Genomic DNA, 72,089 nt, shown 5'->3' on the forward strand with positions numbered 1-72,089 from the left:
GAAAATGTAGATTTCAGAAGTTGGGGATTGTTTCTCTGAAGTGCTTGTTAAGGCAATAACTTTTATAGGCCTCTGGCTGATCTGCACTAATTTGTAAGAACTTTTGTATGTTCAGGGAGTAGAGTGTGTTACTTTGTCGAAAGTTAGCTCAAAAAGAGTCATTGGGATGTTTGTTCAGGCTTTTGTGTTAGCTTTGGTGTAAGGGAATTGTGTATAAATTATTTTTCAATTTGATTTGTTGCTACGCAAATAAACCTACAATTACTGCCTATATCGTTATATATTTTTGCATTTATTTTAAGACAATCATGGATATGAAAGTTATCTTTTAGAGATTTATTTATCATGTGTATTTTTTGTATTTTTTGGAAAAAAAAAGGCATCTCACTTTGTTCAACCAGTCTGCGGTGTACTATCAACTCCCGATTGTTAAAACCAAAAATGTTATGTTCATTTAATCATATCTGCACATTTCCTTTTTGTGACGTAACGTTTTTTTTCTTCTAAAAGAAATAAAGTGTGGCTCGAAGAAGCGGTCCTTTGTGTTTGTCTTTCTTTTTCTGTCCAATTTGCGAAATTGACTGCATCAACTTGAACCATTTTCATAAATTAAAAGCTCCCGTGTAATTATTTTTTAAACAATTCGAGCCGTTTTAGGATTAAATATAACAGATTAGTTCAAACCTGCAGGCCGGGTGGACGCCGGCACGCGCTGCTGTTTGATCCGACCCCGCGGAGCATTCATATCGACTACATGATTTAAAATAATTCAAAACAGTATTATCATAAGTATTATTTGTATTATTATTATTATCATCTATAGTTTAGTGTTAAGTCTAAGTTGCTGCAAAAAGAAACAGTTACACAAATGTATTCAACGTCTTTCGAAAACTGCCTGCTTGTTAAAGCGATATCCATATTTTACTGTCAGCGGCAGTTCAATACATCAAGACGATTTCATTTAGAAAGAAAGCAATCACTTGAGCCTCCAGCTGCCCGATAACCCGTTTTGCCTTAAATGTCTTGTAATCCTCTGTACGGTCAGGTAAGGAAACACGACACTTTTCTAAATCAAAATCAAATGACGTCCGCAACACATGAACACAACAAACACACACAACTACTTTCGCTTCTATGACAGCAGAGACAATATATATATAATTGACACGTTAAATACCCCAACCATGTCATTGTCATTATTAGATTCCTGAAGATTACTTTTGGTAAATACAGAGGTGGGAGAAGTACTCAGATGTTGTACTTGAGTAAAAGTAGAAGTACCAGAGTGTAGGAATACTCTGTTACAGTACAAGTCCTGCGTTCAAAATGTTACTCAAGTAAAAGTACACAAGTATTAGCATCAAAATATATTTAAAGTACCAAAAGTAAAAGTAGTCATTGTGCAGATTGGTCCATTTCAGAATAATATATATGATGTGTTTTATAATGATTGATCATTAAAGTGTTCTCAAAGCTGGTAAAGGTGCAGCTAGTTTGAATGACTTTGTATACTGCAGGGTAGCTGGTGGATTTACTCCAGGTGGAACTAAAGTCTGATTCAACACTTGATTAGATTTCACATCATTCATCCACATCTGTAAAGTAACTAAAGGTATTCAATAAAAGTAGTGGAGTAGAAGTTCAAAGTAGCATAAAATGGAAATACTCAAGTAAAGTACAAGTATCTCAAATGTGTACTTAAGTAAATATATTCTTGCTGAATTTCTGTGAAATTTCGATAGGCCTACATTTGTTATTTTTCTTACAATGTTTGAACAAACGATATCATTAAATAAAAACATAAAATAAACTATTGTTTTATTTGAACACAATTTCAGCTGTGCCAACAAAGATCTCAATTTATAAAAGTTAGTTTTTTATTCCATCATTTTGATTATTTGTTCACAAAAACACTAGAAAACAACTCTAGGTCTGTATTCCTCTACGACACACAGCAGGAGGAAGACGTATAGTAAGGAAAGGAAGGAGAACATTTAAGTCTGCCCTTATTCCTAGACTGGACTCACTTCCAGCTGTCTGATGAGCTGATGATAGTCACATTGTGGAGGTGCATGTTGTGAAGCCTGAACAAGTTTCTTACTGGCATCCAGGGATCTAAGGACCTTCACAGGGATAGAAAAGAAAGTTACTAACACAAGAATATTTGTATACATGCACAAAGCCATGACAGGTAGAACGCAGGTAATAATAAAAGTAAAACAATTGAATGAAGGAATGAAAGAGAAAATACTGATAGTAATAAAAGGGACATTAAAATAAAAATATTGTGGCTTGTTTTTTCCATAAAGAAACTATACATACTTGTTGCTTTCTTTTAGTAATTAACACGTGTCGATTCCAAATAGGTAATTGTAACCACATTCTTAAAGAGGTAAGAGCCTCATTGTAATGTCATGATCAGAAAACTGACTTTGCTGTCGACATCGTCCCTGCTATAACCTGTTTATGTCTTTACCTGACGTACTGCTTCCTGCTCGCTGTACAGGCACAGGGTTGCAATGGCAGCTTGCCTCACTGCATTATGGGAATCCATGCATGCGGCCCTCAGAAGTAAGCTGCACATGTCTTTCTTCGACAACGAGGAAACAGCGCTGTCACCTTTCACCAGGTTTCCCAGGGCTGCACAACAGTGGCGCCGTGTGAGGGCGTCGCGGTCGTTGATCAGAGGCGCCAACATGGCCGCCGTCCTCCCCGCGTCCTCCATCCACCTGCGCCGCTCCTCATCTTCCACTCCCTGTTCTGCTATAGTACCCAAATCACCCTTACCGAGTTGAAACTTGTGTTCCTTCTCTCTGCCCCTCCCTGAAGTGTCACTGCCCTTTCTATTGGACTCCTTAAACCCTGCCCCCGCTGCAATATACCCCAGCCAGTTCCCCACTGCCCTGCAAGCCATCCTCCGGACAGGCATGCAGGGATCATGAAGACAGTTTATCATGCTTTTGAAAATGTCAGGTTTCAGTGTAGGAGGCCTGAATGGATCCACGTTTCCTATCAGTCTGCAAGCGGCAGCCCTGATCTGGTCACAGGGGTGAGTCAGAGCCTGGTGCAGTGCCGAGGCTTCCAGGTGAAGCTGAATGTGGGCGGGACAACGGGAACAACGGGCCACTAGAGACAACAGAGTCAACAGCTCCACGGCAGAGTCCCACAGTGTGTCTAGCTGCAGCAGGTCAGAGAGCAGAGAGCTGGCAGTTCTGCTCAGCGGAGTCTGACCTGCAGAGAGCTGGATGTCCCTGGGTGGCGCGAAAAAAACACAAGCAGATTTTCCGAGGCGGGAAACAGAGCGCTCGGGGTCACACAGGAGCAAACGGCTCAGCAGGGACAGAGGCAGCTCTAATAGCGGATGAGGAAGAGATTGAATTACCTGCCAGAAAACACAAAAAACAAAATCACCCAGACAACTTGTCACAGATCAAACAGCCGACAACAAACAATATTTTCACCAAAGCACATTAAGATGTGGAGTAGCGTGCGGCTGATGTGAGACTATTGCAGTGTTGCATCAGAGAATTATGTTTTGTGAGGTCTTTATCGGAGCATGGTGAAGGCCCTCACCTGCAGGAGGCTTTCAACAATACCACATCTGTCATAGAGCTGTAGGATTGTGGCCATGGTGTGTGGAGGCGGGTCCAGGGCGAACGGAAAGCACAACAAGTGGCAGCTCAACACCGACAGGCTGTCGTCATGTCTCTCGAGACTGCCTTCAGCAGACAAATGAAGACTGCAGGGTATACGGGATGTGGTTGTTAGCTGCAGGCGTAGTAGCGTTGTAGCTCTAACTTCAGTGGTACAAATAAAAAGGGTAACACTAACCTGTCAGTGCCCAGCAGCAGACCAAGGCTGTACACGCATTTTGATCCACACTCAGAAAGCAGAGGGATGCATGAGTATGGATCCTTGGTGAAGACAAACAGCGCGAGAGAAAGAAAGTCATCCAGCCCTGATGTAAACAAATAAATACAAATGTTTAAAGTGTTTTTTTTGTTATATGATGGGCCAATTAGAGGCATATATTTACCATGTGTTGAACAGAACCCAGTGTCTGGTGTTGTCTTAGCTAGTGAGCTTCCAATCTTTTTCCATAAATCCAGAAACAGTACTGGATCTAAACATGAAGGCCCAGAGCTATTATCATGCTGTTAAAAGAAAAGAACAGGCAAATCTCAGATCAAGAATTCCAGGTCTATCAAATTGTTTTCATCACATAGTAGTAGTTGTCTGACCTCAGTGAGTGTATCTAAGAGTAAAGACAGGAGGCCATCACAGAATCCCCAGCCAGAAGGGAGAGGAGGTTGGGGCTGACGAGACACAGGAGACAATGATGGACCATTTTAAAACTTGCATTAAAAAAAACGGCCACATTTCTTCTCACGGGTTTAGTACCTCAAATGAGTCCAAAAGCAGATTTTTCAGCAGAGATGTTAGGTTATCCATATCAACTTTGACATCAACTTCGTGTTGCGTAAACAGAGACAAAACAGAGGCAGCCAGCGTCTAAGAAAGAGATCACAAAATCAACAGTGTCACACTCACTAAAGCACCCTAACCCTAACCCTATATACACTGACTTCAATACTTACTGCCAAAGGAAGGAGGTTTGGTTGACTGAGAATTGTGATGAAAGGCGTGGTGAGGTCTTCCAGTCTACAGTAAGAGAACAGTCGATGAGATTCTGACTGATGTATGCTAGTTACTTTTATATTTTTTTATACATACCGTTAATAACTGTAATATATACCTGGCTGCTAAATCCTTAGAACTGTTACAAGGTGTGTATTTTGTATTTTGTAAATGGTGTAACTTGCTGCTGTTAAAGACCAACCACCTATGTGCAATATGTGCTAGATGTGCAATATATATAGATGCCGTTAATAACTGTGTAATATATACCTGGCTGCTAAATCCGTAGAACTGTTACAGGATGTGTATTTTTTTTTTAAATTATGTAACTTTTTATTATATCATAACTTAGTACTTTTTTTGAATGCATGTCACATATTTAACATATGTAACATTAAGCTGTCTGTGGCTCTTTTTCCTGCTGTAACGACACAAATGTCCCCTCTGTGGGACTAATAAAGGTATTCTGATTCTGCTGACATAGAGCATTTCAGAATAATCAAACCTGTGCTCTCCTTCCACCCAGTCACAGTGCTGCTCCCAGTAGATCATGAGCGTAATAATCATTTCTCCAATTGCTGGCACACTCCATGTTTGCTGAGCAGGGGGAAAAGTAGGAAAGAGTCAGAAGAACTGTTGTAGGAATAATGCTTTGTTGAATATAGTTCCATTTCCATGCATTAACCTTTAAGAAATGTGTGTTTTCTACAGCATCATGGATTAGCTCAAAGAGGACGTGGGGTAGACCAAGTTCCTGCCCAATGTGGGACAACTCCTCCAGTTCATATGTCGATATCAGGTTTCGTAAGACCTTCAGCGGGAGGTGAGTCTGCCACGCTTCTTTGATAACGCCACCTGTTAGCTGTCCAAACAAAAGAGGCTTTATTCAAAATTGTTCCAAGGTACAATCAACTGAAGTATCTTTGAAACATGTACCTGAGCTCTAAACTCCATGATCTTGGATTGAACTTGAAGTATAATGTCACTGTAGTTTAATATTTCTGTCTGCTGCCTGCTTGGATCTGTTTCTTGTGCCAGTTTCTCCCAATAGTCCTCACTGTCAACATCCTGAAAGAAAAATACATCTTTGTTTAATCCTCCTTTTGCTTATATTTGAAATACAATTTTCATTTTCATTTTATTTTTATCTCTATTCCATTTGTATTTTAATGTTGAGCACACTGGTCCTGTAAGAAAATAATTATTTCCTAATTTGGGATTAATAAAGTATCTATCTATCCATCCATCTATCTATCCATCTATCTATCCATCCATCCATCTATCCATCCATCCATCCATCCATCCATCCATCCATCCATCCATCCATCCATCTATCTATCTATCCATCCATCCATCCATCCATCCATCTATCTATCTATCCATCCATCCATCCATCCATCTATCTATCCATCCATCCATCATCTATCCATCCATCCATCCATCTATCCAATCAATCAATCAATCAATCAATCAATGTTTATTTATATAGCCCAATATCACAAATGTTACATTTGTCTCAGTGGACTTTACAGTTTGTACAAAATATCAGTATGACAATACTCCAATAATCCATCCATCCATCCATCCATCCATCCATCTATCCATCTATCCATCTATCCATCCATCTATCCATCTATCCATCCATCCATCCATCTATCCATCCATCCATCCATCCATCTATCTATCTATCCATCCATCCATCTATCTATCTATCTATCTATCCATCCATCCATCTATCTATCCATCCATCCATCCATCCATCTATCTATCTATCCATCCATCCATCTATCTATCTATCCATCCATCCATCCATCTATCTATCCATCCATCCATCCATCTTGATACTGTAGCATACATTTCCCTTTAAGATAGCAAGAATATTGTATTGTCCAAAAGAAATGTCATGGTTTATGTTAAAAGAAATTGGAAACAGTGTCATAATTGCCACTGCAGATTTGGAAAATAATATTAAGTATACTTCTAATTTAAAAGACATGTTATTTAGATGAAAAATAGAAAAACAGCTGTCCCTGACCTGCCTGTGCAGGACGGTCCGACTGTCTTCACTGCTCCTCTGCACCAATCGAGGCCCCACCTCTACAGAGGGAAACTCCTGTTCATAGTCCCTGCTGATCTGACCCCTGCAAAGGAAATGCCCGTGACCATAAACACAAAGCTCAGTGTGTTTGGTAGTATATTATATCTTTGTTCTGAACCTCCATAATCACCTGGGTTTTGATCTCTTGCAGGGTTGATTCTTTGGGTTGAGGCTTTGATTGGCAGCTGTCATAACCGAGTGACCCGAGTTATCACTGGAGGGGGGTTTGGCTCGAGGGGACGGCGCTGTCATTGCAGAGTGAGCCCTTTCCTTTTCCACTCCGTTCTTTTTCTATCAATGTACGATACGATAATACTTTAATGGTCAGATCAAGTCTGGAATGTGACTTGCATCACAGCAGCTCCATGTGTAACATCAACACAGACACATATCAAGACACAATACATGAAAAACAAACATTAAACATTACACATAACAGCACAATCACTGAGAGAAAACATTTCCAATGCCCCTTTAGCGTGTGCATTTGATCTGGGATTTAGCTCTGTAATGTACATAGAACAGCTTAACGCTCCTGCATTCATTTCCATTTGTGTCATTTAAGAGTGAAGAATCCATGCATGACTCACTTTTGCAGTCTCACGGCCTGCTGCTTTCACTCTGTGAGTGTTGTACATCTGTTCCTGGGCCCTGCGCAACAGTCGGCTCCCTCCAAGCATGGGAACCGTCTTTTCTGCCACTTGCTGGAGTTTCAGGGCCATCATGTCCGGGCTGGGAGTGACTGTCAAAGGGCTGAACACGCCTGTGTCTGACAGCACTTCAGCCAACACAGCAACATGGGAATAAAACTGTTAAAATCAGACAGGAAAATAATTAAAAAAAGAAAATGTGTTTAATTTATATTTGGACATTTATATTACCTAAAACATCATCAGCAACAAAGGGATGGTGCAGGAGGTCTGGCCATGATAACCGCTTCTGAGGGTCTTTGGTCAACAAACCTTTCAGGAAACTCTGTAAAGGAATGATGAGGTAAGCATTGTGGTTAAGATAACTTATTCACATTGTCATTAAAGGAAAGAAAGACTCAACTAAATGTTTGACAAAGACAAATGACTGTTTCTCCAATGTCCAGGGGCTACATGCTAGCCCCAAATAATGTTGTTGTTTCTCTGTTAACTTGAGATCCAGACAGATCCAGATGGTCCTTCATGCCGTTCAAATATATAGTTAAACAACCAAGACAATTCTGGCGTTAAACTGGATGAAAGCTAATTATCGACAGCCTCTGGGAGACAAGTAAAAAGCTGTGGCATGTTTAAAGGGGATGCGACAGGCGACCAAAAGGAACGGACCACTACCTGCATAAAAATGTACAGATTTTTGTTGTGGGTATCGAAATATTTTAAATAATGCACGCAGAGAAATCTAAAAAGTATATAAGATAGGTGTAGTTGTTTTAAGACATTTTACGCGGAAATGTTACATGTCATACCTTTAAGCCAAAAAAGATTAAAAAGGGATATATTTAAGACTTAGAGTTGTTCTAAATCTAAAATTGCTTTCATGGTCCTGTCCTTAAGCACAGGCTCCCTGGCTAAGATGTAATGAAGGTTTTCACTTTTCACTGTTGAATCAGCTTGCATCTAAAATCAACACTTTCTAAAGTGCGGATGTTGGCCTTGCTCCCACTTCGCCTGTTTTTAAATCTCGTTTAAAGACCTACTTGTTCTCCCGTGCTTTTGCAGACCACGTATCAGTCTGTGTTTCCTATTTTGTTGTGTTTTAAAATGTTTTTACATCGTGTAGGAGAGTTTTTCAGTCTGTATGGTTTTAGTGTCTCGTGCTTTTACATTAGTTTTTTTGTCCAATCGTTTTTTTCTAAATGTATTTATGCTGCTTTTTATATATGTATTGATGTACAGCACTTTGGTCAACTCTGTTGTTTTTAAATGTGCTACATGAATATAGTTGGATTGGATTGGATTGATACAAACATGTCACACCACAACAGGCTGTGGCTGTACTATACCGTGCAGGTGTCGCTCATAGTGTCGGGCCATTTGACGGGGTCTCGCACTATGAGCTGCACCAGGTGGAAGATGGAGTTAGTGAAGAACGGAGGCGCCCCCGTGTGGAGTTCATACAGGATGCAGCCCAGAGACCACAGGTCGGCAGTGTGGTCGTACGGCTTCTCCTCCACCAGCTCAGGAGACATGTACAGCGGAGTTCCCTTGATAGAAGTCAGCACCAGGGTGGAGACGCTCATGGACCTCGCAAACCTACAGCATCACATGAAGTTTATGCTTGTTAAAATTGAACCACAACGTTTTTTCTTTCAAATAATCATCAGGGTCCACCTACCCAAAGTCGCAGAGTTTCACCACTCCGGTTTTCCCTAACAGAATATTTTGAGGTTTCATGTCACGATGAAGAATGCGATGGGAGTGTAAATAATACAGAGCAGAGACCAGCTGGCAGGCGATCTCACGGACCTTGGAAGAAGGGAACAATGAGCTCATGTTGATCATGAGAAAGCACAATAAGTCTGATGTATGGCTTAACTCTTTCCACAAAAAAATGGCTACCTGGCTCTCTGGTAATTTCCCATCATCCTCGAGAATCTGGAACAACTGACCCTCTGCATATTCAGTTACAACCACAACCTGTCACAAACATATAAGGCAATACTGAAGCTTAAGCTGGCAGGATAGTGTGCAAGTGTGCTACTATACGCAAAGGTCCCGCAGCAAAGAGGATGACTATGGTTCATAAATGTGGCTTCTCACTAATACATCTCAAATTTCATGCAGTTCTTTGTAGTATGAGATTACAAGGTTATAAAAGCTCTGTGATGATGGAGGAGGTTGCAGATGTTTACATTTGTAATAACTCTTTCAAATGTAACCAATGCAGTAACAACTCAAATCCATTAGCAGCTATTAAATGCAGGAAGATAGCTTATTAACTGCCATATAGGCCTGGTTTCAATATGGAGCTAATTTACCTAATATGTTAAGTCAAGAAATGTGTTAATTTCCAAATTAAGATTTTAAAAGAAAGATCAGTTATGGGCTTTTTAATGACTGTTTTTATATTTCAAAAAATATATATGAATGCAAGAATTACCCCTGGATTACTGTTATGGGAATGACCTCAGATAAAAAGATACATAGTTTGTTAGGTCCAATAATGTGTTGGGAACTTTGGTGCCATGTGAAACAAAAGCTTATGTTGAACTTACCTCAGTTTGAGTCTCAAAGCTGTCAAAGAGTTGAACAATATTTGGATGTTCAAGACCTCTCATGATGTCAATCTCTCTTTTGAGACTCTGTAGCTCCTTCTCAGAGCGACCCACCTTAGGCATGAACTTCAGAGCCACCACCTGATGGACACAAACAGACAGTTAAAGGCATGGATCAAAAAACAAGCAGAGGTGGGAAGTAACATTTACTCAAATACTATATTTAACTACAATGTTGAGGTACTTGTACTTCATTTCAGTATTTCCATTGAATGCTACTTTACACTACTAATCCACTACATTTAAAAAAGGTTAATAATGTTATTTTACTCCGCTAAATGTATTTAACAGCAAAATGCATCTCTAGAAATGTAACTAGTGGACTAATAACTCCAAGTCACAAAGACTAGAGTCTAATTATTTACAAATGTTACATAAAGTCAATCAGAACTTTGTTTGTCTTCAACAACAAAATGCTACTTGATGCAACAATATTATCTGAAAATCACACATATAATTGTATAAGCACAACAAAGTAATTTTTCTGCACAATGATGACTTTAAGCACATGTTGCTGCTAACACTTTTGTACTTTTACTTAAGTAACATTTTGAATTGAGGACTTTTGCATGTAATTAAGTACTTTGACAATAATGTATTGGTACTTTTACTCAAGTAGAGCATCGCAATACTTCTCCCCCCTGCAGACCAGTTACACAGCTATCAAACTGTTCCAACAGAGGTGACTTACCTGGCCTGTATATTTTTTCCTCCCCTTGTAAACACGACCAAAGGAGCCCTCTCCAGCTAGCTCCAAAACGTGATACGAGTTCATCTCGACGGTGAACGGCAGGAGGCTAACCACAGACACGGTTCTTCGGTAAGTTATGTGTTAGGGCTGAACACGAGGTTTTCCATTCCTTACAAACAAAACAAACGGTAGTCCAACACATTTAACTTTATAAGTCACAACTTTAGCTAGCAGCCAGTTGTGAATTCTACCGTTAACTTCGAGCTTTACTTTAGTGTAGGCTACCTCCTCTACTTTTTGGATGTAGCGACAACACAAACCGCTGGAGACCAAGTCTAACTGCCGTTTCACAAAAGTAACAAAAAACCTACATAAGTTTGACTTTCCACACATATATATGCACGGTATGTTTACGCGTGGTGTTTAGGATACGTATTTTACCAACAACTTGCTCTATTCAAAAGTATTTAAAATTGAAATATCTAAGTCAAAACTGGCTCTACTTTGGACAACCCACAAGCAAGGGTCCTTCGCCTAGCAACCACATTTGCGTTCCTGGCAACGGAAACTGGACAACAAAAACAATACTGCTTTTCTCTTTATTTTATTAATTGTACCAGTTACTTTGGAATATAAATCTCACTCACTTGACACCTTGGCAATATTTACCGTGTTACACAATATAAGTTTACACAACATATCTCCAACAGTCCTACATTTAGAAAGAATTCAAGATGATTGTGCAAAACTAGGCTATGTAATATCACATTGAGTGTAACAAGTAATACAATTCAAACATGAGTAGCCTACATGTATTGGTAGGCCTATATGGGAATATAAGATTATCAAGCTTAAATGCGGATGTTTTCCTTGAAATAACTTCATATTGATAAGTGTATTTATTTATCCCAAGTACAAAAGTAAATAGTTGGGTATACATTTGCACTATCAGTAGCCTACTCAAAATGTTTACCAAAATACAGATATTGGAGCAATAATCATTCATTTGTATGTAGCCTGGAAGAAGCCCAGTTACTCTGTAATCCACCAGATGTCGCACTCTGCACAGAAACAGCTCTGACTGCATGATATGAAAGCTGATAATAAATTATATCAGCCTTATATTCATCTAACACTTCAGATGCATTGTTATAGTAACTTTATGTTAACATCTATGTTATATTTCTGCAGCCCATTGATCAGTTAACATGCAATCGAATTATTTATAGCATCATTCTTTTTATTGTTAGGCTATATTCAAAGTCTACTGCTCTTATTAACAAAACTCCTTTTAATAATTGCATCTCTTCAATGTGGTCAAAAGGGCTCATTTAATTATGATTTGATGGACTCCTGCAGGTCAAGTGGAGTCAGTTACGCATGTGCCCCTGGAAGTTGGAGATGTGATAATGAATCAGTGTGTTGGGACACGATGATAGGCCTGCTGTTTGCTGAGTCTCAAGTGGCCGCAGAAAAAGTCTCGAGCTGAGACGCGCGTCCAATGAGCGCCTCCAAAGACTGCCCCCCTCCAAAAGAGAGATTCAGTTTCCATATTTTTTTACACATGACGAGAATGCATAAAGTCCAGAGAAGGCAGCAGTCGACTCAGCACACACAGGTGGAGAATGGGAATGGGTCATGACCAGGAGGAGTTTGCACTGAGTGGACTTGTACGACCTGCATTGTTTTAGAGTCCTGCGCTCTGGATTATGCTCTTCATCCTGTTCTGTGTTTGACACCGCTTCCACTGAGCTTGCACATTTCATATCGTTTTGCTTTCTCTGATGGTCATTGCATTCTTTATTGAATACAAACATCGTCATGTTTATCAGGACAACTTTTCTCCTCTACCTTGCGCTCTCGTTCTCAAAACTTGTTCGGTGCATGGAAAGTGAACTTTGCTTCCCTATTAGATTGGATAACCAAAACCATGACAGGAAGGATTTTGACAATGACGTAGATATCCTGAATGGAAAACATGTGTTAAAAATACGAGCTTTCCGGCAGGAATTAGTGATCGATTTGCACCAGGACTCTAACTTTATTGCCCCTTCCATTTCTAACCAAGACGCGTTCTGGCTCTCCAACAGCGATGTAACCACTGACCTGAGCCGGTGTTTTTACTCAGGATACGTGAATGACGACCCGCATTCTTACGCTGCTGTAAGCCTTTGTAAGGGTTTACAAGGTGCATTTGGCTTCCATGGCTGGGAATATTTTATCAGCCCGGTGCAAAATGACACCACAAGCGCAGAAGGTGCGCACATCATCCGGCGCAGAGCCAGCAACAACCTGAAGCTCAACTCGACCTCCAGGTGCGCAGTAGACAGTGACATAAGTCTCCAAGTGGCACAATCGCTGGAGAAATACAAGCGACTAAAAGATGACAACAATTCGACCGAAACGTTGCTGAAGAGGATGGGGAGAGCCAAACGTTTCGCCTCCATCCCCAGGTACGTGGAGACGCTCGTGGTGGCCGACGAGTCCATGGCTCAGTTCCACGGAGATGACCTAAAACACTACATCCTGACACTTATGGCAGTGGCAGCGAGGCTCTACAGGCACCCCAGTATTCTCAACTCCATCAGCATCGTAGTAGTGAAGATCGTGATTATATCCGAGGAGGACAAAGGACCCAAGGTGTCCGGGAACGCAGCCATGACGCTGCGAAACTTTTGCACTTGGCAAAAAAAGATGAACAAAAACAACGACAAGCATTCAGACTACTGGGACACAGCCATCCTTTTCACTAGACAGGTAAAGTGATTCATCCTGCAGGGTTTAAGATAACAAAGGTGTGGTGATGTGGTTTTTAAGTAAGCGTAATTACGCACAGACATTCTTTATTTTGAGGATATTTATCTTTAAATCTTCAAAAAATATTGAGGCCATGATATTGACTTAAACATCATTTTTTGTACATAAAACATGTTTAAGTTTCGTTATAAACTGTACTTTACATGACATGCTCCCCCCCAAAAACTCCTGCTGTGTCAGGTAATTGGTTTGCTCTCAAAACACTCTCTCCACCTCTGGTGAACTCAGAGAACAGAATATCCAGTCCACCAATAACATCACAGCTTTGACACTGAGGCTGGGTCACTGAGGAAATGATAGGGCTGAACAGAGAAATAGCCCTGATTGCACTTCATGGATCCTTAGAGGCCAGTTTTATAGACTTGGAACCCACCTCCAATTTCTCTCTGCACTCCCAAATATTTGGCAGATGACGCAGGGTCAGAGATGAAGTCAGATCAAAATCATTGGTCAGTGTGCAACACAATGTTCTCATGAACTGTCTGCTTTTGGACATGGGCAACTTTGCTTTCACTTAGACGCAGAACACTGGGGATAAAGTTGACAGATCAGCAGATGAATTACTGAAAATTATTGTGTTTGGATATAGTTCAGTTTGCAGTCAAAGGTGATGAAGTTAGAGTCTCAAAGGACTAGAATTAAGGAGTCAAAAGTAACAAATAAGGTGCTGAATTACCTTTGGCCCATGTCACTAACATCACCGGACACATGATCGTATCAGACCTCAAACAAATGTTTTCACTGTAACTTTGCCAAGCTTTACTTCCACCAGAGATGCGTTAGTGGGAAGTCTCTCATTTCTTTCAGCCTTTCCCATTCTTCCTCCAGCTGTGGGTTTTCCAGCCCTACCCACCTCCTTCCCTGTTCCTCATTAAACAGTCCCCTGAAGGGAGAGATGGAGGGAGCGGGGGAGTGATGTAGGAGGGGGGAGGTCCCTCTGTGTCACATATACAGGGACCTGCATGCATACCTGCTCTCCCAAAGTCTTACACAAACTGCAGTTAGCCTGCACAGTTGCATGTTTTTAATACATTCTTCACACCCTTCCTCTCTCTCTTATTCTTCCTGCTTTACACCCCTTTGTGTGCACAGTATGCTCTTTCCATTTAGGCCATGACACCTCAAAGATGGGCTGTATTTTCCATAAAGCTACAAAATCCAGGGTGTTACCAGATTTTGGTAAGCGCCACGTGCAGAGTTGATGTTATAAGCCCTGTTGCCAGTTGAGATGACCGCATTCAACTACAGTGAGTCACATGGCTATAATGTGCAGTATAAAGCAGAAAGACATACGTCAAGGGATGTAGTCATTGTTTGGGTTAAAATTATATTGAAACTGAATAAGTGTGACCTGCTGTAAAAAGTTCTGTATTTCTAAAGACGCTGCTTGTGCCAGGAGGAGTCAATCCAAAAGAAATGTGGCCCATACCCCTCGTGCCATTCAAATTAAAAGGCTATATTTGGGTAACACTGTAACAGTATACACAGAGCAGCATTTATAGTGCACACCAAACAATAGATCAACATAATCCATCAAACACCATTTTTGATTAGGTCAGAGGATTTCAAATTGGGAGGCTCAAAACAACTCGTGGAGGCTAAATTATTTTTTATAAGAAGATCACACAGGTTTGGTTTAAGAGATAGTTTAGAGATTAGTTGTATTTTGGAAACTTGTACTGCATTTCTTACTTTCCCAACACATGCATGGGACAGTACTTATTTATGTTTTTGACCTAGTCTCGGTACAACAGTATAAATCTGTAGCATATTTGCCTGCACTGATATTTCACTTTCATCTATAGTATTCAATCCGAATGTATTCAACAGCCAGAATCTGAATACCTCAAATACTTCAATTTAAAAGTGAGGCCGAATGAATATCATTATGAAATTACATGTAAAACTGCCTGGTCTTATTTGATAACATCTGATTTTCTTTACTAAACCTTGTTTCATTCAGGCCTGCAGCACACGGACACATTTACCCTTGTAGGTACTTATTAATAATAGTTTACACTTAAGCTGCTGATAGGGCGTCGGTACTATGTTTAATCAGTGGTGTTGTTTTTGAGTTGACCATTTAATTCAAGCGGCATTTACCGCTTGTCTGCCTTTTACCAGCCCTCAGTGTAATTTGCAGGTTTTATGAAGACCAACTCGGTGTTGTCCAGAGGCAACTGCAATGTCTTTAAACTCTTTTACAATTTTACTCAGTTCATTACGGAAAGTTTATTGTATGCGAACATACACAGTGTCTAACGAAAGACCAAAAAACGAACTGTAAATCTGACGTATTTATGTCTCCCCTGGGAGAGAGGGGGGTGGTTGCACTTTAGCTCACAGCGTGTTTGCCTTTATTTGCAAGATAGATAATAGTTTGAGAAAGCAAAGAGGGCACCCAAGTGTGGCCGGATGTCGTAAACTATGTGTGTGATACTGCTGAGTATCAGAGCTTTTTTTCCACTCCTAGACTTTTGTTTTAAAAGTAATAACTAAACTAAAACTCATGCAACATGGCAGTTACGAGTGATGCACACAAATTTAAATGCATTAAAATAACTACTCAAAATAAAAGAAAGAAATGTATTTGCTGAGGATTGCATATGTTTGTTTTCTTAAACACACAAAAAACACAAAGATAGTTGACAAATGTGGGAATGAGGTCAAGCCGAGAACAAACTCTTTGACACTGCTGTTCCTTCTCCTTTGCTCGTCTTGCAGTTTTTATTTTTTGCTCATAAATGGCCCAAGCGTTCTCATTTCGTCTGCACACATGAGCACATCTGTTCTGGATTTGCGCTGGCCAACAATTGCGGTTTTGTGGTTTATTCTAGGAATGATTTGTCATAGCGCTCGAGGTCTTCACTTGGCAATGTGTTCAATGTGTACATCCAGTGCAGGGGAGGAGAGCAGGAGCTGAGCGGCATCAACCCAAAGCTGTTATCTCTAATAGCCGACCACTGTTGGTTTTCTGTGTTTCCGGGGTATGTAGCTGTGTAGGAGCCGGGCAGATGGGCGGTTCTCTGTGGCGGTTTGTGCAGAGGTTGTCCTGTGATTAGGAGGTTCAGCTCTAAATGGATACTCGCTTAGACTGGGTTTTTTTTTTTTTAAATCCTTGTGGCGGAGAAATAGGTCATCTGGAAACTCTGCCCTGGCTTGGAAATGTTATGATTGGGGACAGCTACTTTAGCTCATAGAAGAAGGTGTGCTCTAAACACTGCTGACCACTAACAAGAGTGGGCGGTGGAAAGCCTGGCTTAACACTGTTGCATCTTTCCGTAGAAAACAAACTTTACTGTAATGACAAGACAACCCAAAAAGGATAATTCCAGCTACAACTCTGGTTTGTAGTTTTGGCGCTTGTTTTTATTTGTAGATACAGTAACGTTGTACTCACCAAGTTAATTGCTGAGGACCAGAGACAAGATGACATCACTAAAAGTCAGACAGGGAAAGAAACAGGAAGAGTCAAAAGATCAGACAAACAAACTCAGTGGTATATTAATACATACAAATGATGGCCAAGGCTACACGACTCAAACGTCTGGCTTGTTTTCTAGCTCTGACGACCTCAAATGTACTAATGCTAAATGTATTTCATTTAATCCAGGATCTGTGTGGCGCCTCCACCTGTGACACTCTTGGTATGGCGGATGTCGGCACCATGTGCGACCCAAAGAGGAGCTGCTCTGTGATCGAAGACGACGGCCTACCTTCAGCCTTCACCACGGCTCATGAGCTCGGTAAGCCAACGCCACTCATCATTTCATACACAAACATTTCCTTTTGTGTTTGAGATAAGAGTACTTTTGTTTTTCCCACCTGACCTCACGTTCCCTCTCTGCAGGACATGTGTTCAACATGCCACACGACAATGTGAAGGCCTGTGAGGACGTGTTTGGGAAACTACAAGACAACCACATGATGTCCCCCACTCTCATTCAGATCAACCGCACCAGCCCCTGGTCCCCCTGCAGTTCTGCCATCATCACTGAATTCCTGGACAGCGGACACGGTGAGTTACCACGACCCCTGACCTCTGTGTTTAACTGCCTCATAGTGTGTTTAAAGGGGTGTGAAGCCAGGACAGCACAAACTACTGAGAGTAACGTTACACATTTTACACATCAAAGTCTGTTTATACATTTTAAGGAGTACCATAGCATATGTGAAAGAAAGTTGTTTAAAGCCTTTTGTTGGTCCAGATGAAGCTGTGTGAAGTCTGTCTAACTGACTCAAGGGATGTCACTTAAAGGTGGGGTAGGTAATTTTGGAGAAACCAGCTCGAGTGCGCTAGAATTTGAAAATACACAGCCGGAAGAAATCTGCCCTCCTCCAACACACACGAACGCGCACATGACCAATGAGGGCACGAGATAAGTTTGTGCCCAGATGGAAGGCTGACAGGCAGGTAGGCCATCCAGTTATTTTAGCCGGGCCGGCTCAAATGATTGGTCGTGCTTTTTACAGCACCACGGCTTCCACAGATGACATTTTTTAATGTATTTATTGTCAAAGCACTTAAGATATTCATTGCTATCGGGATGTTAAGAGCATTCCATGGAATATAACAAAAAGTGTATCTCGAGCCGGTTTCTCAAACTTACCTACCCCACCTTTAAGTCATCTTTTTTTTGGTTGAAGACTTCGAGTTGGAAAATGAACACAATCTTGTGTTGAGTGCAAAGCGATTTTATCACATTTCTGTATCCAGCTACTCATATCTGTTTCAGGCTAGCACCTCAAGGCTACATTAGCCACTATTAGCACAACACACTAGCAGACGAGTTGCATTGTGGGTAATGTATGCGCCAGGTTTTTAAAAAGGAGTCCGTAGTCCTGCTGCAACAACTTTAAACGAACATCTAGTTAGGTGTTGATTACATTAGAATACAACATACACATTGAATTATTCATCTAATCAGAGCCTTTTCTCTGCATCGTATTCGGTCCATCGCATCTTATCTTATCTTCCATGGTTCTGTTTGCCAGTGGATCAGGATATTCCCTCCATGCTTAAGAGGGACAGACTTTTCTTTTGACATTTGCTGGTTTTTACTCAATATTTGTGGTTTAACAGCCTCTTGATTTGTAATATAACTACAGTCATCAGTCTAACTTAAAATGAGACACGTGCCTAACCTTGTATAGCACCATGCTCATAGAAAGGGATGGCAAAAGCCAAATAGAAATGCATTCAGTTGGATGCAGATTGTTTGCCAAGCAGTCCAGACCACAGGACTTGGCCTTGGAGCAATGCTAAACGTTTATTTTAAAGACTGCCCCCACATCTGTCCAAATTTAGAGGGCTTTACTGGGGAGAGTCGCCACAGTGGTTTGGAGTAAGAGGTGTATCTGCCCAGTGTTTCCCATGCAGGTTTACTCCAAATAAACAAACTTTTTGCTCCTTTGTGTCTTTTCAAGAGATTGTCTGAGGACAAAAGAACTGGTTTAGAGTGAACACAGACGAACATTTTTGACTTGACAAGGAGTGATTTCTATCTAGCAATGTTATAACTTGGCTTCTCCCGGCTGCCTGTCATAAATCTTGACTTAAAAAGCAATGGAGAGGGGAAAAAACAAGTTGGCACATGTTCAAGGCAGTTTTCATGCTGTGCTACGCCCCAAATTATTTGTAACCTGTTCATTTCTCCACACACAGACATTGCCAGCTATTGTTTTCGATAATTGCTCTCTGGTGAGAGAGTAGGAAGGAAGCGCTGAAGTTTTGCCTCTTCAGTGTTGAGTGACTTGTTTATGTACCATTGCTTATAATCAGTTAATCGGTGCGTTTATTCTGCCAAATGTGCCACCAGTTAAAGCTCACTCACTGCCTTATTATCTGTTGTGAATTCACCGCAACATGAATGGTGTAATAAACGGTTCAAAGCAAGCACCCATTTTTCCCCCAGTGCAGAAGACTTGTTTTGGAAGTGTAAATTCCCCATAAGGATGAGAAGCTGTGTGATAGAAACTCCTCCTGGAAAGCTTGAGGTTCCCTGACGTTGATCTTTCATGTCTCCAGGCACCTGCTCGTCAAAGTCTTCCTATTTATAGCCTGTTCCAGGAACGGTTTCTTTGTGCTATTTATAGTAGATGGAGGCCATGCCTTTGACCTCTGAACTGCTTGCTTGCCACATGTCATTTTGGTTTAAAACTCAGAACTACAAGTCTGAGATTTTAGCAGACCGTTTAACCCTGGATTGGATCAAACATGGGAAGATGAGCTTGTGGGTTTTTAGTTCGAGTCTGGGATGGGCATGCATGTGTGTGTTATGCGTCTGTGTTCGGTATGTGGCAAGCGCTGCATCAAGCTGTACTTCCACTTCAAAGAGCCAAAATCACAAGGGCAATGGTTGCTTACAGCCTCCAACCCACAATCCCACCCACCCACAACACACACAAAGTGGAAATACTGATGCATAATTGTAGGTTAGATTTTTTTACGGTTTGGCGGTCATATATGGGTGAAATGTTAGCACTTCATTTAATCAAAGTTAGGTAAAACAAAGCAGTCAAACCATAGATGATGGTCGGTATTGCTACTTTGTGTCGCTCACTGAGTTTCCATCTTCTAGGTGAATGTTTGCTCGACCAGCCTCAGAAACCGTTGGTCTTCCCCGTCATACTGCCGGGAACATCCTACGTCCTGGATCGTCAGTGTGAGCTTGCGTTCGGAGAAAACTCCAAGCCGTGTCCCTTTATGCAACCACCATGTGGCCGTCTGTGGTGCACCGGAAAATCCAATGGCCATTTGGTGTGTATGACCCGGCACTTCCCCTGGGCAGATGGCACCAGCTGTGGGGAAAGTAAGGTCTGCGACAGAGGGGTCTGCTCGGACAAACACTATTATAATGTGAAGGTAAGACTCTATATGATTGGCGTTTGTTTATCTGCAATCAATGGGTCATTTCAATTATTAAGTCAATCAAATGAGTGTCATTGAAATGGACCATTACATTCGGGATTGTGGAAAACGGTATTTCGATCTCTCTGTCTGTACACACAAACTGAAAGATTGAGAATAAAGTGACACAACGACACAAACGCTACGTGTGATTTGGAGTAAATGCAACCTTAACTGTGATGTGATTAAGTTCAGCTTTTTTTGTTATACGTTGTGCATAAATCCAACTGTATTGTGTCTTTCCAGGTGGATGGCCGCTGGGGTAGGTGGGGCCCGTTTGGTTCCTGCTCACGCACATGTGGAGGGGGCGTCCAGCTGTCTAAAAGAGAGTGCAACAGCCCAGTACCATCAAATGGGGGCAAATACTGCCAAGGGGTTCGGGTCAAATACCGCTCCTGCAACCTGAACCGCTGCCCTGATACAGGTATGAGACAATCATAACAGATAAATGTGTCCAATAACATTTTTCCCACTAGTGCGTTCCCACCCCTAACCTCCTGCATCCTCCCTCCCATCACTCTGTATAGGACACACATTCCGCGAGGAGCAGTGTGCGACCATGGGCCGTACCTTCATCAGTAACCGCATCGACCCCGCTTCGGTGTGGCTGCCCAAATACTCTGGAGTGTCCACCGACGACAGGTGTAAACTCATCTGCAGGACGAACGGCAGCGGCTACTTCTATGTCCTGGCACCCAAGGTAAACGATCAAGTGTATTCCACTTTTCCTGAACAAATATCACAGAGGCCCGGCCTATCATGATGTTGTGGGTTTCCCCTTTCCTGTAGTCTGTTAAATAGGCGTGTGCGCATGTAAATGTTCTGCTAAGGCCAAAATCCCAAAGTTCCCTCTACAGACACACACTCATCCCCAACTATCTGAAACGCCATTGAACGTGATTTGATAAGGGACGGGACATCTCTAAGTGGTAGACCAATCACAACAGAGCCGGCCAGCTAACCAATCAGAGCAGACTGGGCTCTGGTTTCAGACAGAGGGTTAAAAGAGGTGCTGCAGCACAGGCAGTATGAGCAAAATATAGAGCTTTTTGAACATTAAGGCATGGAGACAACAAATGTCCTCTTTTAAAGTTAAGAGTATTTCTTTGGTGATTTGACAAAAATGTCTGAATAAATAAAGGTTTTTGATATATGAGGAAAATATAGAGGAATGGGGATATAATGTATATCAGCCAGCTGCCTCTGGTCTCGAAGAGTGAAGGCAGGAATGGAGGAGAGGAGGAGGCCAGTTTATTTCTTTCCGATAGCAGGGTGTAGAGTGAGCTTTAGCAGCGGTGAGGCCGAGTTACTTCACACTTCACTCCATCATACCGGCTAAGGAGGAGTAGATAAGAGTGCACAGGGGACACGTAGCTCTGAATCACGGAGCAGCTGGATGTTTTAACCACAGAGTCATGACTTTAATCCAAAAATGGGTTTACAGTAATGTGTGCAGTTTTGTTTCATGAGCTGGAGTTTGGCTCATTTGGGGCCAGATAAATCTCAGGGTGGAAAAATGTCCGCGTCATTGGAGTTCACAATCGCTTTCAGAGAACTTGTTATCAGTCAGATATTCGCAGACGCAGTGAGGCTGATTTAGCTGACAGCCTCACTTCAGATACTGTCGTCCACAGAACATACGTCATCCCGGTACCCGTGTTCATTATTGATTTGTTCTGTCTGTAACTCGCACATTCTTGAGAAATATTTTGAACATGTATTTTGTCTGCTTGCTTTGCAATCTTGAAAACAGATGTTAAGAGTACTGTTTTCAGTACATGTGGTGAGGGATTTAAAAGCAGTTATATAATGGCTGCAGTTCATGTTTTAAAACAATCACAAAGTATTCATACAAAGGTATTTTAGATTGGCTAAGATTAGATTAGATATACTTTATTCACCCCAAATTGTCACAGCAGCAGAAAGTCAACAGGTACTACGCAAGAGTTTAAAATATAATAACATGAAAATATAATGAAAGGTAAACAAAAAGCAAATATATACAACAGTCAAAAAGCTACATGGAGTATCCAAATAATACACAATATAAAAATACTGATTAAATTAAAATACTCTATGACATACAAATCTACTACAAAAACTGAAAAATATAGACATACGACACTAAATACATTTGAAAAAGTGTGCCAAGTTGCATGCCAATCCAATCCTATCCAAAAGGGATAGCGTGAGAACAATATATATGCTTAATAACTTGAGATAAAGGTTTAAAGCAAAGTCAATTCCGATGGACTGTAACAGAAATCCTGTTGTTAAAAAGGTTCAGTGTTGAATGCTCTTAACCTTATAGTCTCTTTTCACTCCAGGTTGTGGACGGGACTCCATGCTCTCCAGATTCCACTGGAGTGTGTGTCCAAGGAAAGTGCATCAAGGCGGGCTGCGATGGAACAATTGGCTCCAACAAGAAGTTTGATAAGTGTGGAATCTGCGGTGGTGATAGCAAGGGCTGCAAGAAGGTGTCGGGACTCTTCACAAAGCCTCAGTGAGTAGAATCCACGTCATCATGAGATATTACTTCTGTCATTAAATATTACAGTACAACTCAATGCCTTAATAGGGTCATTGGAGATAGAACCTAAAATGACAGAGCCAAGGAAGGGGACAATTATGAAAAATTGGGATATTCCCTAAGATTATAAATTAATACATTTGCAAGGCAAGAAACAATTGCTCATCAACTGCAGGCACTACACACAGCAACATCTGTGGTGTAATGGTGTATATCCAGCCTTACAAAGTGAAGCAATGTGGTTCCTTGACCAAAAACACAACGTTTTTTTCTAACAAATTCATGACTTTAATCTCGGGAAACCTTCATAGGGTTCCTATGGAAGATTACCCCCCTTTTTTCTGCCTACAATGGCCCCAATACGTTGTTGTATGATAGCAATTTCATCCTCAACATTATAAGCTCTCATTGACTGTAATATGTTTTGGCATGCAGGCATGGCTACAACTTTGTGGTCATATTACCAGTGGGTGCAGCCAACATAGACATCCGTCAGCGAGGCTACAAGGGAATGAGGAGTGATGACAACTATCTGGCGCTTAAGAACAGCGAGGGCCACTACCTGCTCAACGGGAAGTACGTAGTGTCAGCTGGAGAGAGGGACCTCATCGTGAAGGGAAGCCTGATGCGCTACAGTGGAACAGCCGGCCTCTCAGAGACCCTGACGGCCGTGAAGCCTTTGGGGGAATCCCTGACTGCGGAGGTGCTGTGTGTCGGCCAGATGACGCCGCCTCGAATCCGCTACTCCTTCTACCTCGCCCGGCAGATCAAGGAGGACAAAGCTCTCAAGAAGGACGGACGTGTTAGCTCCCATAACAGCGTCCTGGCTGAGGATAGTGTCAAGAAGAAAGGGGGAGACACCCTGAAGAAGTCTTATAGCAAAGAGGATCCCGCTCTTGGGAAGTGGATATCCTCGGGCTGGGATCAGTGCTCAGTGACCTGCGGTAATGGGATGCAGAGGAGGATGGTGCAGTGTCTCAGACTGGACGGGAAGCCAGGGCTGGACTGTGATCCTTCACAAAGACCCCCAGCCACTAGGGTTTGTGGAGACCCCTGTCCTGAGTGGCATATTGGCCTGTGGTCACCTTGCTCCAGAACCTGTGGGAAGGGCTTCAAGAGAAGGCCGTTGCACTGCACAACCCAAAATGGGCATCTGCTCCAAAGAGACCACTGCATTGGCTTACGCAAGCCACAGGAGCTGGACTTCTGTAACCTAAGGCCTTGCTAGTGACTTGAAAAAGTATAAACTACAAATCTTTGTTCTTTTTTAAATTGACTGAATTGAATCCACCTGCAATATAACACATGCTGTGTCTGTCGGGTGCAGATTGTTCCACCTGCATCATGGGACACTTGCTTGGAAGAACCAAAAGAATATTGGAAGGAGAGTGAAATCCGCAGGATAATTGCTGGAAGATTTGTTTCACTGCCATCACTCTTGACTTTTTAAAGACACGATCCAGGTCTGACTCTGATTTTGGCAAGATAACATGATAGAGGGTCAAATGAAATGAAGTTGAATCCTGTGTACTGTCAGCAAATACAGAATGCACATTTGCAAGCAATCAATCAAGTTTACCTTACGGGTCTGGAACCCATTTTATATCACAATGTTTTAACTGTTCAGGTTTCAAAGTTTTACTTGAGTCTTGCAAATAGATGATTGAACCCTTCTGGTTGTCCAGAAAATGACTCCCTTCCTTTTCCCAAAGAAAATCTATCAGTATTGACGTGCATAACTTTTTAACTTCATAACTAAAATATAATACCTACACTTTTTCATACAAAGAAGGACAGTCAATTTGGTTATTTAATAGTATGGGCGCTCTTATAGGCATTTTCTTCCAGGGAATCTTTTGAAATGCCAGAATTGATTCAGAAATGAAATGTATCACCTCATTTATATGGTTGTACATAAGCAGCCTTAACTTTTATGCTGGTGCTGCATTGCTTCTACAATGCAATTATATAATTTTAAAGAGGCCCTATTATGCTTTTTGAGGTTTTCCTTTCCTGTAGTGTATTATATACGTTTTTTTGTATGTAAATGGTCTGCAAAGGCTTACATTCCAAAGTTCCCTCCAGAGGGAGTTTCTCTCCCCCCGCACCTGAAACGCCTTGATTGAACTCCTTTATTTACTTGACATCACTATGTAACACTCACGCTCCTATTGGCTAGCACTTGTACATGATAGGCTAAGGAGCGGGACATCTCTAAGCGCAACAGAGCCGGCCTGGTTCCAGACAGAGGGTGAAAAGAGATACAGGCAGTATGAGAAAAATAAAGCATGTAAACATGTCACAGTAGAGGCAATAAATACAAATATGAACCTGAAAACGAGCATTATAGGGCCCCTTTAAAAATATTTTGTATGTGGAGCTGCAACGATTAGACAATCAACAGATATTGGTGATTCATCAGGCTGGCCCAAACATTGCATTTCCCATCTGAAATAAGGGCTTAGCCTGATATCACACGCACACAATAACACACATGCTGTGTTAAATCACCGCTCCTTATGTTTGATCGCTTCCTTCATGTCCTTTATCATTTCCCCCACAACATTTGTCTACTCAGTTCATCACGTTCAGCCATGCTAAGCCATGCCTGTCTGGCAAAGTTACCACAGATCATTTATTATCAATGAAACAATAAAGCAGATAGTGGAAGAAAACCTGGCAGGCCTTCTGTTACGCTGTACAGAGTGTATGTGTTTTCCTGGACCTCCTTGTTTATGGCCCCACAGCCTGAGCCAAGCTGTTCTTCTAGACACTTTCTGAAATCCTGTAATCTATTATATTCTTGTTTTGCTTCCTAATGGGGCCACATTGTCCAGTGCAACGTCCAACTATGGGATGGATCCAGCGTTAGTTGGATTATCATTTTAATTTGATCAGCTTTTGCACTTTGTACAGCAAAAGAAACCTATGACCTACATGAGCTGTATTGTATACTATGTATATTTGTATTCAGCTCTGTGAAAAACTAATGTAAATACTTTTTAAATCTTTTTTTTTTACACAGACATTTGTAATTGTCTTGGACTTCAGTGTATTTATTCCAAAAATAAAGCCATTCATGTACAGTTATATCAAGTACTGCATTTTACTTTCATGATTTAATAGTATCATCATCAATATTTAATATCAATATCGTGGCCCGGTCACACATGTTTCTGCCATATCAAATTATTCCAATGCAATTTCCGCAATAAGTAGATTTGCTTGTGGGGGTAAGGTAAATCAAGTCAAGGTTTTTCTTTCTATTTATATACGCCAAATCATAACAAGATAATACTATTGAACATTTAAGGGAATGCTATATTATGCACTGAAAAGTCTTTCTTCCCTTTAAGAAATGCATAGTTTTTGCCAAAAATGTAGGCTATAATACAGCCAGAGGGAGAAAATGATAGAGCCCATGCTGAGCAAACTTTTACCAAAGGGTCAGCATTAAAATTAAACAGAAGAAAGACAGGAAGCAGATGAAGTGTGGACTATGAAACATGTGGCAGAACACATGCCCAGCTTCCCTGCTTCCTCTCTGTGAAATATCCAAATTAATTTCCAGCTCTCACATGTGCAGCCGAAGGTGAGAGCATATACAGTAGGGGAGATGGGTGGCCAACGGGCCTTGTAACAGTTCACCATATCCTATAAACCCTGTTTTGCCGTGCATTTGTTTCACGGTCAACATTTCAGTCATGCAACTACAGATGTTTTCCACCGGATGACGTGGATTCATTCTCCCCGTCTGTGTGCAATAATGCAGCTGTGTGTGAGAAGGTGGACATTTTTGAATTGTGCGATACTGACATGATGACTTATGCATGTCTGAGGACTATGAAAAGAGTCTAGCATGGGAGTTCTCGTGTCAAATATTTTTTTAAACTTTTGAGAAGGAAGTGATATGTCCAAAAAAGGCTGAATTGTCTGACCTACATAAGAGCAGATAGAGGGGAAACCTGGAGGAGAGCCAATGGAAATATTTATTTGTTCCCCTAGTTGCCTCTTGCCTGGGTTTATAGTCATATCTTGTTTGATGGCTTTAATTGAGCCAGACTCCTTATCAAAAAGAATATTTGGCTTTATCAGGTTCTCCCAAGTTTTGATTTGTAAAAATAAACCTTAGATTGGGAGGCCAATGTTATATTTGAACGTAATGCCAAGGAATTATGATCTCATTCTCTGCATTTTGCAACACACATTTCCATTAGAGTGATAAGTAAATAAGATTAGCAACATCAATTATCAAATGATTGTCACATGACTTACATTCACCAGTTGGATCCTAGCCGTGGGTCCTTTCTAAAATGATTCTTGAAATAAAAATGTGGGTGTTACATGTGTAGCTTTGCCCGTCATTCATCTGAAGTAATAGCATTATGTTCAACAAATGAAAATCTGAGATTAAGTAATATGGCTTCATTGTGTAAAAGGTTTAAGAAAAGGGTTTAATACAATAATTTGACCAAACTGCCCTTTCCAAGCAGCCATTAGGTTTACAGATTGACTTCCTGGCCCCTTCTCCAATACTCCAATACTTACTGCAATTATGTGTTATCACTTTCACAGACTATTCAAATTGTTTGGATAATGTGGTGGCTTGTTTACAACCAATTAGATCATTAGCACATTTATGGACATGATTGTTGTATCTTAGTCGCAGATGCTGTATGTTTCTCTGGGAAGTACAGTGTTATCATAACCAGCCCAAATGACCAAATTCAAGTTGTATTAAGTCAAAATTATCTTTTTTCTCTGGTCAACATACTGAATGACCTGCTCATGCGAACTCTTAAAATTAATTTAGTAGGTACACTTTATTTTATGAGTCCTGCTTCACTCACCACTGCTGCAAAAGCTTACCATTGAGCCATGATCTAAACTAGCTTGGTAAACCATCTGTTCATCATTGCATTTACTGTCTAAAAAAATAACCCATAACTCCACATTCTTTCTACCCCCTTTAATAGTTTCCCTACCAAAGAAGGGCTTACCCTTAATTAGTGAAACCATTAAAAAATGGTGAAGACCGAAGGCTTTCTGTAAGTAATTAGGGTCAGAGCATAGTGACACATTTTCTCGGTGGCGTCTTCTGTCTGATCAGCAGCAGATTTTGTTCTTGCAGCTATTGCTGAGTCAGATGGACAACACACCACAGACCCTTTAAAAGAAATCCTTCGCTAAACGAAGTTCTTTGTAAACAGTCCATGTGTTTGTAAGTTGGTAGGCCTACATGGAGAGGCCCAATGTGCAGCTCATTTCATTTGCATCTTTGAGGAGGTCTGCTGACTGTAGCAAGAACAAGATCTGTCTGCAGACAACAGGGATGACAGATCCACAGCTGACCTCTGGCTCACAGAAAACTATTCTAATGATTCAGCTTACTCATTTATTTATGAGCGACTAAAAGGCCTTAGGCCTATTACAGCCGTATCCTATTGATTGATTGATTGATAGTGTGGCCGAGTTAAACTGCATACTTTTTTACAACATATTTTCTGTTTATTATGTGGGTTTGGCTTCGTCAAGTCAAAAGCAATTATCGAAGCACAACAGCATTTAGTCATCAGTTGCCCTGTATTTGCCAAAAAAAAGAGAAGTACTGTAGAGTCAAAGTTAAAGGATTCATACAAATGTACTCTCAATACAAAGCTACAGTAGGCTAACTTAGCTTAGCACAAAGGCAGGAAACAGAAACAGCTATAAGGCTCTGTAACATGAGGCTACTGATTACTGTTTGGGAGTCTCAGGGTGTTTCTCAATGTCGAGTACGCTTGCTTGGTAGTACATGTCTTCCGAGTCACTTGCTTCAGAAGCGAGACAAGAATACTTCCTGGCATTCGGAAAACGAAGAGTGGAACAGGCGAGCAAGTTTGCAGGTGTGCATCATATGAGAGGCCCCACCTTACATTTTCCGCCACAGATTTGGGGAAATTGGTCCGTGCGCAAAGCATTGTGGGAATTTTAAGACTGCGCAGTCTACACATGTGCAGCCTCGAAATGTCTCGCTACGAAGTACGCCGGGCTCGGTAGAATTCCAAGTATGCTGGACATTGGAACAGTCCTTCGGCGGCACTCGATGACGTAGTATGCTTGAAATAGTGGCTCTGGAGCAGCTTTACTCGACATTGAGAAACACCCCCTGACTGAGAAATAGTATGAGATAATATGGCTTTTTGTAGGTTTTACACTTCCTTTACTGTACTATCAAACAAACATATAACGTGTCAAAAAGTGATCTTTAGAGGTTCTATGTTTGGTTATCTTTGGACAGAGCCTGGCTTGCTCAAAAAAAGTATCTAATAACAACTACATTTGGTCATCAGCTGCCCTGTTTAATATAGTAAGTGCCAAAAATTAGAGGCCAGAACGTTAAATACAAAGCTACCGTCTTCAAACTTGGCTTAGCACAAAGGCATTTAACAGAAATAGCTATATGGCTCTCTCACATTGGGCTATTGGTTACTGTTTGGAGTCTCAAACAAACAACATATTCATTATTGAGCTTCAGCGGTGCTAGGTTTTGTTACCTTTGGAAAGAGCCAGGCTAGCCGTTCCTCAGTTTCCAGTATACCTGGAAAGCTAAGTTAGCTAGCTGCTGCTGACACAGCCTCATATTTTGCATACAGACATAAACGTGGACTCATTCTTCCGTTAACCTCTCTGCCAGAGTCAGATGGGAAAGATCATGTGTTTTTCCATACGTTATAATTAACGTCTCAATCTGGGATCCATTTGTTTGATGCTTACCGCCAACAGTTTCATGTAAACATTCATACACTCGTCATATGGAAACTTTGCAGGAGAGCTTTCTGATAACTCTGTTGGTACAGCAACAATCCACTCTGGTGACACAATGTGATTCCAGCACTGAGGCTCAGCTCCAAGCCTTACAGAATATTATATATATTACTTTTAAATTACTTAAGAGAATGAGCAGAAATGGGGCAGAGATGTTAAGATACATTCTAAAATCTTCCCTACTTTTCTAAACATCATCTGTATTGTGTCTCCTAAGTAAGGGTCAAAGGTTGACCATTTAGGGCCTAATCATAGTGTCTGGTTTATAATAGGTCTTGCAAATTGTAAGAAAGGATAGAAAAATTAGCTGCAGGGAGTATTTTGGAGATCTGACGAGATAAACCCCTTGACTTCAGTGTGTGCTTGTTTCTGTGGCATGTCTGTGTGAGAACAGGGTCACTGAGGACATTCCTTTGGCCGGAGCTTAATATTTACTAAATCTCAGAGCATTTAAGACGAGTAATGACCACTTTCTAAACCCAAGCATTTAGTGTCTGAATGCAAAGCTTTGATAGCAGGTTACATGATCCAGACATTTTAGCATTTATTCATGATGTTCCTGAGATTAAGCCAGTGCAAGTGCAGACACCAGACACTACAGAAAACATCAGCCTGTGTGCAATGGGAATGAATGGGCCCGTTTCCTTTGATGTTAAGCCTGGTATTATAAAGAAAGAGCTTCTCACAGGCATCCTACATAAAACACAGCGAGTCAGTACCGAGCCAACAATAGCCACGTTCACACCGGAGTACTTTCACCCTTACTCTTCCCCTTTAGTTCCGTTAGTGCCAGTGCCCGTTGCGTTCACACCAAAAAGTTCACTTGGTTCAGGGCACTTTTAGCCCCATGTTTAGTGCCTGCTAGAGAGGTGGTATTCTCCTGGGGGAAAAAGTGCCCCAGTTCTGATTGGCTGGGCGAATTGCAAACCACGCCCCGTAAAACTCTGAAATGTTTTTTGAAGCCGCCATTGTATTTGCTGGCATTAGCATTATTAGCATTAGCCCCGCGCACCAACGGAGAGAGAATAGCTTATGGCAACAAAAAAACAAACATGGGAGCGGTGTAGTGATGAGGAGGTGTTGGCGTTCTGACGATTTACTCGGAAGGCTTCAGTAGAAGCTGCTGGGAGCCCCAGCAGCTTCTACTGAAGCCAGTACCCAACTCCGGGGACTTCCGGCTGGGGACTTCGCGTGGCAGTATACGCCGTGAAGTTGTTTGCGGCAATGCGGCCTGCCAGTAAACCCAGAGCAGAAGAAGAAGAAGTGACGTCAGCGGCTTCATTTGCGTAATCTTCCCTCAGGGAAGTACTCCGGTGTGAACGTGATCTGTACTCAGTCCCCCATAAGGTACTGAGTGCCCCACACTGAGTGCCGGGCACTGAGTACTGCAAAGTACGCGGTGTGAACGCGGCTATTGGCACCAGCCTCTAGTTTCAGGTACAGTAGAGATGTGAACTAAAGATGTGTGTTTGTTTGAAAGACAACGACAGCAAGCCTTTCTCGTTGGTGTTAGAGAAAACAAACAAGAGTTAAAAGGGACAGAAGTCTGGTTTGTTCTAGTGTGTGTAGATGTGTTTCTTTGAGTCGGACGGTGAATGCAATGATCTCAGTTTCTGTGCAGTCTCACTGTCCACATAATCATCTGAATCACTGACATTCTGTCATACAAGAGGGGGCTTTTTATAACGCTAGACAACTTCATCGGGGTTGAGAGGAAGGCCAATAAATGACATCCTCCGTTTCTAACCCTGATGCTTTCTTTCCTTTGTCAGCCGCCTGTAAGACAGTTGGAAACCTCTGACTGACCTGCAGTAAGGCTGAAGCGAAAGGAATGCAGAGTAACCAGAATTCGTTTGTGAATACAGGTGGATTTATTTTCTCATTGTAGGGAATAAAGGATGGAAAGAAATTCATTAGGACTAAGTACAGCTGTCTTTGCACTGACAACAAATCTTCCCTTGAAGGTTCAACTAGAAGCCAGATTGTCGGCCTCGATGGGGCAAGTAACCAAAAAACCCTTGATTTACCTCTCCTCGAGACAGAACGTTCTTATTAAAAACACAATTTCCTTTAAAAGAAGTATATTTTATCATGATTTAGAACTTTTGCATATTAACCCTTGAGACAAGACAATGGCTGACCCTCTTCACTGGTTCCAAATGTCAAATATGTACATTGTTAGAGGCATAAAGAGGTTTTTAAGTACAGTTATTTACTAGCGAAGGGGCAAAGAAAAGAAATGCATGATTTATGTTTGTTATGGTTCCAGTGTTGTTAATCATCTCATGGGTTTTAACACTCCAGGTTGGCAACTGCTGTTTCAGAAGTAAGCCCTGCTGTTTACTGATCCTCATCCATTTGTCAGTGTTTGAATTGATGCTGCAGCACCCATCATCAGTCCTCCATCTGTGCTGGAGCTACTCCATCCAAGCAAGATGTATACAACTTAAAGACTGGAACATGACCTTTTATGGTTTCTATTCAATGTATATGACTCAATGTATTGGAAGGTGTGTGTTTGATGATAGATGAATTCAGATCAGTTCAAGCCAAGGCTGGAATGTGAATTTTTCTGCTTGAGTATCAAAGTTGTTGATATTCAGATGAGCAACAACTTGAGAGCAAGAGTGATCCATATACAGTGTATATGTTGATGTTCAACACTAACGTCCTGTAACGCAGCCAGCTGAAGATTGCTTCAGTGCAGCTGTATAAAAAATACTTTAATGTTTCATTTGAGTTGCTCATCCCAAGACACCATCAGAGCTAAATCTGGGGTTTCATATTCCATTTACTCTAATCAAGAGGTTTTTAAAGTCCCAGAATGAAAAGAGAGATTGAGTAGAACCATGTGTGTCTTTATGAGAGGGGATATGGTAAGTAACCAAAAGTGGGGGGCTTGTTTTAGAGTTCTGACATTTATTCTTCACACTATAATTTTGATCACAAAGACAAAACCAAGCGTATTAAAAATATGGCATCAATCACGGAGCTGTGATCAAAGTCACAGAGTGTATACAGAGCGCTGGAAGAGCACGACACGAGCTGGCTGCTCTGTCCACTCGTATTCTTACTCGTGAATGTTTTGGGTGGTCTGGCTGCTTTGGGTCCTTTGTTTAACCTGAACGCACTGCACCGTGCCCAGGAATAGTCCATTGGTAGCAGGCCAGAAAATGATGAAGAGTTCCCCTTTTCTAAAGTAATGCAACCTGTTATTCATCAGGAGAATGGACGTATTGCATATATGCTCAATGTATTCATGTATAAGTTTCATTTGCAACAACGTAAAGCACACTTATTTAGTTTTTAGCTAGCAGTGCGTCCTGGTTTCAATTGAGAATTGTAATGATGCTAGCTAGACATTTTTGGAAACAAATGGCAAGTTTTTTCTTATAGTTTGACAAGTTTCTGGCGGATACAAATAATCTGCTGAATTTTAAATCGTCATGTTATGCCTCTAACCTTTGACCAGAAGAAAAGTGAAGTCCTGCTTCCTTCCTTAGCATGCATTGGGATTTTGGCCACATTGGTCTGACCCCACAAGTCCCAGAGGACCACGTTAATTTCTCATTGGCCAACCATCGTGCAAGGAGAAACAAGAGAACAAAATCAAATTACGTTATACACCCCATAAAACTGAGTGTTTAGTTGAATTAAGACCATGTTATTCAAGTATATCACTGTCTGAATCAAAATGTGGAGTACAATGTGCAACAGACGACGTGGCATTATGAGAGTTCATGCCCAAACTTTAAGTCTTTAATCTCTACATGAGCAGTTGAGAGCTTTAATCATAAATAATGATTTATGAAGAGCAATCAAGGCCAGAAGTCCACTAATCTAAACATGATGTGGGAAAAACACCCCAAAACATGCCTGGAATATACATCAGATCTGTGCAAAACACACAAGGTCATACGCTGTCGGATGGATAATACACTCATGCAAAGTCATGTTCTGTGACATTAAAGGTGGGCTAGGTAAGTTTGAGAAACCGGCTCGAGATACACTTTTTGTTATATTCCATGGAATGCTCTTAACATCCCGATAGCAATGAATATCTGAAGTGCTTTGACAATAAATCCATTAAAAAAACAACAACTGTGGAAGCCGTAGTACTGTAAAAAGCACGACCAATCATTTTATTCGGCCCGGCTAAAATAACTGGATGGCCTACCTGCCTGTCAGCCTTCAATCTGTGCACAAACTTATCTCGTGCCCTCATTGGTCATGTGCGCGTTCGTGTGTGTTGGAGGAGGGGCTCTGTGAGGAAGGGGCAGATTTTTTCCGGCTGTGTATTTTCAAATTCTAGCGCACTCAAGCTGGTTTCTCCAAAATTAGGTGTTGTGCACTTCAGATATTTCAAAAAGACACTATTTATTCTTTTTGAGCTGACATTTCGCCATAACCCTAACATTCAGGCAAGATGTTCAGGGCAACATGACATCCAGATGTGCGAAGGATGTTCTCTCAAGGAACCGCCCAGAACCCAGGGAGCACTACGAAAATGAAGAGACAAAAAGAGAAATTGGACGAGCATTTTTAGCAGAGCCACGTTAAAGAACATTTCCTCGTGTTGCTTTAATGTCAGGAATACATATCAGAAAAGTAGCGCAAGTGAAGTTATTCATTATGGTTGGAGATGAATAGAAAATGTCCCTTCAGCTCTCTCCTATGTTTTGCCAAAGTGTATGGCAAGCGTCATTATTTTCCAATCTCATGAAGTGCTATTTTTCTTGATCAAACTTCAGTCACATCAAGAATGAAATCAGTAAGAAAAACAAAGCTATTTCTACACAGGCTTCCACAAGGGGTGCCAAAAGTATTTGATTTAGAAATATGTTTGATGGTTATTTTCCAGTTTCAAATGGGGAATGTCTTCTGGAAGCGCACAAACCAGACACCAGACTTGATGGATTATTTGCAGGTGCTTCAGTCTCAATGTAATCCTGTGAGGCTGATTTATCAAACTATTCTCAGATCCTCGTTCTCCAGCTGTGAAACTCAAAGATCGACATCAATAATGATTGATATTGGGAGGATGAATAATGTCTGTTTTGTTCTCTGAGGTTCCCATTGAACTGAAGGGGACCAACAACTGTTTTATGGCTGAGTGCCAGGAGGCTCCTGGGCATATTTGAAACAACCTGTAAATGCTCATAACCAGGGAGGTGGAGACAGGATTTACAAGAAGGGGCTCTATGTCATGCTCTGAATGCCTGTGTGACACATGTTTTAAATATGGAATTGAACTCTTCACATCCTACAGAATCAGTCAAAATGTGTTTACAACTAAAGAAGAGACATATGGTTTTCAAGATGCAAAAAAACAAGGCATCGAGGAAAACAAATTCAAAACAAAAATACTGTGCAATACAGCTCCTACATTTGAGCTAAGTGCTAACCCTAAATGCTAACGCTCAATGCAGAAAAAACACTTATCACAAAGTACATCTGAGTTTTTAGTTCTTATGTATCAGGTCAAAAAAACTGAGTATTGGACAAATGTATATTTTAACCCAATGGTAGCCCTGGATAATAAGTCTGGTGATCAACAAGAGATAACAATTTATGATCCGTCTGAAACTATTTTAAATGATTTCCAAGTCATTTTGCAGCATTGCCGTTGTGTTACATTGTGATGTACAGAAAACAAAAGACACAAAAACCATTAAAAAAATAAGAAATGAAGCCACCTGTGGTACCATAATCATAAATTGAATTGCAAATAGGCTTATATAATATGGCATTAGTTTGGAAAATGTATCAATCAGTCAGGAAATTCATGGGAATTCAAATGGAGTGGACTCCTGTAACAATATATACCTTTAATTGTTTTGGACTGAATCACAATCTCAGAGGCTCAGGACCCCCAGACAGAAAAGATAAATAATAACCCTACATTTTCTTGAAACGGTCACAAAAATATTATATTTCTATTATTCTACTACTTAATGGCCCTAACAACACTGAACTATGTCCATTTGTCATTCACTCCCACATGTGGATGCTGCTGTGGAGAGGTTGCAGAGATCCAAAAGAATAACGCTAACTGAACACAGGCCCAACAATTATACATTATGAGGCCATCGATCAAAGGGCTGTCGTGAATAGAGGTTAAGCTGCCAAATGCATCACTAAAAAGAGCACAGAAGAATGAGATTGTATAACTGATCTTTCCTCTGTGTTTTAAAACTGTTCTACACAATTAGAATTATAACTTGGACACCTGAGGGCAGTTTGCAGCTTTCCACATTAAATGAGAAGCTAAGAAAGCAACTGCAAAATTATGTATGTTGCATTGAATAATATATAACAAGGGAGGTATTATCGTTGCCACATAAGCTTTTTAAGTAATGAAAAATAAATGAAAACCACATTGTAGCCATGCTCTTACAACAGGATAATGATAAATGCAAGTAGGACACAATCGAAGCATGCAGCAGCAGACTGTTTTTAAAACGACGTAACAGTGCAGGTGACCAGGGTTCAGCCTCCTGTTTTGGTGCCATACAGGGAACATTGTGAAGCCAGATGTGTGTTGGCATGAGAAAGGTCTTGTGGCAGACCTTACTTCACCTCAGGTAAATCCTCCCGAGGCTAAAGAGACACATGCTCGAGTTATGAAGCCTTCCAACAGCAGACTTTCTGTTTAGCCTGTGTCTCTCTTCTGCTCTACAGGTACAGGCCAACAATGGAAAACATGTACAAAGACCTGACATATGGGTAAGGCATTTGTCTGTGGGAACCCTAACCCAAACAGTCTTTGCTGTACACTGAAGACTTACTGTATAGCTGAAATACAAAATGTAACATAGCCATCGTGTTACCTTGAAAACACGTAGATTCTTGCACACACACACCCACAGGGGAGATGGCACAATGGTTTGTCGTAACATATGCTAATTAGAAATTCTGATGATGGTGCTATATTCAAAACTAAGGGAGATAAAGCTCCGTGAGAAAGTGAACAGATATCGCATGGACAGACTTTAATCCCACCCATCCCAAAGCCAGCTCTAAGGTGATCTTGTGGATGTCTTTTTTCTAATGCGAGCTGCTGTTGGACACAAACATCGGACACATGTTCTGTTTTACCTCAAGAAATCTCCTGACCCACAGGTCTCCTATGTTTATTTTTCGTTACTAATCCAGGGTGGATAATAATGAAAAGATTACAGAGATAAAAAGTTATCTCACTCTTATTACTTTATCTTAAATTGTCAGCAGTAAAACATCCACTGGATGCTATATTCAAAACTAAGGGATCACCAAAGTTATCAATCATTATCACTCATATTACTACTGTGAGAATCATGAATTTCTGATCCAAAATGTATGCTAAAATGTCAAAGAGAAGTTACTAACTGTCATATAGATTAGTGCAGTTCTGAGAGCCGTGGTTTTTGCGGTTTTCCCGTTCCTGTAGTGTGTTTTATAAGCATTTGTGCATGTAGATGGTCTGCAAAGTCTCAAATCCCAGTGTTCCCTCCCTCTGGAGTTTCTCTGATGAACCTAAAAATGAGAATAATATGTCCTCTTTAAATATGACTGACAACAAAAATAAGACTGGACAAGAGTAGGGATCATGATCATCTGACGCATGGCAATCCATCTCATAGTTACCACTAACTTTGCACAAACCATCACCGAATGAGATTGGTTTTAGAAATGTAAATCTAAAATGTTTTCTTCATCTAACCTCAAATAACCCTCCTCATTCAGGCGATTCAAAACAAGGCATGTCTTTGAAAGAAAAAAAGTCATTTTACGAGGACACTTTGATCCAGAGTGCTTTTCATAAGAAACACATCATTTAAACCACTGTCACAAACATGTTGTTTTTGTTAGAAACAAATTGCAGGTCTTATTACATTTTCTTTTGTTTTAATATCCATTGCTTTGTTTTATTTTTTTACGGGACAGTGATTTCTGTGCTGCAAGCGTCTGTTATTGCCTCGGGGCTGCATAGCTTGTTGCTTACTGATTCCATTTTCTGGAAAGAATCCCCCCGGGTAGTTCAGTCCCACCAAACATCAACGGTGACTCACATGGGATAGTGTTGACATTTATGCTTAGAACATCAGTGAAAAAAACAACATTTGGGGTTTTTCCCTTTACTGTAGCGTGTTATAATTTTGTTTGTGCATGCAAATGGTCTACAAAGGCTAACGGTACGTCCACACAGCAGCTTTTCAAAAATCTTGAAAATCTTGGAGCTGGGCGTGTCTGAAAGCTTGGGGATTTCGCGACCAACAATCAATCACATGAATCTCCCGCCCCCGACATACAAAGCAAAAAACCCCGGTTCTTCTCCACTATTTCTTTTAACATTTTGAACATTTATGAGATTAATGTCTATGGTGCTATTTTATGCTACATTCCATGCTGGCTAATGATACTGTCTATGCTTGCTAGCAACGAAGTAAACTAGCAACGAAGTAAACTGGATATAAAATCCCCAAACAAGCGAAAACCTACCAGTTTCACCCACAGCCTCTGCCACCTCCCTCCATGCCTGGTTCCTCCGGTTTGTATCCCGGTAAGTAAATAGGGACTGGTCATAAAGAACCGGGTGATTTGCTACCGCAATAACTAAGTTCTCCTCCATTTTTGTGGAATATAGAAATGAACTGCGGGTCTGGCTCTCCCAGCTTGCACGCGGTTTGATTGGCTAGCGCTTGAACTGTCAGATTTGCATAAACGGATCTGATTGGCTGTCGCTTCCAGCTCAGCCTCAAAAGTTGAACATTGTTCAACTTTGGAATCCTGAACATCCTGGAAATCTTCGCCTCGCCCCCCCACAATGCAGTTCGGCGACAAGCGAGGGAAAGTGACGTCATCCCCATTCAAAGTCAATGGGCGGAGACGCGCTGGAAGCGGTGGACAAATCGCCAAAAGCTGCTGTGTGGACGGGCCGTAACATCCCAAAGTTCTCTCCAGAGGGAGTTTCTCCCCCACACACTTCCCCCCTGCCTGAAGAAGTCGAGCTGAAGAGGCTGAGCCCAACTGGCATGACTGGGTTGGAGGCAGCAAGAAGGGACACAAGGAAGTCTTCAAATCCATCAGAGGAGACGGGTTGGGGGTCTGCTCGACGAGCTGGCGCGTTGTTGGCAACCACCTTCTCTTTGGGCTTATCACCATAGAAGTTGATGTCGGCCACTCGAGCTGGTTGCACACCTTTCATGCTCGCCTCTTTCCATGTGCAGAGTACATCAGTGCAGGCAGGATCTCTTGCTCCGCCGACTCTGGCGATCATCTCCACCTTGTAGAGCAGACCTCCAATATGGGAGCATGACTCACCAAGCCTATAAACACACACATAAATCAACGTAAAAGTTCAACAAACTACAAGTCAATATTCTGGCATTGTTTTCTGTGAGAAAGACATCCACCAAAGGTCAAATGTTTTCATATTTCCAATGATGCCTATGTAATTTAATTGTTTTCAAAGAACAATATACAACAAGAATATGTTCATAGTAAAAATGTAGTTTCTACATACTGGAATCTACATACCCAGCTTTGCAGTCACAGTGAGCAGCAACCACATCGCCACGCTGGGTAACGGCTGCCCATGGATGATGAGGCGGTTCATTCACACGGAATGACGGTGTCACGTCAGCTCTCAGGACAGTAAGGGTTGTGTCATCCGGAATCATATGCCTCACTGTCTGCACCCAACCAGATTCCAGCAGCTTGTAGGAGTCTAGTGCTTTATAGTTATTCATAGCTTCTCTAGTGTGGACACCTTGTTGAAACACAAAGGTAAAACATACACTGTCACCTTATAATTAAACATCAAACATAGTAGGATATACTACCTTTGATTTCACAGCTGGTAAGCATCAATGTAAGGCTTAACACAGTGACAATAGCTACAATACTGGTAGTACCAAATTATATCAATGGTCAATGATGAGGTTATGTTTACAGTCCAGGGCCTGTATTACAGGCCCTGGACTAGTCAGAATCAGAATACCTTTATTAGTCCCACAGAGGGGAAATTTGCATCGTTACAGCAGGAAAGAGCCACAGACAGCTTAATGTTATCTATGTTAAGAAACAAGTACTAAGTTCAGTCAGACAACTCACGTGTTTCTTTAACATGTTTATTAGAAGCAGCATATAGTTGAGTTTGGCGACTAGGCTCGGGCATCATCACTCCATAGATATACATAGCACGATGAGTGATGATCAAATAACTAACCCCCGAGCCTACAGGTGGAAGCTGGGGTGGAAGGTGGGGTGGAAGGTGGGGTGGTGGTGGGGCAGGCAAGCAGCAGCGACGTAGAGGTAGCTGCAGCAATAGCAGCAGCAAGCAATGCATGGAGAGAGATCTGTCAGGTTAAATAGAGCGGCATATTAAGGAGACTCTGTTTGGTTGGTTGTAGAGTGGCAAGGGGCGTTATGTATGAATGCAGCATAAGTGCTCGAGTTGACTGCCTGAACTAGCTCGCAGGCTTCGCCCCATTTATGATAAAATAAAATATAATAAAAAAACGTGAGAAGTAAGAAAAAAAAATACTTTCCAAAATAAAAATCCTGTAACAGTCTAGGTCAGGGGTCTGCAACCTTTTTGACCAAAAGAGCCATTTTGCTCCTTTTTCCAAAACATTTTTTTGTCTGGAGCCGCAAAACATATTTCATAGTTTTTTATTGTTATATCAGACAAAAACTACAGTTTTTTTGCATTTATTAGGCTATTTATTACATGATATAAAACTGTTAACCTCTAATAAGAAACAAATAACTCTTATAAGGAGAATTAAAAACAATACACAGGCCTACTTTAAAATAAATTAAACACAGCACTTGGGGAGTCCTCTGCACATTTGAAGGAAAAAAAAAATTATTAAAATGGGCCCACTTTGAAATAAATAAAACATATAGCTGCACCCTAAAAAGAGTTAAAGGTAGGGTAGGTAAGAATGGAGAAACCAGCTCGAGTGCGCTAGAATTTGAAAGTACACAACCGGAAAAAATATGCCTCTTCCTTCAGACTTCCTTACAGAGCCCCTCCTCCAACACACACGAACGCGCACATGACCAATGAGGGCACGAGATAAGTTTGTGCACAGATGGAAGGCTGACAGGCAGGTAGGCCATCCAGTTACTTTAGCCGGGCCGGCTCAGATGATTGGTCGTGCTTTTTACAGCGCTACGGCTTCCAGAGATACATTTTTGTATGTATTTATTGTCAAAGCATTTAATATATTCATTGCTATCGGGACGTTACGAGCATTCCATGGAATATAACAAAAAGTGTTTTCTGAAATAAATTACATACCCCATTGAATTATGATTGAAGATCGTCAGCTGTCTTCCTCTCCCTTGTTGTTCCTCCATACGTAAAGGCTGCACCACCGTTGACAACTTCTCTCTACATATCAGACATACCGGTAAACCAGCATCGTTTGCTGTGAAAGCATATAACTGTCCACACAGAATTAAATCCTGTGTTCCTCCGGTACTTTTCTTTGATTTATCCATAGTTCGCTCATCGAGCCGGGGGTCAGGTTATTCGCCTCCAAGAAAAGGCGCTCGCGCGGGACCGTAGCGGGATGTGACGCATATTTTAGTTGACCTAATTAAAACCGTTTTGTTTTTTATTTATGTGTCACAGTATCACCTCAAAATACAAGATACGAAACATTTTCAAACACGCAACAAAATATAAATAGTCCTACAAATACTTTTATTTTATTTCCTTCTTATTTTTGTGTAAGCTCAAGGGAGCCAGAGCAGAGGGCTTAAAGGGCCGCATGCGGCCCTTAGGCCGCGGGTTGCCGACCCCTGGTCTAGGTGTTGCTAAGCTTCCTGTACTGAATATCATAGTCTATTGCCTTAATCAATATCTAGTCAACTCTAAAATACCACATATATGCAATGGCATGATAATATTATTGTGACAAGTGGGGTATTCACCTGGTGTTTCCAGAAGATAGACGTAGATGCTGCCAAAATCGACCGAAGGCCACTTTCGAGGGTCGTTTTTCCATACATCTGCAGGCAGTCTGTAAGGGCAATCCGACAACCCACACAGCTCTAGTTTACCCTGGTAACGACCTAGAGCACAGCCCTCAAGTCCAGAGATGTAATCCGAAGATATACAGCGATTTCTTCAGTCGTTAATTCAGAAAAAAAACCTAGTGCGCTCTGCCTGGTTACGTTAGCTAGCTGTTTATATTTGCACCTCCAGGATATTTGCACCTCCAGGAAAATGGCGTATTTCGCGGGTAGCTCGTGACGTCACTGTGTGTGAAAGGAACATAGTTTATCTTGCATATAGCCCTTTCGTTTACACGAGGCCGTAACAAAAACGATATAGAAACGGACCCAGCAAACGATAACGGGTCCCAAGGTGGATATATCTGCAAACGGAACGCTCTGGGGGGGGGCAAACAGCTCCGTGTGTACAGTGTACGCCTCTATACGATCATTTTCTGATAACGATGAAATAGCCCCGCCTCCCTCTCCCCACGTCTCCTGCTCAGAGATCAGCTGCTGGGCTCTCAGGAGAGGGGGAGGAAAAGAGAGGCTCCGTTTATTATTCTTATATTGTTATATAGAGTCATTATCAATTTGTTTTAAAGCTCAATAAATAACAAAGAAGACCTCTGACCGGTACTTTTCTAATTTTGTCCGGAAGATTTAAACTTTAACGGACATGTTGACCGGCGGATTTTTTTATTAACGGAAACTCTGCCGCATGGTTCCCTCGTCCCTTGGAAGAGGCGGAGAGGTGGGTGTTTTTCATCTGCTGGTGGACTACCGGAGATATTTACAGCAGGAGCACACTCCGTCCACCGCGGAGAATAAACAGAAGGGCAACCATGGCAACATGGATGTATAATAAGAACGGCAACCATGCTCAGGGGTCTTCTTCGCTGCTTTTGGTGTATTTTGTGGTGGCAGCAGCGCCACTTATAGGCCCGGCATATGTACTACAGCGTTTCCAGCGGTCTCGTGTGAACGGAACATGGAACGGACACGTTAATTGAGCCGAACGCGTGTGAACGGAAGACTTTTTTGTGAACGCAAACGTTCCCGTGTAAATGGGGTCATCACTATGTAACCCTCACACTTCACTTCTATTGGCTCCAACACATTGTATGTGATAGGCTAAGGGGCGGAAAAACTGTAAGTGGTTGTCCAATCACAACGGAGCCGGCCAGCTAACCAATCAGAGCAGACTGGGCTCTGGTTTCAGACAGAGGGTGAAAAGAGGTGCTGCAGCACAGGCAGTATGAGAAAAAGAAAGAGCTTTTTGAACATTAAAACGTGGAGACATGTCCCAGTAGAGACACAACATACAAATATGAACCTGAAAATGAGCTTAATCTTGTTACACATCTCTTATATATTTGAATATGATCATAATATGTCCTCTTTTACTCCATTTTTTTCCCCTTTTTTATCCAATTGGATGCACTTCACTCAAGTCTACAGGATCAAATCTACCATGATAATAGAATGAAGGTTTATTAAAGAAAATGCTCAACTGTCAGTAAACAAAGAAATAATTGGACAATATTGAGTATAACTAAACTAATGTTCTTTGGCTGTACATCTTGTACATCACTGATTATGCAGATGACACAGAACAGAGCTCAGCTGTATATGCTTTGGATGGATGAAATGGAGATAAAGCTCCGTGAGAAAGTGAACAGATATCGCATGGACAGACTTTAATCCCACCCATCCCAAAGCCAGCTCTAAGGTGATCTTGTGGATGTCTTTTTCTAATGCGAGCTGCTGTTGGACACAAACATTGGACAGATGTTCTGTTTTACCTCAAGAAATCTCCTGACCCACAGGTCTCCTATATTTATTTTTCGTTACTAATCCAGGGTGGATAATAATGAAAAAATTACAGAGATAAAAAGTTATCTCACTCTTATTACTTTATCTTAAGTTGTCAGCAGTAAAACATCCACTACCCTCAGAGAAACCCATCCGAAGCCAAATGCAGATTCCAAAAGTAAAATATGAGTTGAGAGGTGATATTTATTACTAATGAAACGTTGTATGTGAGCGTTGGCGGGACCTTCCCAGAAACATTAAAACATGATTTTTGGCCATGTTATGTATTTGGATCTTTGCCTTTGCCTGGCTGTGTGATTTTACAGCCTCTCTCTGATACATGTCCCAGGAGAGGCTGGTCCGGTGGTCAGAAAAACCCCACAACTACAGCCAGAGTTCCTTCAATCTGTGATGCTTTCTTTCAGAGTATGAACGATGATTGATGTTCATGTTTCAGAGGAGAACCTGGGAATGGTCCCTGGAGTCGGGGTCGTGACACAGTGGGCTGGGAAACAGTTTTGGGGAATGAATTTGCTTTAAGACGTTGAATTCCAATAAACAACATTCCAGCTACATGGTCTGGCTTGCCGCAAAGACCAGTGTGCTCTTTGTAGACCCAGGAGTACAAGAGTTTTAGGGACTTTATCAAAACATGTTTCCTCGTAAAACTTGCAAGCATCTGTTACATCACATAATAATCAAATATATATTTTATTTTCATATAATCTTTTGGAGATTATGTGTTACTTTAAATATGACAAAAACAAAATGATGTAGCCATATCACTCTTTCTGGTCAGCGGCAGTTTTTTTGGAGCTTTCCCTTTCCTCTAGTGTGTTATATAGGTTTGTGTGAATGTAAATGGTCTGCAAAGGCTACATTTCCCAAACACCACCCACACTCCCTGCCTGAAACACCTCCATTGGATTCCTTTGTTTACTTCCGCAACATAATGACATCATTATGCAACACTCTGCTTCTATTTGCAAGACTTCCAACACATTGTACGTGATAGGCTAAGGGGTGGGACATTTTTAAGCAGTTGACCAATCACATCAGGGCCGGCCAGCTAACCAATCAGAGCAGACTGGGCTCTGGTTTCAGACAGAGGGTGTTTCTCAATGTCGAGTAAAGCTGCTCCAGAGCCACTATTTCAAGCATACTACATCATCGAGTGCCGACGAAGTACTGTTCCAATGTCCAGTATACTTGGAATTCTACCGAGCTCAGCGTATATCATTTGGAGAAATTTCGAGGCTGCACATGTGTAGACTCCGCGGTCTTAAAATCCCCACAATGCTTTGCGCAGACCAATTTCCCCAAATCTGTGGTGGAAAATGTAAGGCGGGGCCTATCATGTGACGCACACCTGCACACTTGCTAGCCTGTTCCACTCTTCGTTTTCCGAATGCCAGGAAGTATTCTTGCCTCGCTTTTGAAGCAAGTGACTCGGAAGACATGTGTTGTGCTAGTTACTGAAAACCAGCAACTAGTTACATTACTAGTTACTTCATTTCAAAAGTAACTCAGTTACTTTACTGACTACTTACACCAAAAAGTAATGCGTTACTGTAAAAACGTTTTAGTTACTTAAAAAAAGGTCTCCCATTAATGCCCTTATAGCCTTCATTTCAGTACTGTTATTGCATTGGAGAATAATACAATCTGTTGATCAACTTGACATGCATTATATGCAATCTGGATTGCATCGATATTAGCTGGCTTTCCATTTTTTATATTCTTTCTCCAGGTAGTTGGAAAAAGTGTTCCGTCCCATATGCCGCCCGGACATGGTATCATGCTAACTAGCTCCCTGAAAGCGGGTGACTCCACTGTAGCAATAGCCTGCATGTGTTCTACAACATACCGTGCAATGGCTTTATCGACTTTTCCCTGGATAACAGTCCCTTGGTTAAAATCCAGCCGCTGTTGCTTAGGTGGAGGTGGAGTGGCGTTGGATGAGTCTGGGTCTGTGCCGGTCTTAGTTACTAGCTTCGTCCCAGCATGTTGTTTTTGCAGATGTTTTAAGAGATTTTAATTACTGGTTTGGGCAGTAGATAGGATCTTTGACCCGCCAGGACAAAACTTACATTTAACAGAAACTTTCTTTTCTTTGTGCTCGACAAAAGTGAAATAGTGAGAATATCTCCAGGTGGAGAAACTAGACTTGAGCTCCGCCGCCGCCATGATAGTCTTGTTAGTAAACAACACAAACACGCCCACAGCCCGTATCCGCATGTGACACAGGAAGTAGGCTTGTTTGAGACGCGTTGCGGCTCGCCTCGAAAGTAGACGAGAATAGCCGATCGCAGCCGGGGGAGGTCTCAAAAAGCTCGCCTGAAGTCGGACAGCTCGGAGTCCATGCTCGGAGTCGGCTTCGTCTTCTTCTCTCGGTTTTTTGGCGGATTGCAAACAACTTTAAGGTGCATACCGCCACCTCCGGAGTCGGCTTGACTCGGTTTGCATTTATAAAGAATGCACACATGTGTTTAATCGTTAATGTCAGATATGTACTAAGTAAATACATTTGTTCCTGCTCCAGATTAGATTCAACTTTATTGTTATTGCACATATTACAGGTACTGAGACAACGAAATGCAGTTAAGCTTCTAACCAGGTGCAACAAGCAGTAAAGTGAAAAGTAATGTACACAATCTACAGAATAAAATATAGAATGAATTGAATGATGAATAAACAGTGAGGGGTATGAATACACTATATATACACAGCAGCCTGAGAGCAGTATGAACAGTGTGTATGAATATGCTAAGATATATAAAGTATGAAAACGGTAAGCAGTATAGTATACAATATATAGATATTAATTTCATGATGATAAACATTGTGGAACAATGATGAAAAATGGGAATGGATGTGGCGACGTAAAACTGACACAAAACAACAACAAACTTTTGCCAGCCAATTGGAGAGTTTCATCAGCAGCACGTGGTAAAAACCACCAATGAGCGCTCAGCTCGAGATACCAGCGAGCCGTTTCCCATCAAGCATTTCGCTTCCGCAGCCCGTGGAGAGCAACTGCGCCAACTCGCCTCGCCTCGCTCTCAAGGCTGCGGGCGTCTTTGTCCCGCGAAATTTCAAAGTCTCATGTGGGCGGGCCTCCAGAGCAAGTCGGACAAAATGACTAACCATCATGCAACGCACTAGCAAGACGTTGATCGCAACTGCGCAGGTCTGCGCAGGTCTTGCTTGTCTCAAACAAGCCTACTATTTAAGTACATTTACTCAAGTACTGTACTTAAGTACAGTTCTCATCTCTGTTCGCCTGGCTGTTGACTATATAAAAAAAACTAACGGAGTAACGCACCATGTAGTGAGTAACTGAATTGAAAAAGTAATGCGTTAAGCCCCTGTCCCAAAATTGACACCCGATGGACACACGATAAAGGAAATGTTCAAATTCGGCTGTGATCGTAGCAACATCGGGCCATTCGTGAGGGCATCTTAAGCCATCGTATGACCGGCGGTGGAGTTTCTCAGGCTCCAGCAGCAACTTCGTGAGCAGCAACTTCGTAAGGCACTCGTGAGGGCATCTTGTCAAAACGTGTCATCTTCGTGTTATCATCGGTGCATTCACCCTCACTCTGATCGGGGCGAATGCCCGATGGCACCGATGATAACAAGATGCCCTCACGATGGCCTTACGAAGGGCAAAATTGACACACGAATTCAACACGAAAATGAACCTTCGCAAGGTCCTTCGGCAATTTTTTGGCATGCCAAAGATTTTGCCACCGCTCACGAAGTTGCTGCCGGAGCCTGAGAAACTCCACCGGCGGTCATACGATGGCTTAAGATGCCCTCACGAATGGCCCGATGTTGCTACGATCACAGCCGAATTTGAACATTACCTTTATCGTGTGTCCATCTGGTTGTTTTATTGCACAACAAAATCATGTAAATATATTATGTAAATAACCCAATTTGTGTTCTGTGAAACTAAAAAGGATATAATATATTATTTTGAAGGACAGTTGACAGGAAGTTGTTGTTGTTATGGAAACAACATTACGGAGAAAACGTACATACAGTCTATGACAGGGGTGGCCAACCAGTCAGAGGTTAAGAGCCACATTTTTTCTATGTTACTGCAAAGAGCCACATCAAACACACAGTCACTGATACCGCTTGTTTCAGTTTTTTGTTTTCTGGAGACAAGATTTCAACTACGTCACTGATGCATTTTTGTGGCATTGGGATATATATTTTTTAAATCCTCTGGAGCAGAGAGGAGCTGTGGATTATTGTTATTGATTAATGCATCAGTGTTTCTTAGGGTCAAAAACACTAAACCCACAACTTAAGATGAAAGCGTTTAGTTTATTTAATAAAAGAGCACATGTTCAATGTGAAAAGTGACAGTAGTTATAGATTATTTGCAATTTGGTGCTACATATATATATATTTGTTTTATTATATATATAACACCTTCAATTCCAGGGGGGGGCGCGGGGCTCCGTTGGCGGGGCGCGGGGCTCCGTTGGCGGGCAGCGCCCCTCTAAGACAATGGTAGGGGAAACACTGGATAGTGTTTAATCAACGATAGGTTTTCCCCCCCTCAAAGGTGATTGGTTCACTGCATCGCAGGTATTATTGTGATTGGCTCTTGGGCCACATCAAAATTAGACGCGCTGTCATCCTCTCATACTGACACCTGACACCACACATACACACCGGGAGCCGGGACGAAAGTAACACGGGACGAAAGTAACGGAGCTATTTTATCCGAGCCCGAACAACTTTGACCAGCCAAATTACGTCAGAATTATCAGCATTCAATACTTAACAGACCTACTAAATATCAGGTTTAACTGTCAGTGTTGTCACGATACCAACATTTTGGTTTCGATACCAAGTCAAGAATTGCGATTCCGATTATTTTTCTTAAAAAAAGGGAAACGGTCTTAAATGTAATTATTGTGCTTTATTTCACACCAGAACCATAACCATAACACAAACTTTTAAACAATGAGAACAATAAATAAAATAAATGACAAGAATTCGTATTAAATAAAATTAATACATTTCTTACAGACAGGCCTCGTGGTGTCCGTAGGCTTGCCCTCACTGTCAGAGATATAGCTAAAATACATCGCTTCTGGCGTCTTTTTTCTCAACAAGCCGAGGCGCAGCGGCAGTTGTACTCCCACTTGCAGCCATGCTTCTGGTTTTCTCACATGCTCTGGCAGCTAGCGCGTGCACGAGAGAGGGGAGGGACTTAGAGCGTGCTTGAGAGGGGAGGGACTTAGAGCGTGCTTGAGAGGGGAGGGACTTAGAGCGTGCTTGAGAGGGGCGGGACTGCAGGCACGGCTGCAGTGCAGGGAGTGGAAGCAGAGCGCTGAACACACACGGCTCTTATTAAAACGGCGCTTTCTCACCGGAGTACTTTCCCCCGTCATTCTTAAAGTACCGATACTAATGAAACGGAGGAATCGTAACGTTTTTAACGGCAGGGTATCGCGGTATACCTTTCAAGTATCGGTACACCATGCAAAACTAGTCAGGAGTCAGTGTCTCTCCCCCAAACTCACACATATAAAATTCGATATGAACTGAAGAGCCGCATGAAACTAGGCAAAGAGCCGCATGCGGCTCGAGAGCCGCGGGTTGGCCACCCCTGGTCTATGATAACGACGGATAAAGTAACAACAAAGTCTGAAGATATCAGTACAGTATCATAGTAATGTAACATAATTGTTTTTGGTACTTTCATTGCAGTTGTATGTCTTAAATGTAATGTAAATGTTGCCTTCGTGTGTGGTTCGGGGCCATCTTCGTGCGAAATTCACAATTCCATATTCGTGTGTCCATCGGGTGTCAATTTCGGGACAGTGTGACAGGGGCTTTAGAGTACTAGTTACTGCCAACAATTATTTATTAGTTATTTCCAACACTGCTCGAGATTGAGAAACAACCAGAGGGTGAAAAGAGGTGCTGCAGCACAGGCAGTATGAGAAAAATAAAGAACTTTTTGAACATTAAAGCGTGGAGACATGTCACAGTAGAGACACAATATCCTAATATGATCCTGAAAATGAGTTTTAGTCTAGTTAACTTGGACACCTGACTCAAAATGAACAATGATCAATCTTCCTCCTCACTACTGACATGTGAAAACCTTATGACCAAGAATTACAGATCGTAAGGTACTGAACAGAAACAATTATTATTTGTATCTTGTGAAGATCATGAACACAGGGTCGATTAATATTTTTGTTGAATGCATTAAAGTAAAACAATACTCAAGTTACTGCGCTGATAACAACTGAAATATGGCAGTGTCCTGTTGTTTCTGGAGTGCAGATGTTTCCACTATCCTGTCCCATGTTTACTGATTAGTGAGCCAAATTCATGACGCTTAGGAAAAAAGGTATTTATAGCTGTGTTTGGACTCCTTGTTTAGTTGCTGATGCCTGTGTCATTGTTTTGATTTGGTGTCTGACTGAGTGTAACCCAACCCCTTGAAATAAACTGGTCCTTTTAAAGATGTAAGAACAGCAGTAAGAGAGGTTAACGAAGCCAATATGTCACCTTCAGCTATATAAGAATCAACAGCAGTTGCATTAGGAATCAGCAGTAAAAGGGAGAATTGACAAGTTATATTGACAAGGTTCGTTTTAATGCATCTCGGCAATCATGAGATAGCCGTAAGTGTCTCAATTCGAGGACAATATATCCATCTGATTTTGGGTGAAAACGGGGAATGACTGTACCTAAATGACAAAGTACTGTCCCTTTTTAAAATGCTTCAAAGAATTCCTGCTTTTTAATTTTCCATAAAAACACAAACAAAATTCACATTCATAATTGTATTGATGTTTTTGTTATACGTTCTTAAAGTTTGCCACCATTATTGAATGTAATCTATTGGTTGTATATTGATTTTGTTTTTTCTATACAATTGTGATTAACATTATTCTGGTGGAGGATCCAAATAAGCCCAGCAGGTTTTATGCCTCTCCCTGCACTGTTTATTATTTGTTATCTGGCATGTTTGTGTATATATAAAATTGAGAAATCAAAGTATCGGCCAACTTCAATAAATGAATGGATGTCACCAGGTTGGTAACCAAACAGGAAACTATGCAGGACGTTGTGTACAACACACTTCAGTGGAGCTTCTGCACAGCATTTGTTTATACAGTCACATAGTGTTCATAGTAGGACAAAATCCAAACATATCATATGTCCCATCCTGAAAAAAAACTCTTTATCAAATTCACTGGTTCCTGCAATAAACGGCACACTCCATTGCAACCTTTAACTTTTCTTTACACACTAGAAAACTATACAAAATTGCATATTTTGATGGAGAAATTGGCAGAAAAAACCCAAACCTTTCGTAGTAAATACAACAAATCAAAATACATTACAGAGACAACCATCAGAGCACAAATAACTTGCACTTTTTTATGACTAATTCAACCCAAGCAGAACATTAACTCGTCTGTTAAAAAAAGGACCTATAATTATTAAAACCGTAAAAATGTTCTTCGAGACCCTGATGAAACGCTGTGTACTGTGTTCTTCAGAAGTGTATTTTACAGAGTAGGGCAGTTCAAACAGCTTACCGAGTGCACACATGTCTGTCGTGTCCCTCACTCAGCGCCCTGCAGAGCGCTGACCCAAGGCTACGTCTGGCCAGCTGCCAGAGGCGTCACTCAGAGACTTCAGTTCATCCACAACGGATGTGGATGTCTTCATTATGGCTGTGACAGCAGCTCAGGGCCCTTTCAGCACACGCACGCATGCACGCACGCACGCACACACACACGCACACACACATTTGGCTCCCCTTGATGCAGGTGTGGTTTTGGGTCTTTGCCAGTGAACCAGATAAAAGGATGCCATCAGATCAGTGTATGAGTTCATTTCAACACAGGAAAGAGCAGTAAATCAGTGTATTTAGTGACGTCCAAAACATAGGGCTGATATCCTGAAATTATTTCCTTGCTTTGATTCTTCCGTTTTCCTTTAATACACTATAGGTAAAGATCAAGTTAGGGTATGAGGGATCTTTAATCCATCCATACCAGAACATTAATTGTATTTACTAGCAGGACAGAAAAAGGGTAAGTATGGCCTTAAGTTAGACTAGCAATTGATGCTACAGTTTACCTTGTGTTGAATTGTGCTATATATATAAGCTTAGCCTTGCCTACTGTTCATAATATGTTGTAATTGGACAACGCAACAGATGTATCCTGATTTAAACATTATTTCAGTCTTTACAAGCTAATATAATTATTGCATTGAAGTGCTGCTACATAGTAAATCACCAGCCCAAAAAAAGGCAACTTAGAAGTGACTTTAAATTTGATTTACGAATAGCTGGTGCAACCCAATCCCTGGTTAAGGGCTTGAACTCTTATCGATTTATCAAACATTTACTCTCGTCGGACATTACAAGGATATAAAGGGCTACAGGTGAATATGTTTGTCTTTATGAATTGTATGCTAATGACAATTGTGAGGATTACATGATTCCTCACAATATAATATGCAGTATACCGTTACTCCTTTTCTTACTACCTACCAGTCCAGGGGTATTGAAAGTGATATCAAAGTGTAGAGAGAGTAGATTTTCCAAAAACATGGTAAAATCTTACAATGTTCTGCTGCTCAGCTGCCAGAGGGCAACCAGCTTAAACACACATTTATAGAAAGAAAACAAAAGGTCGAAGGCAACTACAAATTGTGTAATTTGAAGGCACCGGCGAGACAGAGATTAGGATGTCACCAGGTTTCCTCTCAACAAGATCATTTAGAGAGAAAGAGAGTGAGTAAAGTGGTTAAAGGGGTTAGAGAGGGTAACAGACTTACCACACTGTAATGTAAATGGTAATTTGAGAAATGACTCATTAACTGCATTTGCGGCGGGACCTCAACATGAATTATCCATTCAAACCCGCGTTGGCATGAAAACTGGATATTGTTCAAGCTATTTCTTTTTGGCAGTTATATCTTTGCCTGCAGCACGTAATTATCATCTGGGAGGATATCCTGCTTTAGCGAATTATTCTGAGTCGTTGAAAGCTTGACACAGAATGATACAGATAATTGCACAACGTTCACACAGTCACAAGTACGTCAGCAGTCATTTTTGGATTAGCTGATTTCAACAAAAAAGTATTAGTAATTTAATATAAACAGCTGAGACATCACACTGCTGGGAAATGAAGCTTCTAATCGACCCGTTTTCACACAATTGTTTCTGTGAAAGTTTATTCAATCAAAGAAAAACGTTTAATTGATACTGACAGACTTATTCTGCTTGACTATTGTATCTGTGTATTTTGGCACCATGGCTTTGGAAACATAGGCACCCACATGCAAAAACGTTTTAAGTTATTGATAATAAATGTTTGGAAGATTGACCTTGAGAAGACAAATCTGTGCCAAAAGTAAATGGCGTCCCCCTCAAACAGAACGCTGCAGATATTTTAGCCTCCTTTAACCCACTGTACCGCTTTTACAACCAGCAATTTTAGTAATTGCTTCAGTCCCTCATCAACCTCATTTCCAGGAGGCAGCAGGAGGCAGCTGCTTTCAGCAAAAAAAACTCCAATAAACCGACTGTCCACTTCCTGCCCACTAAATGACAGGTAGTTAGTCACTAGCTTAAGTTTTAAAAGCTTAAACCAAAGCTAAAAGGAGAGTGAAGGATGTTTTGTAGCCATGAAGTTGTTCCAGGTCTGCTTTATCCAGCAATAGTATGCTGAGCATTAATTAGCCATTGTTAATACCATTTCCTGCTACAATACCACCTAGATACTTAAAGGTTAATAGGATTGGTCAAACTCAAAACTAACAACATTGATAAATAGCACTATAGGTAATATGATAAAATATGCATGAGTGTTGAACTGTTCCTTTAAGAGTGTAGTCCATCTGTTTTATTTTGCAGTATGTCCATAAATGTGTCAGAATCAATAGGAAAGCTTGGTTTTCCCTACTGCAAGTTGAATTACAGGGTATATGTAGGGTAAATACTGCACCTCTTCACAAACCGAAACACACATATTAAGCACGTACTGTATGCATGCGGGGTATTGCCCAGAGCTGTAATGTTTTTTCTGCAACTTCCTGATCAGTTTAATTATCCATCAAGCGTCTGGCTGACCCAGAGCCTCAGCCAGCTGACTCCGGGCCACAACTGGATATGAATAACAAATCAAGCCAAAATTGCAACATAGAAACCAAACGTTCCCTAAGCACTCTAATGTAGGTCAAAAGAGGCTTTTAGACTAAATAATATTGATTTTGACATGGCAAATCCAGAGCCTGGACAGTGATTGTTACAGTAAGTACAAAAGAGATGTGTAGCCGTAACAAGATTACTCATTTCAGGTTCATATTTGTATTTTGTGCCTCCACTGTGACATGTCTCCTCCATGCTTTCATGTAAAAAAAAAAGCTCTTTATTTTTCTCATACTGCCTGTGCTGCAGCACCTCTTTTCACCCTCTGTCTGAAACCAGAGCCCAGTCTGCTCTGATTGGTGAGCTGGCTGGCTCTGTTGTGATTGGTCAACCGCTTAGAGAGCGTATCACGTACAATGTGTTGGAGCGCTAGCCTATTGAAGCGCGAGGGGTTACGTAGTGATGTCACTATGTTACAGAAGTAAACAAAGGAGTCCAATGGAGGTGTTTCAGACAGGGAGGGGTAGTGTAGAAACTCCTTCAGGAGGGAGCGTTGGGATTTAGGCCTTTGCAGACCATTTACATGCACAAAGACCTATATAACACACACAGGAGATGGAAGGGAAAACCCCCAAAAAGGATAATACGGCCTCTTTAACATTTATCACAATGATATACGTTATTAATTGAAATTAAATGTATATACAAAAACGATAATTACATTAAAGCTCTTTTTTTAGAACCTTAATTCATATTTAAAATACAATAACTGGAGAGCTTGTTGGAAAGCACAACGGTTCTGAGAAATCAAACATTTGCATTTAATTTGCTACGGTCTCAGTGTCAGTGACCTCAGTCTGAGGACAACTGAAGCTTTGCGACACACCGTCTACTCTGCAGGCACGACAAGGTGTGTGTGTGCTTTATTTTACAGTCAGTGTGTTTGCCTGTGTCCTCAGAACAACAGCTTGGGTCCAGAAGGCCCCAGTGATCCTCGTGGTGCCCCCCCACCCCCAACAAACACTCACACACTTTCTCTGTTTCCCTCGGCTGTGAAGACGGGGCCGACATTACTCCGCCCTTCACCCTGTGACTCATTCACAGAATATTCTATTTTCCCCTTCCCATTTCTTTTTTTCCCCCCAAGGCTAAAGCTATCCATTTTATCTACAGAGGCCTTAAAACAGCTGTTGTGAAACACACATTTCTTTGGCACAAAAAATCACGCATCAGCAGCGGATTATCTCTGCTCTAACATACTGATAACATATTGTCCAGGGTATCCTACTGAAGTCAGCTGATGTGACAGCTGCATTTTTCCTTAATCCTCAAAGAGGAAATATTATGGATGATATTTGTATTTTGTGTCTCTACTGTGACACGATTACATGCTTTAATGTTCAAAAAGCTTTTTATTTTTCTCATACGCTCATGTGCTGCAGCACCTCTTTTCACCCTCTGTCTGAAACCAGAGCCCAGTCTGCTCTGATTGGTTAGCTGGCCGGTTCTGTTGTGATTGGTCAACCGCTTAGAAATGTCCCGGCCCTTAGCCTTTCACGTACAATGTGTTGGAGCGCTAGCCAATAGAAATGGGACTGTTACGGATGTCACTGTTTCGGAAGTAAACAAAGGAGTCCATCAAGTTTTATTTATAAAGCACATTTAAAAGCGATTTTTGGTCGAGCCAAAGTGCTGTACATGTAATAAAAACACATTACTACAAATTCACAATAAGAGACAATAAATTACAACAGATATATAAAAAACGCAGGGAATAGTCAGGTTTCATGCTCAGGTTTCATGCTCCGCTCTGACTAGAAGGCCAGGGAGAAGAAGTGTGTCTTTAGTGAGGATTTAAAAACCCCCGAATGGAGGTGTTTCAGAGGGGGTTGTGTGGGAGAGAAACTCCCTCTGGAGGGAACTCTGTGATTTTAGCCTTTGCAGACCATTTACATGCACACAAAACTTTATAGCACACTACAGGAAAGGGAAACCCCCAGAAAGCTTAATAGGCCTCTTTAAGTACCAGAACTCTTAACATAGAACAAAGGAAATTAACTTTGGATTACAATATCATTATTTTGAAGTGTATCGTCCAAGCACTGCCATTAGGGAGTTTGTTGAAAACATCTGATGATAAAACACATCATCAAAAGGTGAACATGGAGCCTCATACGGCTGTGCCCTCAGTAACAATGCATGCCAGAGTTACATCAGCCAAACTGCAGTATCTGTTCCCGACTACAGTGTAGCACGCAACAACCAACCACCTGCGAAACTCATTAGCTCGCAGCAAATTGGTTCCACATGTAGAGATGCACTCCCACAAATGGTGTGTCACATAAAGTGGAAAACTTGGCATGAAATTGTGTAAGGGGGGAAAAAATGTGGTAAACTGTGTGAGAAACATTGTTTGACAGCAGTTCACTGAAAGGAGTGGTTTGGGTGTTGTATAGCTTTTCTAAAATTGATAAAAGTGATCCTGACAAGAGACAGTGTAAAACTTTAACTGCAACAGCCTTCAGTACAATAAATAGTATATAGTCGCTCCCTTTGAAAGAAAGAAGTGGTTAAATTTAAGTGTTTGTTCTCTTCTGCACACACTGTACAGTACATGTGCAGAAGGTACTGTATGTTGTATTTATATCAGTTGTCCTGTAATTTCTCCTTTAGAGGAACCTCCAATTACCTCATAAAGATATTCTATGGACCTTTCCTAAACCTTTGATTTCCTTATCTCTATGTGGGAGGTTTACTCCATTCAACAAAAGGCCTAAATTACTTTCGACGCTGCTCTGTATTTTTGGATCTGGGGGAAGTTTTGCTATAAATCTATTAATCTCAAGGTGTGAATCTAAAGGAGTATGTACTCTGAGCCTCTGTTAGTGGGCGTTTAAATCATAGACTGTATAAAAGAACATAGAACCATGACATAACTTATTTGTTTTCATTTTTTAAGCCATGAATTTTTTGGGGGAATTTATAGGTGACACAAGAGAGACTGATTAAGTTCAGAAGATATATTTTTCTGCAATTTACCAAAATCCAATGGAGAAATCCATCCATCCATCTTCTCCCGCTTATCCGTGGTCGGGTCGCGGGGGTAGCAGTTCCAGCAGAGAGCCCCAAACTTTCTTTTCCCTGACGACATCAACCAGCTCTGACTGGGGGATCCCAAGGCGCTCCCAGGCCAGCGAAGAGATATAATCCCTCCACCTGGTCCTAGGTCTACCCCTTGGTCTCTTCCCAGCTGGACGTGCCTGGAACACCTCCCTAGGGAGGCGCCCAGGTGGCATCCTAACTAGGTGCCCGAACCACCTCAACTGGCTCCTTTCGACGCGAAGGAGGAGCGGCTCAACTCCGAGCGGCTCAACTCCGAGTCCCTCCCTGATGACCGAACTTCTCACCTTATCCCTAAGGGAGACACCAGCCACCTTGCGGAGAAAACCCATCTCGGCCGCTTGTATCCGGAGAAATCCCATCGCTTTTAATTGAAATGTGTACAGGGAACCCTTTGTGATGCTAACTTTTGGGTTGGCCTACAAAAAGACATCATCGCTGCACCACTTCAACCCCATCTGACATACAATATAACACAATAAAATACGACAATACTTTCTTGTCAGATCAAGTCAGAAAGTCACAGAAGATCCATTTGCAACATAAACAGGGATAAATATTCAAGACGAGAAACGAGAAAACTCAAATGTAACATACTATTACATCACTAAAGACAATATGTTCAAGACTCTTTACCACACATTCAACTTGAGGATTAATTCTATATTTAATTTTAGGATTGACTAGTGCTCAAAAGAGTGCGTCAGTCTAAATGTATTAAATCGTGGGTCCCTTGAATTGATGGTAACAATTCATATTCAGTGGCATGACGTTGTATCCAGTCAAATTAATTCACAACACAGATTTTGATATATAACTTGGACTGGACTTTGATGTGTAGAATCAGGGAAGTTCCCCTTTGAATCACTCAAGCTGCTGGTTTATCTTCAGGAGGAGCGTTGAGTCTCCCCCATCTGATCATTGTTAGCATAGTTATCCTTTTCCAACCCAACACCCACTCAGCCCACAGAGACCGATGACGCATTTACTCTCCTACTAACGAACATGTCAGAAAGCCACCTGCACAAATTATTATTACTATGATCGACAATATCTACGGTAATTGATCTTAGTCAGGGCGTGACACATCAGCACAGATACATATTCAAGTCCTCGTGGTTGAAACAAAACAATGATATTCCAGTTACAACAGCTGTAGCACATTATTTCGTTTTGCACAAGCTTAACAGTTAAACTGAACCCACACATTTGTTAGGACCATACAGGTTAGGACAAAGCAGACCAGTAAAGTTTGATGATGCTGTTTGTTTTGTAAGTCCTTTTTATGTTCTTGCTGTGGTGGGATTTAATGAAGTACATTTAGTACTTTATTTAAGTACATTTTTGAGGTACTTGTACTTTATCTCATTACATTCATTTAAGGCAGATGCTATTTACACACGAGTGTCCGTAGCTAACAATGCTATTTACACCCAGGCCGTTTCTCAATCGCGAGGATACTGGCTTGGTAGTCGCGTACTTCCAAGTCACTTCCTTCAGAAACGAAGCAAGTATGCTTCCAAATCACGGCTTCGGAAAACGAAAAATAATGGAACAGGCTAACAAGTGTGCCACTCTCTCTAACGGTTTCAACATAGACTGTACCGAAAATAAATACCTCACGATGTCTATCTAATTATGAACTTGCTTTACTTTCACGGAACACATTTTTGGTGATAACAAACAAATGTAATATATTGACCAACACATGTTCTACGCCACTACATACTTACATTTAAAAGTGTGCTACGTCGGTTCAGCTATTCTCCGCAAGGGTTTTTGAAATTGGTCCGTGTGCAAAGCATTGTGGGGATTTTAAGGACGCGAAGCCTCGACATTTCCCCCAAACCAAGGACGCGGCCTCGGTGGAATTCCAAGTAGGCCTATGCTGGAGATTGGAACAGTCCTTCGGCGGCACTCGATGACGTAGCATCCTTGAAATATTGGCTTGGAAGCCAGTATCCTCGAGATTGAGAAACGGCCCCGGTGTCCGTAGCTAACAATGCTATTTTACACCCGGTACCCGGTACAATATACAGTTTCATGCCCCACCCTAAAGTTGAACCCACAAACAAACATATAGACTCAATAAAAAGGCACTTTTAAAATCTGTGCTTTTAAAAACAGTACTTTCCATCAGATCAAAAATACCGCAGCTTCAGCCATCCTGCTGTTTGCCAACCGGGACTTATTGTAGGGTCCATCCATCCAGAAACTCCCCTGTTGAAGAGCGCCTCTGGGCCATCGTGAAACCCCCTTTTGCGTCATGAAGTAACGTTTTTTTTGGGGGGGGGGGGGGGGGTGTAAATAGCCCAATAGCTGCCGTGTGGCTGTTTTCACCTGGGTGCAAATAGACACTCCGTTAATTTAAAATGCCCTGTTTATACATTTTTAAAGCAAATATTGTACTTTTTACTACATTAATCTGACATATATTATTACTTTACAAATTAAGATGGTTAGCTAATAAGATAAGATATACTTTATTGATCCCAAATTGGGAAATGTTTCAATTACAGCAGCATGTAAAACAAGTTTTGCAGATAATAGAAGTAGAAAATAAACACATTTACGATATAAACATCTCAAAATAGTAGATAAAACAGAGTGAAATAGTTGAACATGAAGAAATCTATTATCTATTATACAAATAAATAAACTATGCTTTATTGTTAGAGGTTAAGATATCCAGCAGCAGTAAATATAGCAATTAAAATGTGCTCAACATTTGTCAGCTGTGATGGACACGCTCATGAGTTAATAATCATAATCCAGTTGTTTAATGATTCTGATAAAAGGTCATTAAGCATAACACAAGTACTTTTACTTTTGGTACTTGTATATTTGAATGCCAATACTTTTGTTCTTTTACTTAAGGTTTTGAATTCAGGACTTTACACATTATTTTAACAATTTAGTATTGCTAGCGTTCTTATTCAGGTTTCAGTGTTCATTTTCAATGATTATGCAGCATCCTAGTGTTGAGCCTACACTGATGTTTTTCAGAAGAGATAAATAGGTTGTAAGGAACCAATGTATTATGTTAACGTACCATTTTTTAAAATGTTTTCAAGCTTTTCAAGTGAGGCTGTGTATGTTAAATTATGTTATGTAACTCGCCAAGAGTGAGGGCCGTAACTCTAAACCATATGGAAACAACTGTAAACAGCACGGGTGGTTTCGCTAAATGTAGCCCAGTGGGCCTTTTAAATGTAAATTACAATGAGTTCATTTGAAAGAGTAACTTTTCTCACCTGGGGATCTGTAAGTGTTGCAGTGTAAAGGATTTTTTTGATTAAAAGGCCTCCTAACCAAAACTTAAAGAGGCCCTATTATGCTTTTGGGGTTTTTTCCCTTTTCTATAGTGTGTTAATATGTTTTTGTGCATGTCAATGGTCTGCAAAGGCAAACAAGTTTATCTCTCACACTCTTCCCCCCCCCCTCCATTGGATTCCTTTGTTTACTTACCGTAACATAATGACATTGCTATGTAACACGTGCACTTTCATTGGCTAGCGCTCCAACACATTGTACGTGATGTGCTAAGGGGCGGGACATCTCTAAGCGGTTGGCCAATCACGACAGAGCCAGCCAGCTAACCAATCAGAGCAGACTGGGCTCTGGTTTCAGACAGAGGGTGAAAAGAGGTGATGCAGCACAGGCAGTAAGAGAAAAATAAAGAGCTTTTTGAGCATTAAAGCATGGAGACATGTCCCAGTAGCGGCACAAATGACAAATGAGAACCTGAAAATTAGTCTAATACGTCCTCTATAAGCTCTGGCCGGCAAAATGAAAAACCAATGCATTCCATTAATCTGCATGGGTTGGAGATTCCAAATGTGCTGCATAATGTGGCACTCAATTAGGACAAACACAGAACACTAATAGTGTTGAAAAGCAGGGGTACATTCACACAAGATGGACATAAAATTGATAAAATCTGCATCATCTCTAAGACACATTTTACCAATACTGAATTCAACCACATTTCCAATAACCAGACCTTATAACTACATCAAGAAAAAAGATGACAGATGGTACTATTCATCTTCTAAAAGAGTCTTCCAAGTGCGCACATACACAAATGCTCGCGTGGCCAACAAACTCTGTTCCATTAATCTCAACTCCCACATCTGACTGCGTCTCTGCACGGTGGTGACACTGACCACAGCTGTAATGAGAACAGCCGTAAAGAACAGACCTCTTTTCTCAGAGATGGATTCTTCCTCTGAAGTCAAACCGCATCAGAGACGATCTGGATACGAAAAACATGGTAATGTTCGATGCAAAAGAGGCCTGAAATCCTCACAGTCATCGGCAATCACTCAAGAGTAAAGAGGAAAAGTCCTTTGGTTGCTTCCTCCAAAGTGGAAGGGATTTGAATACATGTGTGGAGTTAAATTCCTACAAGAAAGAAAAAGTGGAGTTTTCCAACCATCTTTCAGTTAGTAAGATCTCAAAGTGTTAGTTTGTTCTTTACTGAGAAAGTCAAAGTCAAGTGCAAAAACATGTTAGGGCTTGGGGTTTAACAGATAACATGGATCAGGATTACTATCAAGATACAAAGAAGAGTAACGGTATTCCCTTACCGTTACATGAACAAATACGTAATCAGATTACTGTCACATTTCTAACAATTTGGGATGAGCAGGATTACAATGTTACTAAAAAGAGCATATAGTGTTTGTTGTAAAAGGAGCAGATTTGATCTCTTCTTTGTTAGCTGTACTGTTCTGTAGGCTAATATTTGAAATTGTGAATCTATACGCCTAGCGCCTGAATTGACTCTTGTGACTATATAAAGAGATTATTGGATAGCTGATGCTTTTCTTGCAAGTAAACACCCAAAATCATATGATCCTGTCACTAGTCTTTTTCTTGAGATGTCAAGCTTTTCTAAGGTTATGATTGACAGGTAATTAGTCATTGTGACAGAATAAGTTTTTAAAGAAAACCTTGTAACCATGATTTCTTCAATAAAAACAAGGATTTAGGATGAAACCATCTCACTCTTCTTATAGTAAGTATCTAAAGTTCCTCTCCTGCTGAGGCGATGACTTATGATAGCAGATCTTTCTGTGAGCAGTGACGGCTGTTATTCATCGGTTTAACAGTTCATAACACAGAGGTACATCGCCTACAAACAGTACAATCTGCTAAGCAAGCAGAAAGTAATGGGGGTGGAACTCATCCAAGAAGCCAGCTTTGATATATCCCAGAGTAATAGTTAAACCAGAGAGCAGCTTTTACAATATGAAGGATATCTGCCAGGTGTGATGAAGAGGAGGGAAATATACGATAGCACAAAGCCATGAAAAGGCAGAAAACATTTTACTGCATTAATAACACTTAAATTGGTCGTCTACAGGCAACAGTTTGATACTCAATATGGGGATAGTTTCTAAATGAAAGGCAGATTCAGGATAAGTTTAACTATTACGAGTGGTGTAAAGTAACTAAGTTCATTTACTGAAGTACTGTACTTAAGTACAATTTTGAGGTATTTGTACTTTACTTGAGTATTTCCATGTAATGCTACTTTGTACTTCTACTCCACTACAATTCAGAGGAAAATCTTGTACTTTAGTCCACTACATTTATCTATTAATTTATTTGCAGATCTGGATGAATGATTAATGAAATATAATCAAGTGTTAAATCAGACTTTAGTTCCACCTGGAGTAAATTCAAAAGCTACCTGCAGTATACAAAGTCATTAAGCTTTGATACCAGCTTTGATAACACTTTAATGATCAATCATTATTAAACATATCATATATATTATTCTGAAATGGACCAATCTGCACAATGACTACTTTTACTTTTGGTACTTTACGTATATTTTGATGATAATACTTTTGTACTTTTACTTGAGTAACATTTTGAATGCAGGACTTTTGTAACAGAGTATTCCTACACTCTGGTACTTCTACTCAAGTACAAGATCTGAGAACTTCTTCCACTTTAATCTGTATAAAGACAACTATTTTCTGGTTTTATAGGGAAATATGAGGCGCTAATATTTACTTTAGACAGTCTCCAGTTATACAGTCTTGTAACAGTAATACAAAATGGTTAATTTCCTTTGTCTCTTGTATTATTGGTAATGCATATATTAAAATTGTGTGAATGAGGACATTTTGGCATTTTAATGTTTCAGTCTAAACCACAATGCCTTCCAGTTTAATTACTCCCTCTGTGTACACACAAAACAAACACAACTACAAATTATATTTTACTGCAGCCCCCTCTCCAATTTGGGTGTTTGAAAATGTTTAAATGCCGTTCTGAATCCATACCATATGGTGATTTTGGATGAGGATAGTTTAATAATTATATGTTTACAGAACAAAATATTTACAATTTAAATGGTTTTATGGTCATTTTTTATGGCCAGATGTTGTGCTGTATGTTTCTAAGGCGATGTATTCGGAAGAAGAGGTGGACGGATTTATAGTTTCTGGAAGTCTTTGTACCAAAAACATTTGAGTTAAGGGTAAACATCCAGACGCAGACAAGCAACAGACTGCATAACACAAGGTCATTGGCTCCATGTCAATGAAAAAGCCACGCTACGGAAAAGACAAGGAAGCTTGAAAAGTGCGGAGGCATGTAAACAAAGTTACAATGATGTACGAGTCCTATTTGGCTCAATCAACTTGATTGAAGATTGAACTCAGTGACTTTAGAGAATGTTTAAGACGTTTTGGCCAATTACCATTTCGCTTTACACGCAGATAGACGTTAAGCGCAATATAACAAGTCCGTGTAAACAAGTCTTTGTGTTGACAGATACTCCATCAGTGTTGGCTCAGTTTATTCAAGACAGATACGGAGTCAATTCTGTCCAAGATGTGGAGAATCTTCCGTCCAAAAGAGACGTTCTGTCCCCATCCAGCTAATGAAAAGCTGCCAAGGTGGAGCCTGATGAGACGAAGGGAAACAGCATCTGAGTCAACACTGAAACTGCACTTGAGCTCTGGAACAAAACAGTGTCCTAAAACTGTGGAAATGAAAACAGTACTAGATAAGTAATACAGAAATACATCAGGTTACTTTTCAGAATCAGAGTTAAGTCGTATCAAATGGCTGCAAAAATCCTCCTAATGGTTCTCTGGGTATCATTTGATGGGACTCCTTTTCTATCAGAGTTTTATTGTTGTCTTATAAAGACGTGTGGGAGAGAATCTGGAGGGAACTTTGGGATTTAAGCCTTTTCAGACAATTTACATGCACAACAACCTCTATAACACAGTAGAGGGAAGGGAAAACCCAAAAAGCATAATAGGGCCTCGTTAAGTCCATGAAATCAGTTTCACAGTGTCAGTAAAACGTCTAGCACTGTTACAAATGACATACATGTATTGGATAATCATAGAAAAGTCTCTGTTTAAGCTTTCAGACCTATTATATTATGTGTAAATACAAATTGTAATTTATTTAATTTTATCGCGACCTTTAAAGGTTGCGATTGAAATATATTCAATATTCTGTGTTTTAGACATATTGGATCAGCAGCTCAGAAATAACCATTCTCTCTCCTCTGCATACTGCTGACAGCGGGGATCACACATGACCATCAACGGTAATGTATGTTCAAAGAGAGAAAAAAAGGGTTCAGTAAAGATATGTACAAGCTACGTCATGCTCTATAGAAAGCTGATGTTGTTTCTTCTTGAGATACGCTTTACATGTTTTGCAAGACAGCCTTGACGTCTTCAACATTATTAGAAACAGCAGAGGCATCCTTATTCTTGGAAATGGATCAAGATTGATTGATTTGTCCACTATAAGACTATATCCTTCCAAATAAAATAGTTTTGACTTGAAAACATGTTTTGGATGAGGTGTACAAGCATATGTTCATGATCAGATCTGGAGGGTACATTCATCTTTTTTCCGTAGTAACTTATAAACTTCTGAGAAAAAAGGATCTAGAAGCAATTTCAAAATATCGTGAAAACAAGATCATGAGAGTTTGAATCCTGGTGACGCAGATGCATGATTTGTGTGTGAATGTAAAGAAAGACATGAGGCAGCAGAACACACCTGGATCCGACCAATGTGATACGAAAATAAAGCATTACTATCGTAAGTGCAGCAACTTTATTTGTCATCATTAATGGATTACACAATTAAATGAAAAGACGTTGGAGCAGCAGGAACATATTGATTCCAGATGAATGGAATTCACTTGTAACACTGAGAAAGGACCCGAGATGAGAGACCACCGACTTGGAGCGAATGTGTTGCCTTGAGTAAAAACACCTGATGTTATTTTCTCAGAAAAAACAAACGTTTGCTTTTTAAACTTTTATGGGCTATACTAAAGCAAGAGAGGAGATGTAGAGCTGTAAACTAACAGACACGTTGAGTGTCTTAGGTCACCACATGGTTGTTCTGGCAACAATTACTCAAACATCCGTCATAGGATGTCAGTGCGGCTAAACAGCCCAACAATGCTGGTATCTTCAAATTGTGACCTTTCTGTCCTTTTATCAGATATAAAGATATTAAAGCCTGATTGATTTACAACCACCAAAGAGGCTTTGACAGGAATTGATGTGGTGTCTTCCTGCAGAGAGGAGAGTGGCTTTAATTAAAACCAAGAGGCTTGAAAGCAGCCAACATTATAAAGCTCTGCCTCGCCGAAGCCTGGCGCCTGCGAGCTCAGCACAGCCAGCAATTTGTGTTTCATCTGCACCATCAGAGTAAAATGAGAAACATCCAAACATGTCGTATGAATAAAATATTAAAGCTGGCTTGCAACAAAAATGATTTACAAACAGAGAGGTAAGGCAAGGCAAGGCAAGTTTATTTATATAGCACTTTTCAACACAAGCCAATTCAAAGTGCTTTACAAAAAATGAAAGACATTAAGAAAATGGCATTTAAAATCAGTCATTAAAAAGAAAAGCTAATAAAATAAACATTAAAAGAAAAAATACATGGATAAAAGTTACAGTGCAGTTTAAGATATGAATAGTTCAATTAAAAGCAGCGACAAAAAGAAAAGTCTTCAGCCTGGATTTAAAAGTAGTCAGAGTTGCAGCGGACCTGCAGGTTTCTGGGAGTTTGTTCCAGATATTTGGAGCATAATAACTGAACGCTGCTTCTCCATGTTTAGTTCTGACTCTGGGGACAGAAAGCTGACCAGTCCCTGAAGACCTGAGAGATCTGGATGGTTCATAATTTAGCAGGAGGTCAGAAATGTATTTTGGGCCTAAACCATTCAGTGCTTTATAAACCAGCAGCAGTATTTTGAAATCTATTCTTTGACACACAGGAAGCCAGTGTAAAGACTTCAGAACTGGAGTGATGTGATCCACTTTCTTAGTGTCAGTGAGGACTCGAGCAGCAGCGTTCTGAATTAGCTGCAGCTTCCTAATAGATTCTTTAGTGAGACCTGTGAAGACACCATTGCAGTAGTCGAGTCTACTGAAGATAAAAGCATGGACAAGGTAATGATTCAATCAAGCAACACAGCAGATTTGATGGAGATGGAAATGTACAAGGAGTACGTTATTATTCTTTTGTTGTCATTATCTCTGATCATACTACTACTACTACTTCTACTGATTTTTCAGAGATGCAAGTCTACAACTTTCCCCTAAACATTCCATTTAGATTTACCACTACTGCCATTTCTTGGCCTATTGTTTATATTTGTCTTCTTCAGGAGACTCATATATGCAGTGTTTGTAAAGTGCTTCCTATTATTAAAGCAGATGCTGTTCAATCTCCAAAACAAGCACAATAGGCGCTTTTAGACCGGAGTACTTTTCCCACTATAGTTCCGATATAGTTCCGAAATATGCGTTCACACCAAAAAAATCCCGGACCTAGAACTTAGTTCATGAGAACCTTTCCAGTTCCTTTTCAGTCCCTGCTAGAGAGCAGGTACTTTCATGGGAGAAAAAGGTTCCCATTTCTGATTGGCTGGGCGGATTGCAAACCACGCCCCGTAAAACTCCCAAAAAGTTTTGTGAAGCCGCCATTTTATTATCCTCGCATTAGCATTGTTAGCATTAGCATTAGCCCAGCGCACAAGTCCCAGCAGCTTCTACTGAAGCCAGTCCCCAACTCCGGGGACTTCCGGCCGGGGACTTCGGGTGGCAGTATACACGTGAAGTTGTTTGCGGCCTGCCAGTAAACCCAAAGAAGAAGAAGAAGAAGAAGAAGAAGAAGAAGAAGAAGAAGAAGAAGAAGAAGAAGAAGAAGAAGAAGAAGAAGAAGAAGAAGAAGAAGAAGAAGAAGAAGAAGAAGAAGAAGAAGAAGAAGAAGAAGAAGAAGAAGAAGAAGAAGAAGAAGAAGAAGAAGAAGAAGAAGAGACGTCAGCGGCTTCATTTGACTAATCCTCCCTCAGGGACTTATTCCGGTGTGAACGCGATCTGCTCTTTAGTTCATCAGAACTAAAGAGTTCATCAGAACTAAGTATGGCAAAGTACTTGGTGTGAAAGCGCCTAATGGTGACATTTGAACATTAAAGCATGTCACAGAGGCACAAAATAAAAAAATGAACCTAAAAAGATTGCATAATAGGGCCCCTTTAAGTATAAAATGTAAGTACTTCCTGATGACAACATGTGATGAGTTACAGCATACTGAAGCTTAGGCTTGAGTACAATACAAAAGGAAAGAGCACAATCATTAGCATGTCTGTTCTCAAGAGAACGTTTTTGTTTGATAGATTGTGTAACCAACAGGTCGTTTGAGGACTCTAAACTGAAACAAATTAGTGCAGATGCTGCATGAAACCCAGTGTTCAGTTGTTTTTGTTAACCATGCACGAAGATACAGATTTTTGTATTACAAGCATCAAAAAATGATTCTCTCTATAAGCAGTCTACATTGAGGAACTCAGAGTACAATAACTTGTTCATGTTAATTCATAATGCCACAGACACATGTGATCACTTTAAGAATAGTTTTATTATGTTCCTTGACCCTCAAAACATGGATCTGGATATATATGTGGGACAATTTGCCAACTTTTTAACATAGCTAATCGTTTTCTACACAATTTTTACATTCTAGAAAAGCTGATTAGAAGTTTATTTCAGGGGGGTGCATGATACCCCCTTCTACCCACCCAACTAAACGTCATAATACATGCGAGGGGTTTCCCTAGCAAGCCTTTGGTGTAACATGTGCTGTGTGATTTATAAAGTATGTTCTGTGGGACTGACCCCTCGGCCTGAGCACCGCTTCCTGCTCCATAAAGGGCAACGCCACACATGTCCGAGTCAGTTTTACGGCCTGTGACAGGAAGCCCCTCAGGTGATGCTCTGCAGGTGACCTGATGGAGCCGCTGGAATTTGACTGCAGCGATACCCCGACTCACTTCTCTGCTTTCACACTGCCGTCTGTGCGTACTGTGAATCCTGTCATTCAGAAAGACATATTTGCAAAACAGTTTTTCAGACACCTGAGGAGGCGACTAAGAAAATGATAAATTTTGCATCAGAATCAGAAACAGGTTTATTACCAGGTAGGTTTACACTCACGAGGAATTTGACTTGGTGTCATGGTGCATAAAAACAAGAATTAAAAACACAGATAGAGAACTAGAAAAATATTAAAAATAATAAAAAATATAGTAAAATATAACAGTATTTACATTGCAATAGAATGGAATAGAAGGAATGAAATATGGAGTAAAAAATCAGCAGTAATACAAAATGTCGTTGTGCATTAATGTAATGCATAGAGTCTGAATATTTACCAAAACAGCTTTTCCGCTTTATTCCCAAGGTTGGTAAGGTTACTTTAAAAAGTATTTCAATTATTACCTGTCAAATACAACATACTATAATATAAAAAAGAATCAGTAACTTAATCGGAGTATCAACATATAAAAGTAATGTAACCCAATTAATTTCTGTTACTTTTGGATTACCTCAATTTAATGTAATGCAAATAAATACAAATGGCATATCAATAAGATGTGTTTTACTCAAGTGTATTGTGCAAGACAACAGAAAAGCTGCCTTTCATTAACCATATTCAGGCAGTAGCCTTTACACCACACATTAAATGACACACTCAATGAAACACGTGAGCCCATACCCAAAATCTCTAAAAACGGGGCTGCAACGGATCTGATACAGACTGATCCAGATTTGAAAATAGTCTGATGTCAGTGGCACCACTGGCATCAACTCTGTAGACCTGGGTTCCTTGGCTCAGTACACCAAGCCCACCATTACGAACCTTGGCATTCAAATGGACCGTGAACTAAAACTTGAGTCAGATTAAATTGGTGGTAAAAACGAGCTTTTATCACCTTAGGCAGCTAGCCAAAATAAAACCTTTTCTCTCCAGACAGCAGTTTGAGACAGTAATCCACGCCTTTGTCACCACTCGGCTGGATTACTGTAACTCTCTCTACATGGGGTCAGTAGGTCGTCCCTTGCTCGTCTGCAGCTGGTGCAAAATGCCGCAGCAAGGCTTTTAACTGGCACACGGAAATAGGACCACATTTCCCCCATTTTGGCTTCGCTCCACTAGCTGCCAATACATTTTAGGATTCATATCAAAATCATTTTATTTACTTTTAAATCGCTAAATGGCATGACCCCACCATATCTTTCTGAGCTGCTACATCCTTACAAGCCCACCCGCCCTCTCAGGTCAGCGGATCAACTGCTCCTGAACGTGCCCAGAACCAGGTCAAAACTCAGAGGGGGCCGTTGCTTCTCTGTAGTGGCTCGCACACTGTGGAACGATCTGCCCATGCACATCAGACAGGCTCCCACACTGTGGAACGATCTGCCCATGCACATCAGACAGGACCCACACTGTGGAACGATCTGCCCATGCACATCAGACAGGCCTCCACACTGTGGAACGATCTGCCCATGCACATCAGACAGGCCTCCACACTGTGGAACGATCTGCCCATGCACATCAGACAGGACCCCACACTGCCTGTTTTTAAATCGCTTCTTAAAACCCACCTCTTCTCCTTAGCGTATTAACATATTTTAGAGCGTTGCTTTTATTGCTTTTAAATTGTCTATTGTTTTTACTTGTACTTGTTTTATGGTGTGTGAGCTGTGCTGTGTTACTTTTGTGTATGTTATTTTTTGTTTATTTGACTGTACAGCACTTTGGTCTGGAAGTTTAAAGTGCTCTATAAATAAAGCTGTATTGTATTGTATTACAATGTGGATCTTATTTGGTTGTTTTGGAACATTGGATAACTTGAAACATTAATAATAATATTCTTTTCACCACAATATTTACTCAGATTTGGGAAGATTGTGAATTGGCTACAATGAAGTCCAACAGGAAATAACTCAGTGGATCTTATCCTATGAGTTATTTAAACAACTTTTTGGAAGGTCGAAGCGCAAGGGGAGAGTGTTGAAAAGTAAAATACTGCTAAATATGTGTATACAGGCAGTTTATGTGGCGTTCTCTTGAAAATGACTTTAGGGGTTTGTTTGAAAGCTGTATGATGTCAGACTGCTAATCTGCCACATTCTAAAATCTCTGTTCCTATCATATTTGTCCAAACAAAACAAGTCATAACAAGATATTATCTTTTAAAAAGGAGATAGTACCAGTGTAACAGTGTCTAATTATGGGTATTCTCTTTCCTCTAAATGTTATTTAGGCTTTTCTCTAAGAATCTGTTTGAACATGTGTCTTTTAGAGACTTTTAGGAGCCCATTTAATTAAGGAGTGTCTGATGGCTCATCTACAAAGATGGCAAAAGTACACACATCCTTTACTCAAGCAGATACTCGTGTTTAAAAATACTCTGGTAAAAGTAGAAGTACTGACTAAACTTCTTTCCTCAAGTCAAAGTAAAGAGGGCTTTGAATTGTACTTAAGTAAAAAGTACCCATAACTAGCAGCTGTTTTAAAGAGTACCCGACCTCCCTTTATATTAATAGAACAATAATGTCATTGTTAGCTAATGAATGTTTCCATGCTGAACAACGGCAACATGACAACGTTTTCATTGGTCCCTCTTCTTTAGAGAAGACCAGGAAATGATGGATACACGGATCGTGTTCAAATCAATAGGCACGCAATGACTCTAAAGAATAATGATCACGCACCAAACACACATTCAGACTAAAGGAACCAGCTGTTTGGAAAATGAGAGAAGTAGAAAGTACAGGTATTTGGGTTCAACATGTAAGAGTAGAAGTACAGGTATTTGAGTTCAACATGTAAGAAGTAGAAAGTACAGGGATTTGTGTTCAAACATGTAAGAAGTAGAAAGTACGAGGTATTTGAGTTCAACATGTAAGAAGTAAGAAAGTACAGGTATTGAGTTCAAAATGTAAGAAGTAGAAAGTACAGGTATTTGGGTTCAACATGTAAGAAGTAGAAAGTACAGGTATTGAGTTCAACATGTAAGAAGTATAGAAAGTACAGGTATTTGTGTTCAACATGTAAGAAGTAGAAAAGTTCAGGGATTTGTGGTCAACATGTAAGAAGTAGAAAGTACAGGTATTTGAGTCAACATGTAAGAAGTAGAAAGTACAGGTATTCCCCAAAGGTATTGTGTCAACATGTAAGAAGTAGAAAGTTACAGGTATTTGAGTTCAACATGTAGAAGAAGTTAGAAGTCACAGATATTTGTGTTCAACATGTAAGAAGTAGAAAGTACAGGTATTTGAGTTCAAAATGTAAGAAGTAGAAAGTACAGGTATTTGGGTTCAACATGTAAGAAGTAGAAAGTACAGGTATTTGAGTTCAACATGTAAGAAGTAGAAAGTACAGGTATTTGGGTTCAACATGTAAGAAGTAGAAAGTACAGGTATTTGAGTTCAACATGTAAGAAATAGAAAGTACAGGTATTTGTGTTCAACATGTAAGAAGTAGAAAGTACAGATATTTGTGTTCAACATGTAAGAAGTAGAAAGTACAGGTATTTGAGTTCAACATGTAAGAAGTAGAAAGTACAGATATTTGTGTTCAACATGTAAGAAGTAGAAAGTACAGGTATTTGTGTTCAAAATGTAAGAAGTAAAAGTAAAAAGTCGTCAGAAAAATAAGTAGTGGAGTAAAGTACTGATACCAGAAAAATGTACTTATGTACAGTAACAAAGTATTTGTACTCCAGTACTTCCCACATCTGCTCGTCTAACATGTTTTGCTGCAGGACATAATTGACGCGTGCAATAAGTCGGGGCATCCTAATGACTTGAGTGCAAACATGCTCAGGGCACCACATTATTGATCACGTAGATCAGAATCACCTTTATACAAGAGTCAAGCTCAAAAAT

General features: G+C 40.7%; 3 protein-coding genes across 3 annotated transcripts in view; 2 read left to right on the forward strand and 1 right to left on the reverse strand.

The window, feature by feature from the left end:
- atf5a (activating transcription factor 5a) overlaps positions 1 to 538 on the forward strand; it is a 5,126-nt gene extending 4,588 nt beyond the window's left edge. Inside the window, exon 4 of the mRNA XM_034240490.1 lies at positions 1 to 538. This exon is cut by the window's left edge and continues 1,495 nt beyond it. The gene's annotated coding sequence lies outside the window, so the exon portion shown is untranslated.
- Positions 539 to 1,801: 1,263 nt separating this feature from the next.
- Positions 1,802 to 11,000, reverse strand: stk36 (serine/threonine kinase 36 (fused homolog, Drosophila)). Its single transcript, XM_034240543.1, has 20 exons — positions 10,693 to 11,000; positions 9,942 to 10,082; positions 9,286 to 9,363; positions 9,062 to 9,192; positions 8,730 to 8,979; positions 7,618 to 7,711; positions 7,327 to 7,514; positions 6,867 to 7,027; positions 6,674 to 6,779; positions 5,575 to 5,706; positions 5,324 to 5,500; positions 5,144 to 5,235; positions 4,599 to 4,662; positions 4,402 to 4,512; positions 4,242 to 4,316; positions 4,037 to 4,154; positions 3,832 to 3,958; positions 3,574 to 3,739; positions 2,477 to 3,382; positions 1,802 to 2,123 (listed from the first exon to the last, which is right to left on the reverse strand). Exons 1-20 carry the CDS (start codon positions 10,774 to 10,776, stop codon positions 2,013 to 2,015), a joined length of 3,312 nt encoding a protein of 1,103 aa, XP_034096434.1. The 5' UTR covers positions 10,777 to 11,000; the 3' UTR covers positions 1,802 to 2,012.
- Positions 11,001 to 12,513: 1,513 nt separating this feature from the next.
- On the forward strand, positions 12,514 to 26,039 carry adamts15a (ADAM metallopeptidase with thrombospondin type 1 motif, 15a). The gene is made up of 8 exons (XM_034240566.1): positions 12,514 to 13,449; positions 17,123 to 17,255; positions 17,360 to 17,527; positions 20,091 to 20,374; positions 20,666 to 20,843; positions 20,947 to 21,119; positions 22,747 to 22,922; positions 23,385 to 26,039. The coding sequence occupies exons 1-8, from the start codon at positions 12,514 to 12,516 to the stop codon at positions 24,175 to 24,177; spliced, it is 2,841 nt and encodes a 946-aa protein (XP_034096457.1). The 3' UTR covers positions 24,178 to 26,039.
- Positions 26,040 to 72,089: the final 46,050 nt, after the last annotated feature.

Source organism: Gymnodraco acuticeps, unplaced genomic scaffold (assembly GCF_902827175.1).
Source record: "Gymnodraco acuticeps unplaced genomic scaffold, fGymAcu1.1, whole genome shotgun sequence".
In the NCBI taxonomy this organism is placed as follows: Eukaryota; Metazoa; Chordata; class Actinopteri; order Perciformes; family Bathydraconidae; genus Gymnodraco; species Gymnodraco acuticeps.

Excerpts from the sequence above, each read along its gene's own strand:
- stk36 (XM_034240543.1), bottom strand. The coding sequence starts at position 10,776 with ATGAACTCGTATCACGTTTTGGAGCTAGCTGGAGAGGGCTCCTTTGGT. Across the intron at positions 10,083-10,692 it reads GGAAAAAATATACAGGCCAG|GTGGTGGCTCTGAAGTTCAT; the intron begins GTAAGTCACCTC and ends TGTGTCCATCAG. Across the intron at positions 3,383-3,573 it reads TTGTTGAAAGCCTCCTGCAG|GTAATTCAATCTCTTCCTCA; the intron begins GTGAGGGCCTTC and ends GTTTTCTGGCAG.
- adamts15a (XM_034240566.1), top strand. The coding sequence starts at position 12,514 with ATGTTTATCAGGACAACTTTTCTCCTCTACCTTGCGCTCTCGTTCTCA. Across the intron at positions 13,450-17,122 it reads CCATCCTTTTCACTAGACAG|GATCTGTGTGGCGCCTCCAC; the intron begins GTAAAGTGATTC and ends CATTTAATCCAG. Across the intron at positions 21,120-22,746 it reads TCTATGTCCTGGCACCCAAG|GTTGTGGACGGGACTCCATG; the intron begins GTAAACGATCAA and ends TTTTCACTCCAG.